Raw genomic sequence first — 71896 nt, forward strand, 5'->3', positions numbered from 1 at the left:
GAGGACCGTAAGAAAGACGGGAAGTTGAGAGCACCCGCTGACGGGTCGCAGTGGAGAAAAATCGAGAGAAAGTACTGGGCTGAGTTTGCAGGTGACCCAAGGAACGTATGGTTTGGTTTAAGCGCAGATGGCATTAATCCTTTCGGGGAGCAGAGCAGCAATCACAGCACCTGGCCCATGATCTATGTATGTATAACCTTCCTCCTTGCATGTGCATGAAGCGGAAGTTCATTATGATGCCAGTTCTCATCCAAGGCCCTAAGCAACCCGGCAACGACATTGATGTGTACCTAAGGCCATTAGTTGAAGAACTTTTATAGCTGTGGAATGGAAACGGTGTACGTACGTGGGATGAGCACAAATAGGAGGAATTTAACTTGCACGCGTTGCTGTTTGTAACCATCAACGATTGGCCCGCTCTCAGTAACCTTTCAGGACAGACAAACAAGGGATACCACGCATGCACGCACTGTTTAGATGACACTGAAAGTATATACTTGGACAAATGCAGGAAGAATGTGTACTTGGGCCATCGTCGATTTCTTCCGACCAACCATCAATGTCGAAAGAAAGGCAAGCATTTCAAAGGCGAGGCAGATCACCGGAAGAAGCCCGCCATGCGTACCGGTGATCACGTACTTGCTATGATCAATGATTTACGCGTAATCTTTGGAAAGGGTCCCGACGGACTAGCTGTTCCGAATGACGCTGAGGGACACGCACCCATGTGGAAGAAGAAATATATATTTTGGGACCTACCCTACTGGAAAGACCTAGAGGTCCTCTCTTCAATCGACGTGATGCACGTGACGAAGAACCTTTGCGTGAACCTGCTAGGCTTCTTGGGCGTGTATGGGAAGACAAAAGATACACCTGAGGCACGGGAGGACCTGCAACGTTTGCACGAAAAAGACGGCATGCCTCCAAAGCAGTATGAAGGTCCTGCCAGCTACGCTCTTACGAAAGAAGAGAAAGAAATCTTCTTTGAATGCCTGCTCAGTATGAAGGTCCCGACCTGCTTCTCGTCGAATATAAAGGAAATAATAAATATGCCAGAGAAAAAGTTCCAGAACCTAAAGTCTCATGACTGCCACGTGATTATGACGCAACTGCTTCCGGTTGCATTGAGGGGGCTTCTACCGGAAAACGTCCGATTAGCCATTGTGAAGCTATGTGCATTCCTCAATGTAATCTCTCAGAAGGTGATCGATCCAGAAATCATGCCAAGGCTAAGGAGTGATGTGGCGCAATGTCTTGTCAGTTTCGAGCTGGTGTTCCCACCATCCTTCTTCAATATCATGACGCACGTCCTACTTCATCTAGTCGACGAGATTGTCATTCTGGGACCCGTATTTCTACACAATATGTTCCCCTTTGAGAGGTTCATGGGAGTCCTAAAGAAATATGTCCGTAACCGCGCTAGGCCAGAAGGAAGCATCTCCATGGGCCATCAAACAGAGGATGTCATTGGGTTTTGTGTTGACTTCATTCCTGGCCTTAAGAAGATAGGTATCCCTAAATCGCGGTATGAAGGGAGACTAACTGGAAAAGGCACGCTAGGAGCGGACTCAATAATATGCAGGGACGGTCATTTGCTTATTGCGTCGTAACCATGGATAATCTTCATCGTTTATCAGGATGCTTGGGTCAGCCTTGATGAAGAAAAAGTGAAGACTTTCTCCCGCAACTATTATGATGATACCATGCCAACTTTGTAACAGACGAGTATGATACCATTGTCCGTTTTGTACACGAAGTGCATCAAGTTTTTGCCGTAACCCTCTCAACTTTCTTGCACATGCTATGTGGATGAAATGATGATACCATGCCAACTTTCAACCTTTTCAGAGTTCATTTGAAATGCTTTTCAATTTCAGGGTCTTATAGCTTAAAATAATCAATAAATGCATGAAAAATAACAAATGAAGTCAGAAAGGGTTGAAAATTGATGATGTGGCTTTGAATGGTGCATTTTGAACACACAAAAAGTCAGGAGTTCAAATCAGTTTAAAAAAATGAAATCCCTTTGTAACAGACGAGTTTCCATATGAAATCTTGATACTTCGAAAGAGATTGTCTGTTTTGTACACGAAGTGCATCCAGTTTTTGCCGTAACCCTCTCAACTTTCTTGCACATGCTATGTGGATGAAATGATGATACCATGCCAACTTTCAACCTTTTCAGAGTTCATTTGAAATGCATTTCAATTTTAGGGTATTATAGCTCAAAATAATCAGTAAATGCATGAAAAATGGTGCACGAAAAATAACAAATAAAATAAATAAGTAATTAGAAATAAAATAATATAAACTTTAATAAAATATATAAGTAGAAAACAAAATAAAATAAACTTTAATAACATAAATAAAATTTATGAAACTAAAATTATCAAAGTATTTTCTGTTCGAAACATTATAAGCAACCTCTAGTATTATTGAAACTAAAATTATATAAAATTGATGCAACTTAAATTATCGAAGTATTTTCTGTTCAAAATCATTGAAAGCAAAAAGAATTTTCATAAATAATTTTTTTGTTAGAAACTTTAATAGCAAAAAGAATTATCATAAAGTAAAATAAATAAGTAATTAGAAACAAAATAAAATAAAATAAATAAGTTTTTTGTTGTAAGTAGAAACAAAACAAAATAAATAAAGCAAAAAATAAAACAAAAACAGGCAAAAAATAAAAAAAATATGCCACCTACTGGGCCACCATGGCCTGAATACGACTAGAAACCCATCGATGGGCCAGGATTCAGGCCCGCAGAAGGCCCAGTAGGCCCATCAGGCATAGTAGTGACAATTAGGCCCGTAAGCCTGCAATGGAGAGGAGCTCGAGAGGGGAGCGGCAGTGGGGCTTATAAACCACTGCGCGCCCCTCTCAACTAGCAGGGTGGGACTAAACTTTCGACGCGGGCGCAGCAGCACAAGTCCTTTGGTCCCGGTTGGCGGCACCAACCGATACAAAAGGGGTGCATTGGTACCGGTTCGTGGCACTAACCGGTACCAATGCCCCCCCTTTAGTCCCAGTTGGTGCCACCAACCGGGACCAAAGGCCGCCGCTTCCCGCCCTTTGGGCTGCTGAAAAGAGGCCCATGATCCCGGTTGGTGACACCAACCGGCACTAAAGGTGGCATTGGTACCGGTTTGTGCCACCAACCGGTACCAATGGGTTTGCTATATAAGCCAACACTTGTGAAAATTTCTTCAGTTCTTCGATTCCTCCGACGACGCCGCCAGGCTGCCCGAGCTCGCCGTGCCTCTGTCGCGCCCCCGACCACGCCGTCGTCGCCCCTGCCCCCCGACCACGCCGCGCGCCCTCGCCGTGCCTCTGCCACGCCCCCGACCCGCCCCGCCCTCACCGTCGCCGTCGCCCGCGCCCGTCGTCGCCGTCGCCGCGCGCCGTCCCTGCCCCGACGCGCGCCGCCCCTGCCCTGACGCGCGCCGCCCCTGCCCCGACGCCGTCTCCGCGCCACTCCCCGCGCCCCTGCTTGCCCCGACGCCGCCCGCCGCGCGCTCCTCCCTCTGTGAGCACCGCGCCTCTGCCGGCCCCGCCGCCGTGCTACTTTTTTACATGTTTTTCGATTTTCATATATGTATGTATGTATTTTTTAGATATATGTATTTTTTATGTATATTCATATATGTATGTATGTATTTTTTACATGTTTTTTGTATGTATGTATGTATTTTTCAATTGTAATGATGTTTTAAAAATACATATATGCAAAAGTTGGATTTTTAGAAAAGTTTTATCTATATATGTTTTCTGATTTAGTACATTTTAGGTTAGTTTCATTTTTAGAAAAGTTTTATATATTTAGGAAGAAGGAATACGAGGAAGAAGAAGGAAGAAGAAAAGGTTTTACATATGCAAAAGTTACATTTTTAGAAAAGTTTTATATATCTAGTTAGGAAAGGAAGAAGAAGAAAAATAATGAGAGGAAAAGGGAAAATAAGAAGAAGAAGAAAGGAGAAGAACAGGAGAGGAAGGAGATGAGAAATAAATAAGAAGAATAAAAAAGAAGAAAAAGAAGAGGAGAAGAAGAAAGGAATAGAGGAGAAGAAGAGAAAATAGAATATATAGTATATTCTATTTTCTCTTCTTCTCCTCTATTCCTTTCTTCTTCTCCTCTTTTTTTTTCTTCAATCTTCTCCTCTATTAATATCTTCTTCTCCTCTTTTTATTTCTTCTTCGTCTTCTTATTTTTTATCGGATATGTCGTTGTCGATATACCCCGTGTCCCGATAACTTGAACACGAGGGGGGGGGGGGTTCGACGTACCCCCTCCCCGATAACATTATTTTCCCATGTATGTATGTCGTCGTTGTCGATATAACCCCCTCCCGGATAACTTCGACCGTGATAACTTATACCACGGGAGCACCCCCCGGCCCTCTCGCTCGACCAAAACTCACGAGGACACCCAAACCCTAGAAAAAAACAATGTCGGTCTCCTAACCCCTCCCGCCACGCCCCTACCCTTGAAGCGTTGCCGAGGCCACCCCAAACCCGGAATAAGCTAGGTCTACGTTTGCACTAATATATCCACCTGCTGTCATGTTTGTGTAATAATTGCCATGTTGTAATATTTGCCATGTTGTAATATTTGCACTGATATATCCCAGGACTATGCGGACATGATTCAAATGCTCGAGAAGTAAGTTAAATCGATCATTATCCACCATATCAGCAACTTTGTTCATTTCCTGATATCAAGTAATTGTTTTCTTTGTCTGGCAGGGTTTGGAGAAAATTCACCAAAAAAGCTCCGGGACTGCCGAAGAAGCTGCAATTTAGACACCCGAAAGTAAGTACTATAGTAGCATGTTCCGCGCATCTCCTAGTGATTCAAGCGCTAGTTTCATCAATACCATTTAGCATGCTTGCTTATCAGTTTGATTGACCTCTATTTCTTGTAAAGTGGTTGTGGCAGGAACAAGGGAATGATTTCTGTGGATACTACGTTTGCGAGTCCATCCGCTACACGACCTGTGAGCGGGGCTACTCTGACGAACAATATGAAGTGCGTAAGCAATAATATTCAGAATTTTATTTTATTACCATCATTTGTGTTGAGTTTCATTTATTCATATATATATATATATGTATTGACCCCTTCTTCAAATTAGATCTTTCGGATGCGGGATGAACTCCTACCACCAGATTGTATGCGAGCAATTCAAGAGGAATTGGCGGCATTCTTCCTTCACCACGTGATCGCTGAAAACGGAGAATACTATGTGTACCCTGTGTACATATATAATTAGGAGATTATATTGTAAGAGATAATTATTGTATATATGTAGCCGGTAGTGTCGGATAGATATACGAGAACTTGTTGTTCGACCAATCTCTCGGAGAAGGAGAGGTGGTCGATATCACTTCTCTCTGTATGCATATGTTCATGACGATCTTCTATTTCCTTCATTTGCTTACTAGCTAGCGTGTCTAGTCCTCTCTATACGTATATAGTACGTAGCGTCGACCAAGCACGGACATAAGAGAGGACACTTCTTTCTATTAATTAGCTAGCTAACACAATATATGAAACAGCTAAATTAACCCCCAAAACCCCCAACCCCCCCCCCCCTTTCAAAAAAAACCCCAGCCCCTGAAATGTTGACGCGTGGATGCCTATTGGTCCCGGTTAGTGCCACCAACCGGGACCAAAGGCCCTCCTGCCTGGGCTCGCCGCACCGGCCACGTGGCGGCCCATCTGTCCCGGTTCGTGTAAGAACCGGGACTAAAGGGCTAGGGCATTAGTAACGACCCTTTTGTCCGGGTTCAACAACCGGGACAAAAGGCCCTTACCAACCAGGACAGAGGACCCTTTTTCTACTAGTGGGGGTCACCTCTCTCGAAACGCGTCCAAACTTTTACCACACCCTACAGAGGCCCTGTGATGACACCGTGCCAGATCTCGAGCAATCCTAGCATCGTACGATTTTCCGAGGACTTCAACGGTTGCATAAGGAATGACACCGAGGTACTTTCGGTAACCCGGTGGCAGGGCATGCCCCTCCCTCGTCTCTGCAAGGCCTTGGCATGCCACAACGACATCACAAATAATTTTCATGCCGCTACCGGGCATGATTTCATGTGCGGCCTTGCTGATCTGCAATTCCTGGCGATGAAACCCTAGCAGAGCAATAAATTTTTCGAATATTGCACGCGTCCCCGAAAAATGCGAGGCCGTGGCACGTGCCATGCGGTTGCCCCCTCTTAGAGACCAAGAAGTTTCAAGGCCAATGGAGCAACAGGACCAGCACTTCCTGCACAAATCGGACACGTTCCTTCTCGATACCCAGATACTAGCTTGGAGACAGTGCAGTTTACAAGCCCAAGACCCTGTGTTGACACCATTAATTAAAAAACGCCGGCATCAACCATTAAGAAGATGGCCTATCACTTTAATTAAAAAACGCCGGCATCCACCATTAAGAAGATGGCCTATCACTTTGTATGTTCTCTTCTCGAGGCATGTGAACATTCAAAGTGATAGTCCATGCATCTCCTTAACAAGAGTGTAATGAATACCGAAGTTTACTGCATCTGGACTATCCCACTTTTTAAACAGGTTTTCTTGCTTGTCTCTAGGCGAGGTGGGACTAAACTTTGATGGTGGACTTATAATTACCCTGAGCCACTCTCGGAAACTTCTCTCTTACCAAGAGCCCCTCACGGTAACGGTGTGGATCATATATTTGAAAAAACGCCGGCATCCACTTTTAGAATACGATAGCCACTATGAATCTTCATCTTCCAGAAAAGGAACATGAAGACCGAAGCTCAAAGTGTGGTTGGACTATTGAACTATTTAAGTAGGTATTTCTGCTAGTCGGTAGGCGAGGTGGGACTAAATATTTGCCGAGAGCCACTCTCGGCAAAGAGTTGCAAGCGTGACCGTGCCGTTAGTCACCGCCGAATGCGCCACATGGCAATACTTTGCCAAGTGTGACCAAGATGGCCCTCGGCAAATAGTGCCTTTGCCGAGTGTACCCTGTTTGCCGAGCAATTTTGTCCGCAGCACCATGTGTTTGCCGATTTACTTCCTTTGTGGAGTGCGGCTCTCGGCATTCTTTACTTTGCCGAGTGCCCGTGTTTTTGGCTCTCGGTGAAGACACCAACACCCGGCGTATACAAAAATTCCAGTAGTGCTCAGTTCATTTGGCTTACAAATGGGCTAGTGTCACCCTGTAGTAGTAAATATACTACAACCTATTAACTTGAGCTAGGAAGTAGCTAACATATCACTCGAATTTCCCCCTTGAAACAATAACTAAGCTCAAAAGAATGATGAGGTGGTTCCACAGCTGCTGACAAATCGAGAGCTTAACTTTTGTGTGTGTGCGCATGTGTGCAGCTTTGACATCTTTACAGGGGTGTACTTAGTTCATAGTCGGGATTTTTTTTTATAAAAGGAGGAGGACCCCTGGCCTCTGCATCTGGACAATGCATGCAGCCACTTTATTAATTATTCATACAAGACCTTACAAAGGCATTCAACAGTAAGACTAAAGTCACCGTCTAGGCAACATCTGTCGCTACTCCTATCCAGTTGATGTAGGGATGCTGATCGTCTGGGCCTAATACCACATAAACCTTGCAGCCAAACCTATCATTTAAGACCTGAGGTCCCAATCAGGACGCCTGCCGGGTATGGGGCACCCACCAGTCCGACACACTCCCCAACCAGTACGCCTGCCGGGTATGAGGCCGCCGCAGCCACCTGCCACTAATCCATCTTCAGTGATGTACTCCTGCATCTACCTTGCCCGGTCTCGTTGCCGTCGACGTCACCACGACGCGAGACAATGCCACCATCCTGCGCTTGTCCATCATCACAAGCTCGCCAGCGAGACCCCGCTGCTCCATGCCGCCGAGACCCGCCGTCGTCGACGCGAGAGAAGGCACGCCACACCACCTCACGCCTCTTCCATCCGGCACCACTTCACAAAAGATGCCCCCAATAGGGAACACGACACTGCAGTGCCGCCATCGTCCCATCCGATGATCTTAGGATTTCTCCCGGAGCGGCACGAGCAGGTTGACGATAGTTGCTTGACGATGCCTTCATCAAGGTAACGACGTCGACGCCGCCATCGCCCGCCATGACCGGAGTCGGCTCGGTTTTCACCGGCGACTATGTCTCCCCAACTCGCTGCCGGTGCTAATAGTGGGATCCAAGATCCGTCACTACCAGCCTGGCCAACCGCCTTCGGTGGAGAAGGCAGCCACCACCACCATGCCCAGGCCAAGAGACCCGGAGGTCCTCGTGCCGCGAAGATTACCCATGGGGGATCTCCTCTTACCGTTGTTGAGACGAGGCGCAGCCGCAGTGGATCTCGATCTAAACCCCTCGGGCCCAGATCAGGTTTCATCGCAGCCAAACTATCATCCGCCAAACAGCCGCCGGAGATCTCCTGGCCCCGCCAACCCGCTGCGCACTACTGTTGGAGGAGGAGGGAGATGGACGCCGCTGCCCCCACACATTACCGCCTGCCGAGGACTGTGCCGCCGCTGCCGCCTCACCACAGGGGCTTCGCCCCGCGGCGTCCTCAGCGACGGCGGCGGTAGTGGGAGGCGATGGAGGGGGAGGACTGAGGGCGGTGTGGACGGGGACTCCCCGGGGCGGCGCGGCCCCGCCGCCTCGGGGGAGAGACAGTGGCGAAGCCACATGTAAGCTCGGTAGTCAATTGACTACGCAGCTTTTTGATAAAATCAATGTATACATGTATACATCTTGCAAAAAATAAATAGAAATTTATATATCTGACTACACAACTTCAAATTGACTACACAACATTGAACTTTTGGCACCGCCACTGGGGAGAGAGGTCGGGCTAGGGTTTAGGGTTCATAGTCGGGATTAAACCTTAAACATAACCATAGTTTAGTAGATGTAGGAAAACAACAGGAAATAGAAAGAAAAGTAAGTCCCACGCTGAACTCTATTTTATATAGGCTGAACTATAGTTTGCCTTCAGTACAAGTATAGATTTGCTAGTGTAGTAGAAGATGATTCACAACATACGTAGCATGCTTTGAATGAAGAAAAATAAATTCTTATGAAAACAAACCTAGTCGTAGGTCATCATGCACCACATCAGGGCAATCTAGACACGGTTGGTTGTACTTCTGCTCAGCCCTGCATTGCTGGAAATGCTTCTTTGATTGCGGTGAATTCGATGTAAGCGTCCTGCTTGATTGCCGGATGATTTTTAGGTGTCTCCGCGGAGCATATGACGCCAAGTTTCTTCAGAGCGGTGATGCACCTCACATACACAGACTCTGTCTTGAAGAAAGACTAAGTAAAGAGCGTAGCAGGGGTACATAGAACCCAAGGGGAAAAACATAGTGCCGCCAAGCTGAGGCTGCCGGCCGCATGCAGCATCCTCCTTCCTCATCCTCATCTCCCTAGTCCTCGGCATGGCCGCTTCCCCTGCCTCTCCCTCATCTCCCGTCCTCCTCACCTCTTCTCTCCGCCGATTCAGCTCAACATTGATAGAGCTGCCGTCAGTTGTTCGCCACATGGCCTCGCGCCGCCACCGCCAAATGCTACTTATAAGCTCGCCCCGCCCCGTTCAACCTGACCGCGGATCCGTGCCTCTTGCGTCCCTGCTGCGGGGGTGCACGCCACCTCCTCGACCTCGATGGGCGGCGGGTGATGCGACTTCCTCGACTCAGCAGGTATTGCGTGGCCTCACATCGAGTGCCCTTCTTCCGTTTCAGGCTTTGCTCCGCCTATGCAGTGCCCAGCGCATTCCATTCTGAGAGCTGTTGAGCGGGTGCCCTGAGGTGTTCGTCCAAAGGTTTGGTGCAATCCGCGTGGGACGAGCTGCTTCCCGAAAGTGCGTCGGGGATTCAGCTGTTTCAATTCGTACGCAGCCACCGGGTGAGATTGGCATGTTCCCATCTTTAACATCTCATCAGCTGTAATTGGGGTGTATGTAATGCATCCAGTTTTTCCTTCCATAACATCTTCCTTATTGCTTCCATAACATCTTCCTGAAGAAGAAGAATGGAAGGGGCATTGCTTTCCTGACATGCTTATCTGTGAACAACAATTGCCATATTGTCCCCCCTGCCACTGATTATGCAGTCCTAAAAGAATTTGATATGGTCAAAATTTATTGTCTTGCTTTAGCCTTTTCTACCATGTGTTTATCATTTTCATTTTCCCATGAGCCTCGAGGATCCTGCTCTCATTTGACAGAGATATGGATTGTCATACTGACGGTTTTATTGCTGTGGCGGCTCATACACAATGACCGGTTACTGGAAGAACAGCTGATGTTCTTGCTGCTGTGTTTACAGCAGCACAAGTTGCAATGAGACTTGTTACACGTGGAGAGAAGGTTACTGTTACAAAAGAGCAGCTGATGTACGGATTATTACTGTTATTTCTGACTGGTTGCCCATTCACAATTATTTTGTTTCAGTTACTGCATGGCTGTCATTAGTTGTCCCTGGATATACTAGTCTTCTCTCTTCTATTTGTAATGGTCTGCTGATTTTGCTGGCTTTATTAGTAATCCCATCTTCCCTCTGCTGCCCAGATCGAAACGTGATATCGTTTGCACATGCGTTTCAGTTTTCAACTTTAACAGTCTGATATGCAAGTTTAACATCTTTACATGGGCATGGTTAGTTCATAGTTGGGCTTACACCTTAAAGTATTGCAACACAAGTTTATTAGGTGTAGGAAGAAACAACCAAGTCGAAAGAAAAGTTCCTATGCTGAACTTTATTTTATATAGGCTGAACTATAGTTTGCCTTCAGTACAAATACACATTTGTTAGTGAATTGGAAGATAATTCACCACATAGCACACTTTTAATTAAGAAAAATACTTGTGTAGAGAAAACTAGTCGTACGTAGATCAATGTAGATACTGATGGTTGTACTTTTCTTAAGCCCTGCAGTGCTGAAAATGCTTCTTTGATTGCGGTGACTTAAATGTAAACGCCGTGCATCACAGGGCGATCTTTAGGCGACTCTCTGTACTTGTGCGCTGGAACCTTTTGTGCATTTGTCTGAACTTCCCACTTCGGTCCAAGCCTAGATAGGAAGTCCTCTCTGTACTTGCTTCAATAGGAATCAAATTTCTGTAAATGAGAGAAATATAAGGTTTTACATTATAAAGTGCGTGCCTAAGAGCACTTGAAGGGTGCCGATTCGGGTGGCCCCAATGTCAGAACATACCAAAACCGCATTATATATATATATATATATATATATATATATATATATATATATATATATATATATATATATATCATATGAATATTGGCGTTTTTTCATGCAAGGAATAAATCAAATGAATTACATGCTTTCAATTTTGTGACAGAAATAGAAAGATAATGTATTTCTAATTTTTTTTTGAAAGAAAAAGGAGCAGCCATAAAAAGAATAATAAGAGTGATACACAAGATAGTGTGGCCGGACAAGATAAGTACCTTATCTTCTATGTGAGCAAGCTTCATGTTGTTTTCCTCCGATTCGCACCACTTCTTCAAATCAGGGCATCCGTTAATGTAAAGTGTTTGGAGTCTGTAAATCAGGGCATCTGTAAATCTGAAGTCTTCGGAGCTTGGTGAGTTGTTGTATGCCCTCCGGCAAAGACCTGATGCCTGTACAATATGCGATCCCAAGGTGCTGGAGGCTGGTTAAGTCCATGAGCCAATGCGGCAGTGATGAGATGTCGCATGCGCTTATCACCAGACGCGTAACAGAGGACAGATGTGGGATGATGTCAGGGGAGACGGTCAGGTTAGGACAACTCTTGATCTCTAAAAAATGGAGGCCAGAGAGGTGGCGAAGCAGTCTCCACTGCTGCATGGGGAGCTCACTGTATCCAACTTTCAGACTAGTTGTAGTAGTTAATACTCCTACTGAAAAAGAAGAGGAGGAGGAGGAGGAGGAAGCACCGGTGCTTGACATTTTACACTCTCCCCATGATGACAGCACATTATCACTCCGTATTATCTCCAACCAGCGAGCTGCTCTAGGAAGAAGTGGCCCGTCCCTCATCCTCAACTTGGGGCAGTTATTTATGCTCAACTTAGAAGACATGCCACTGGAGTCTGACACACTCAACTCTTCTAGATGTTCCATATCGGTTAGTATCACCGAATTCGGTTGGCTGATCCATGTTGGCAAGGTGACGCCATTATAACCCATTATCACCAACTTGTGTAAACTTTTCGGTGGCACTAGTTTCTCCAACAACACTTTATCATCCACAAACCTCTCAGCACCTACAGTCCACGACAAACATAACTTTTTGAGATTGTTTTTTTCCATCAGCTTTATACTCTGAGCCTCTTCTGCGGACATCACATTTTCAAGCCAGACTATGTTCAGCACCTGAGGATTCATGTCCTTTAAGCAGACAAGATTGCTGCTTGATTCACCATCTCTAACGCACACCTGAAAAAGTGGTAATGATACGAAACTGGTACTAGGATGAGATGCAGGTTTTTCAACAAGACTAAGGCAGCCATCTAAATATAGGGTCTTCAAACCATCAATTCTACGTATACTTTCTGGTATCTTCTGAATCTTTATGCAGTACGAGAGGTCCAGTGTGTGCAGCTTTTTCAGGTTACAAATACTTTCTGGTAGAGAAGTAATACCATTATTCCAAGACAAGTCCAAATGCTCCAGATTGGAAAGGGCACTGATACGGTCCATTAGATTTTCACCTTCTCGAAAGCAGTGACTTAGATTTAAGTATTGTAGACTAGTAAGGCCATCTAGAGATTCTGGTAGCGATGCAATACAAGAACACCTTGATAAGTTCAAATATTGCAGGTCCGTGAGGCTCCACATAAACTTGGATATATTTTCCAAAGCAGAGCATTCTGACAAATCAAGATGCACCAGTTTTTTTAGCTTCCCGAATGATTCTGGCAGTTCTTCAATTACCACGCAGCCTGACAAATCAAGATACATCAGACCCTCCATTTCTCCGATTGACTCTGGCAGTGCAGATAGAGAAGATTCTCGAAGACTGAGATAAAGTAATTTTGACAGCCTAGTGATACTATCCGGAACTGCATATACCCCTGGAGCATTAAGATACCTCAACTGCTTTAATCGGCCAATTGAATCTGCCAATTCATGAATGGAGCACTCGCTCAAGTCCAACACACGCAGGGATTTAGCACAGACAAATGCAACATCATCAAGTCGAATTTCATCCGAACCCATAAAACGGAGTGCCCTTATCCTCCGTGACTCCAATAGGTTGGTACAATCATTGAGCAGTGCATAGTGGCAGCGGTTTCCCCCAATGTTGCCATCATTGCCAGCGAGAAGAATTTCGTCGTCCATCACCGACCTTGCTAGATCATGCACCAGGTCGTGCATGGTGAACGTTGTAACATTGGCATCGCCATAGCGGAATCGTGCAGTCTGAAACAAAAGCCATTAGCAGTGTTAGATTTTTATATTTCAAGCATTTAATGCATTGACAAATTTAACAGCGATAGGTAGCATACTGGACATAAGCTACGCAATTGTGTCGTTCAACCGATTTGAAATTATTATTATTTTTTGAAAAGGAGGATAATCCCCGGCCTTTGCATCAGTACGACGCATGCAACCATATATATTATTAAGAGTGCAAAATCCAAACTTCGAAAAACATTGACCCTAGGCCACATGCCTCGCGACTGTAACACCAACAGATAGCCACTAACCCTATGTTACAAGACGACATCAATATGAAAAATACACAAGCTAGACTACACCTTCATGGCCAGCTCCGCTATCCGATGCAGCTCCATCAACTTCTTCATTTAATTGCTTAGGAGGGGAGGGTGTTCGGGCGCCTGGAACTGCGCCCAGAACAGCTTGCTCTTGATCTCTCCCTCCTGAGCCGCGAAGTGCCTTTCCGCGTCCGCCGCACTCCTCGGAAGATCCGCAAACGCGCCTGGGAGCGCCATACTCGGGTGAGTAAAGCGAATCTCGGACCTCCAAAGACACTTTGCAGTAAGTAGTGCTTAGCATCCGCAATATGCTTCACTTGGCGGAGCTCCTCCCGAGCGACCCGAGTGCCCGACCCTGCCTCTTGGACCTCTTTCCCTATCTTGGAAAGCTCCGTGGCTTGATCAGTACTCTTCTGCTCAAGGACCTCACATTTGGTGATGGCGTCCTTGAGGTCCTGCTGCACCTCGCCCACCCTGGCCTCATGCCGGTCTCAAGCGGCCTTCACCGCCAACAGCTCGGCAACCGCTTTCTCGGCCGCTGCTTCCTCCGCCGCCGCCTCTTGTTTGGCCTTCTGAAGTTCGGCCTTGAGGTTCTCGACCTCCGCAGCGCCGGCTGCGACCACAATCAAAATATTTTTTAGGGTTAAACCCGAATAATCTAACGAATAGGGAAATCCGAACTATAACGTTTTGACACTAACCTTGCGTCTCGTCAAACCGCTGGTTGACACGATCAAGTTCCTCGTCGGCACTTTTGAGCTTCCGGTTTAACTCGGCTAGCTCCGCGGCATTAGCAGCCGCTGCCAGTGACGAGGCCTGCTAGTACAATCCATAATTCTTAATTCCCCGGGGTCAACGGTTTTCGATCCTCTGCCCGGTTTCTTCAAAGCTGACAAAGTCTCGGGGACTACTATATACATAAAGACGGCATGAGAATTTCACTTTATAGTAAAGCTATTACATTGCTCACCTCGAAGCCCGTCAAGAGGCCGCCAAAGGTTTCCTTCAATTCATTGTTAACGGATTGAATTCTCTGTAACACCATATCAATCAGGGCGCAATGGTCTTCCACAATGGAGGCGTTGTTCAAAGCCTCCTCCAGGGTATCCGGTCGCCCAGTCGCCACCTGCTCTGCGGCTCACTGCGCCAAAGACGGAACCCTGGTCCCAACCTTCGTTAGGGGTCGGAATCGACAACTCCGGAGACCTTGCGGGCTCTGGAACCGTTTTCCAGGCAGGCTCGGATTTCCCAGGCTCCCCTTCCTTATCCACGAGAGGGGATGTCTCCCCCTGGTCTTCGGCGGCCAAGGTATGTACTTTGTCCATAATATCGTCACCCCCACCCCCCATCTCCGGACCAGGAGGTGTCCGTTGAGACAACACCTCCCCAGCCTCTTCGGTGGCTGGTGGGGGCATGGAGTGCGATGCCGTCCCGCTCTCCGCCAGCTCAGGCGGTGGAGAATCACCCTCCGAGATACGATCAGTGGGGATGTCGCGCGGCGGGCTGCAATGCAACATACACGCTTATGGTCAGTAATAGACTAATGGATGAGGCGCCTAGGGGTCCCCATACTCGTACCTTTGCGACAGGGGCTTAACCCTAGGATTCCTCCATGGAACCTCTTCGTACGCTGCGGACTCCTTATCAGAATCCGAGTTGTTTTCAGGCAGGACCAACTTGGGCCTACACTGTTTCTTTGGGGCGGGGGGGGGGGGGGGGGGGCGCACCTCCTCGACATCCTGGGACGCCGCCCTCCTCCTTGTGTGGGAGCATTCGCTCTCCTCCCCATCCTCGTCTTGCTCCTCCTCATGGGTTGAGAGAGCTTGTGTTTCCGCGGACTTAGAATCCGGCTGACTCCTTGGGCGGAGACCATCCCTGGTCTCCCCCATCTTCTTCTTTTTCTTCTCCTTTTTCTCGGGTACCTTGTAAGGCGCCACGACCAGCATCTCCTTCAGCAGGTCCGACCTGGGGTCCTTGGGCAGCGGGGCCGGACTGTCGATCTGCTCCGCTTTGGCCAGCCAGCCCTGCAAATGGAAGGAAAGGTTAAGTTACTTATTAAGGAGACATATGCCCGAAAAATAAAAGGGGCAAAACTTTGTCACCTCTTTATAAGGGTTTGCGGCATCGAGTTCGATGTCTTCCTTCCACAACTTCTCGTGAGTGGTGCCGTAGAAGCGTTGTATAGTGATTGGGTCCTCGGGCTTGTAAGCCCACATTGGGGAGGCCCGGAGTTGGCAGGGGCAGGAGGCGGCGGCGAAGCATCACCTGGACCACATTGGTCAGGTGCGTCTTCGCCTGTATTATGTTAAAGATGCGCTTTTGTAGCGCAGCCACCTCGGTGGGCGACCCCCAGTCGATGCCCTTTGTGGTCCATGAGGTCAACCTCGTGGGGGGTCCGAATCTGAATTCGGGAGCCATTACCCAATCTGCGCCGCGGGGTTCGGTGATGTAGAACCACTCCTTTTGCCAGATCTTGACCGTGTCGATGAAGGTGCCTGCTGGCCACTCGACCCAGGCGAGCCTGCTTATCATGGCTCCTCCGCAGTCCGCCTGTTAACTATCGACGATCTTCGGCTTGACATTGAAGACCTTCAGCCATAGGCCGAAGTGTGGTTGGATCCACAAGAAGGCCTCGCAGATAACGATGAAGGCCGAAATGTGTAGAATGGAGGTCGGGGCTAGATTGTGAAAGTCCAGACCGTAGAAGAACATCAGCCCTCTGATGAAAGGGTGGAGCGGGAAGCCCAACCCCCGAATAAAGTGGGGGGTGAACACCACCCTCTCGCCGGGCAGGGGCACGGGGATGACTTGGTCCTTTTCGGGGGTCCTGTGGGCGACGTCGGTTGGAAGTTAGCCGGCGCGTTTCAGGTCCTCGATGTCATTGTTTGTGACAGACAAGAACTTGCCTTTGGCGCCTGATCCAGCCATGGTCGAACTATGGATGCCGGAAAAGGGCCCGCAGGAGGATGGTTTGGGGCGCTAGAGCTCTGAACATTTGGGAAGAAATGGCGAGATGGAGGAGGCGTTAAAGGAAAAGTGGTGTTGTTTCCCTTTTATAATCTACCAAGATACCAAGAGTCCTTTTACTACGCCGCGGGCCACGCCTCTTCCCGATAAAATCGTGACGTTATGCGTGAATGGTTTAACCAAAATCATTGATCATGTCCCTTAAAAAACGGGCACGATCTTCGTATTGATGGGACATACCAATGGAGGTGTTGCCTTGAGCCGTGAATCGAGCGCACAGAACGGTTCGGTATTTGAGACTGGTCACGACCTTTCGCTAGAAATTGTCAGAAAAAAGGTATTGTTCACCGTTGGATGGTTGGCCTTCGAGGCTAGGCGATGCCAAGAGTTCAGAATCCGAACTTGATCTGGTTAGCACATGGTCGAATTCAGTATAATGATTTTTGGATTTTTTGCTGCAAGGAGCTACTCTGAAGATACAGGGAAGGAGGAACTCGCCTTGCAAGCCAGGAGCGTGAGAATTCCGAATACGCCAGCATTAAAGGCTAGTTCGGGGGCTATTGAGGGAGTTCTGGACTAGGGGGTCCTTGGGCATCCGGCCTATCTCCTACGGGTCGGGCTGATGGGCCATATTGGAGGCCGAACTATGGACTGATCCCGTATCCGGACAGGAGATATTTGCTATCCTGGTGTGTCCTCCAAGTCAAGAAAAGAGAATTGGCGTGATTGTTCCTTCCTTGTAACTGACTATGTGTAACCCTAGTATCCCTGGTCTCTATATAAACCAGAGGGTTTAGTCCATAGAGGCTAGAACAAGAATCATAGTCCTACTCACCTAGGGTTTAGTTCATCTGATCTCATGGTAGATCGACTCTGTAATCGTCATATACACTCCAATATAATCAAGCAGGACGTAGGGTTTTACCTCTTCAAGAGGGTCCGAACCTGGGTAAACATTATGTCCTTCGTCCCTTGTTCCCCATTGATTCAAAATCCACAGCTCGTGACCCCCTACCCGAGATCTGCCGGTTTTGACACCGACACCCGGCCCGTACCGAGCCCGCCACGTGAGAGGACGATCGATCCTCGTCGCCGTGGCTGGCGGCCGGGCTTCGCCTAGTCACGCCATCTGATGGCGGGGAGGGAGGAGGAGGGCGGAGAGACCTCGGTGGCGGCTAGGTTTTCCCTCCTGTCCCTAGCGAGAGCTACATGAGGGACGGGCTCGATTTGATTGCCCATGTAGAAAGGACAAAAGATAAAATGCCGTTGTATAAAAGTGCATCTCTGGGCATCATTTTTGCGCTTGGGAGTAGAAAATAACACTATGTGTTGCGTGCATCTGAAGTGATAGCTGTGCATGGTGAAATAAAATACGTCTATGTACTTTTTCATTTAGTCTGTAATTTTGTTAGGGTTGTACTAATCAATGATGCTAGTTGACGTAAGCACAAATGCCTCGCATCCCATTATCAAAAATAGCGAAGTTAAGCTTGGCCTTTCATGCATCAAAACTTAAAATATGACTCTTACTTATATAAGAATTAATAATGCACCAAAGTTGGACATTACTTTTTTCCCTCCAGCCATTACTTCTATGAGATTCTTTTTTCTTTTACAAGCATAGAAACGTAAAGTAAGTAGTCAAAATAATCAGGGATGACCTCCGGTGAGCTTTTAGGTGTGGGTATATGCTTATATGGGGTGTGTCGTGGACTCGTGGTGTGTGCATGAGCAACTGAAATTTTTCTAACAGGTTGCACGGATAAGTTGAGTATGTTGTAAAATAAATTAACTACTGAAAGATTGGATAAACATGTGCACTATATAAACAAGCATAGTATGAATTACCAACCAACTACCTTTGAATGTTGAAGGAAGGAAAGCTTCAAAAGCTGAGTAATGTACATCTCGCCGAGCTCCCAAGCGGTGAATGTTGGTGTTGCCCCAATAAAAGAAAGAGAAATCCACTGGTGAATTAGATCATCTTTAGATATCTCGAATCCTTTTGGGAAGATTGACCAATAGGCAAAGCAGAGCTTCAAATACCGAGGCATAAAAGTATAGCTTAACCTCAAGGATGCAAGCACCCGTGTTACAGCTTTATCTTTTGGATCTAAACAAGAAGCAGATACTTTCCAGATATCACTGTCTCTCACTTTCTTCCATTGATGATAGGTCATAGTTTCCAAAATGGGTCCAATTGATTGAGCAGCTAAAGCCACACCTCCACACTTCACTGCAATGGCTTCCCCAATGTCCTTCAACTGTTCTTTATCATCTCTAGATTCAAAGCCACTTTTTTGCTTAATTATAGTCCAACACATCTCATCCGTCAGTGATGCTAGCTCATGTGGGGGGATGGTCGAAATTTTTGTTTGACTATGAATGGCCGAAATTTTCCTCGCAATCTCCTCATTGCGTGTGGTTGCTATAACAACTACCTTGCTACCCGTTCCAACCTTAAGCATGGCAATCAGACTATCCAATTGGGAATCATCCTCCACCCACAAATCATCTAGAATAATCAGAATCTTCTTATTGGCAAGTAGCTTTGCAAGTGATCTATGTATCATCTGCTTTTCAGTGTAGGGACTCTCATTCTCTGACAGTTGACTTATTAATGAATTGCCAATTTTGTTCAAATCAAATGTCTCCGATACATAAATCCATACCCGGATGTAGTCTTCAAATTTTGTTTTATTATTGTAAATCATTTTCGCTAGGGTCGTCTTGCCAAGGCCTCCAATGCCGTGTATTGCAAGGACAATGAGCTCTTCTATTATGCTCTCAGCTAAAGAAACCCATATTTTATTTTCCTCTTCGGTCCTCCCAATGACTGATGCCTCAATGGTTGATGATGTTTCACGCATTTGTATCAGATTCGGTTCATCGGCATTAGTGCCCGGCACTAACATGAATTTCTGGTATTGATCTGTGATCCCCTGCAGTTCCTCTCTCATCATCTTCATCTTGTTAGCCATTGTGAACTTGGGTCCGATTGTGAAACAAGGCATCATAACTGTTAGATGTTTCTTGATAGAGAACTGCAAGAGATCATTAGCATAATTGTTAGTCATTGGCAAAATTGTTGGTGATATTAGGAAAAATTCTATTTTAAGCCAGAAAGTTTGATGCATTTTCTGACATGCCTAACATATTAATTTTAGACTTTATGGTTGACTGGTATTTTTTGTTCAAATGTACATGAGTTCAACTTCGTCTATTTAAAATTTGTATTCACTAAAATATTTAGAAATGGAAATAGAACTTGGTGAAAGTATGCATCTTTTTTTTCTAGCACCAGCATATCTTCTGTTTTGGATTCATCGTATTCTTGTTGTGCCAAAAAAGCATTGAATCTAAAATGGCAAGGATTAAAAGATGCAATGCCTGGAATTCAAGGTCGACAAGTACCGCCATCAAACTTGAAGGCTCAAATGATTATTTCCTATATATGTCTTGTTGTATTAGATATGTTTCCGGCTTAAAGAAAAGGACTGTTATATTTTTAAGCAATAGGCATGATCGATTCCTGCGAACACTAATCCCACCCCTCCACCACCCCGCGAGTTGTCTTTCTCTCATCGTGCATGCGTTGTGTAGTTGCTTTGAGTATGCATGCATGCATGTGAGATGAAATTGCTAATGTCATCAAAGATTCTATTGAAATTCAAATTTCAAAATGTTCTGTAGCTTAAACCGTCGCTTCGATTAAAAATCCGTTTTCACGTAAAAAATTCGTCGCGATGAGATCTTCGAAACTAGATCTCATGTTCGTATGTTTCGACGACTTTTTTAGGTAAAAGTTACCATGCGCATGCTACGCAAGTTACCAGGTGAGTTGCCCATAAGTTATCATGTTATTTACACATAAATTACCGGGCATATTTTTTTCCCAAATCTTCTCTTACATGCACATGGGTTCATGCATTAGAGGAAAAAAATTCTAGTGACTTTGTAAACAAAACTCCATTGAACTCAAAAATACAAAAAAATCCATTGAACTCAAAAATTCAAAATGTTTTGTAGCTCAAATCGTTGCTCGATTGAAAATTCATCTTCACATAGAAAATCGGTCTTGACGAGATCTTCGTAATTAGATCCCATGTTGATATGTTCTGATAACTTTTTTATGTCAAAAAAGTTATCATGTCTCGGCGATGTAAGTTATCACGTCTGCCATACACAAGTTACCATGCCATTTACATAGAAGTTATAGGGGTATGTTTTATCAAAAAACTTTTATCCCGGGGTCAAAAGTGATTTTGGTGTTTGTAATGAATTATCAACTTTGTTATATGTATATTACCATGTTGCATAAAAGTTATCGATGTACGTTTTTCAACAATTTTCATCCCCCTCAATCAAAAAATTACCACAATGTTTGTCTATGAGTTATCAGCTCTCCTGTGCGTGTATTATCATGTTGTTTATTATTGGAGGTATTTTTCAACAACTTTTTCCCCGGTCAGGAAGTTACCACGCATGGATTTGAGTAAGTTATCAGCTCTGTTATGTATATATCATGATATTTACACACAAGTTATGAGGATATATTTTTCAACAAACTTTTATCCCAGGGTTTATAAGTTACCGTGGGGTTTGTAATGAGTTATCAACTTTGTTGTGTCTATAATACCATGTCATTTGCACGGAAAGTACTAGGGGTATGTTCGCCTTAGTTATCAGGTATGCAGTGCTTATATTACCATAATGTTTACGAAAAAATTATTGAGGTTATGTTTTTCAAACAGTTTTTCCTTAGGGTCCAAGTTATTGCGGGGTGTTTGTACCTAAGTTATCAGTATGCGGAAATTACCATGTTATTTACACATAAATTACCGGGGAGGTATGTTTTCAACAAATTTTTTCCGTCGGTCAAAAATTACCATGGTATTTATACATAGGTTATATATCAGCTCAGTTGTGCGTAAATTACCATGCTATTTGCACAGAAGTTATCGGAGGTATTTTTCAATAATTATTTCTCCCGATCAAAATTTACCGTGTTTGTTTGTATGAAAATCGGCACTGTTCTGCGCAAATTATCATGCTTTCTGCATAGAAGTTATCCATCTAGTGTTCCTGTTAAAGTTGCGAGTTCGACCTCGATAGTTTTTAAGAAAGAAAAAAAAACTGAAAAAAATGGAACAACGGGAGGAGAACCATGTGACAAGATCTGCAAAAAAATATGAAGTGTACCTGAACACCAAAGTAAAAATATCATTTAATATGTAATTAGAAACAACCTATTGCCTGCCTACATGGTTACCAGATTGATAACTAATAGCATCTGAGCCATCACGTCCTAGGTTCGAATCCCGCAAGGCGTTTTTGCTTCTTTTTTCCCGAGTTTAAAAAATGCAACTGCCAAAATTTCGCACCTTCTTGTTTGGACGTGCGGGCATAACGGATCTATCGCTATATTCAGAACGTTCAGAATTTACAAATTCCCTTCGTAATTTCCTTACAACGGATTTTTGATGAAACAAAAAACATGGTTCCGAGTTACCTTGCGTGTTGGATCAGCCTCAGTTCCCGCTTCAAAATCATCAATCATGTCGGCGATGCCATACATGGCGTTCTTGAGACGATCGAGCCACAAACGCATGGAATTGTTGGTGTTGGTGTGCTCAGCGTCCTTGAAGAGCGCCTCAATGGACTCGAGGGTAGTCTTCATCTCCTTGAGGTCCTTGTCGAAGTTCTGCTGCAGCTTGATCTGACCTCCCACCAACGAACCAATCTGCTGCACCACCTCCTTCAAAAGTGCAGCGGCAATCATGGCCCCGATGCCCGCCATGGCTTCTCTCTCGTCAATCTGTGTGTGGGATGCGCAGAAGAGGGGTAGGGGGGGATGGGGAATAACACCTTTCTGGTGGCTGGATCTTATCGTCAGAGCAATTGCCAAGAAGTCTCCCTCCATAATACGTATCGGTCATGTCAGCTCCCCCTAGCTAGGCATCTTCCTAACGATTTCTTTTGTTTGATTCCTGTGGGCTATGCTTTGTCTTGTAGTAAATTGGACAATATACTCCGTATTTGATAACTTATAATAAGGTGATGATTCTGGATCTTGGTTTGATGCTATAGGTGCAATGCTTCTTAGTGGTTGTTTTCCACGCCAGTTTTTTGTTTGGTTGGGTGCAGTGGATGCGTTAGGTACAAGACTAATTTACTACGGGGCCTAAATTATTTATCCGCTAAACAAACTCTCTGCTGCTGGTACTAGACTAGGTTAGATGCTGCGTGAGGCAAAAAAAAAAAAAAAAAAAAAAAAGAGGTGATAACAGAACAGAGAAGAGAGATTTGGGGAAGGGAACGAGTTAGAGCATCTCCAGCCGTTCGGCCCCCAGGGCGCCGAAAAAGAGCGGCCTGGGGGCGAGCCGGCGCTAGATCGCCCCCTGGGGTTGTGTTCGCTCCCAGTCACGCGTTCACGGTCGCCGCGGGTTTGGCGAAGTTCGTTTCAATTTATTTGCAAACTCGCCGACTTTTGCATGAACTCGGCCATTTTTCGTCGAAATTTGTACAAAAACTTGAAAACATGCATGAACTAACTTAAAAATGAACTAAAAGCCTAGCCGCTGCCGCCACCTTCGCCGCCGCCGCCGTCTACATGCCGAGAAGCCTGTACAAGCGGGTGTAGTCGCCGCCGCCGCCGTCGTCGTCGCGCGCCTCACCTGCGGCGTCCCTGCTGCATCCCTCGCCGGGGTCGCCGACAACGCTTGACGGCCCGGCCTCGTCCTTGTCGTCGTTGTCGATGATGATAACGCCGCCCTCCTCGGCGGCGCGGCGACGCTCCTCGGCGCGGCGACGGGCCTCGGCGCGGCTACGGGCCTGGGTCTCCAGGTACGCCCGACGCTGGCGGCGCACCTGCTCGCGGACGTAGTCCTCCCTCGCCCATTTGAGTGCGGACTCGTCATCGGGGGCCACCATGCCGGCGTGTTCCGGCTTCACGGGGAGCATGTCCGGCTCGGGCTTCGGCCGGACCAAGCGGAGGGAGCGCCTTGTCGGTGTCGTTGCAGGCGAGGGCTCGTTGATGACGAGGGCGCCGCTGCGAGCGCGACGCCCGAGCGGTGTCTCCTCCGGCTCGGGCTTGACGGGGCGGAGGGCCGGCGAGCCGGAGCCCGACGACGAGGACGACCCCGGCTCCATTCGCCGCGGCATCCAGGAACTGCCGCGGCGGCGAGAGAAGGAGGGCCGCGTCGGGTACTCCAGCCGCGGCACATTGCCGGTCTCGATGTGGTCGAGGACGGCGTCGAGTGTGCGGCCGGGGACGCCCCACCACTCGCGCCGTCCTTCGGAATTGAGGCGGCCACGGGGGATGATGCCGTTGACGGAGGCAATCTGCTCCTCGCGGCGGCGCTCAAAGTACAGTGTCCACAGCGTTTCGCTGTCGGGCGCGTACCTCGGCTCGTTCCGCTGCTCCTCCGTCAACGAGGAGCGGACGCGGGCGATCTCCGCCCGCCGTGCCGCCCCTTCGGGGACTGGCGGCACCGGGACGCCGGCGGCGCTCAGTATCCGCGCCCCCGGCACGCGCATGTCGGGGGGCGCCGGGTACTCGGCCTCATACAGAAGGCGCGCCTCCGGCTCCTGGAGGTGCCGACGGCCGAACCCGTTCGCCGCTGCGCCCTCGCCTGGGTATCTCTCCGCCATGGTTTCACTCGTCGGCGGGGCAGGAAAGTGGTGGGAGAGCTCGCCGACGGGGAAAGGCTTTCGCTTGAAGGGAGAGGGGGGAGGCTGTGGCGCTCACCGGCGGGGAGGGGCGCCTTTTATAGCCGAAGCGGGGTGGCGGGGGGCGGCATGCGGGCGGACGCGTGCCGCATGCTGGCGGGACGCGCATCGGCGGCGCCTTCACTGCGCTGCCCGTGAGGCATCAATGGAGGCTGACCGGCGCGGCAGTGCGGCAGCGCGGTAGCCTTCACATTGATTCCCGCGGGAACCGAGGCGATGAGGTCGACGAAGCCCCCGTCTCGCTGACTCGGCGGGCCTGCGGCTGTTTCGCGCCAAAACACTCGCCCCGGCGCCCCCCCGGCGCGTCGGGTTCGGTCTGGGTCCGCCGACGCTGATTTCGGTCCAAGCCGGTGAAAACGGACTCCTGGGAACGCGACTGGGCCGTTTTTTCGTCGCCGGCGCAAAAAAATTGCCTGAGAAGGCCGTTCTGGAGGCGCGGCTAGAGATGCTCTTACTACCTTTACAAACTCTTTGCTGTTGTTGTTGCCCGCCGATGCCGCCGCCGTCATAGACGGAGTGACGGCTTGCCGGCGAGCGGTGGTGGCGAGATTCGTGAGACTCACTTCGCCGGCTAGGAGCCGCCATCGCGAGGGTTGCGGCGGGGCTTGTGATGGATAATCTTCTCACACATAGCTTCAGACTTAGCAAAATTCAGTTCTCTGAATAATTCTGACCGTTAGCGTGTGTCTGTAATGGATTCTTTCCTTCAGTTAGTTAGCTACTAGTATTCTTTCCTTCAGCTAGCATTCTTTCCTTCAGTTAGTGAGCTAGTATTCAGCTCGCTGTAGGAATCGCCATGGGATGGCATGGATCACGCATTCCTCGCCGCGGGTATGTATGGCTCTGCACGTTCGAGCGTCGTGGGATGGCACGGCCTGTAAGATCGGTGTGCATGACCATTTCTTGCTTGTTTTCTGGAGTTCGTTGGAGTTCAAATAAATAAGAAACAGAACAGAAAAGCCGCAAGTTGTTATAGCAGCGCAAAACTAGTGTCTGATTGCTCTCTCTTGATTGCTCTCTCTTGCGTCGTGCTTGCAGGTCTTTGCAGCAATAAGTGGCATCAGAGACTGGGTGGTGTACGATCTATCCTGGGCGCCGGCAGTGTCTGATCCGCCGGAGAGATGGCCGGCAGGGACGATGAGAAGACGAAGAAGCAACAAGAGGAAGAGAAGGCCGCAGCAGAGGCGGCGGCTCTGGAGAAAACCCTGGCGCGTCTCTCCATGGAGGAGGGATCGGGGAAGTGCGTCGTCGATCGTGTCATGCATGGTGGCGGCGACGGGAGCATGCCTCCAATGATGCTCACACGAACAAACTACTCCGACTGGGCCATGATCACCAAGCTGCAGCTCAAAAGGCCGACGAGCTGTGGCACGTGGTGGAGGAAGACCACATTCCTCTCCGTCTCCACCTCCCTCTTTCCTCGCCATCCGACATGGCCTGGCAGAAGAAGACCACATATGCTATGCTAAGACCGGAGCGCCGCTTCTAGATCGAGGAGGAGATCCAGGTGAGGTGCGCCGCCCGGATCACAGTGGGCCTACCTTCGAACTCCCTGGAGCCAGAGGAGGAGGAGGGGCAGCAATGGGACTGCTAACTGTAGACTGTAGTCCGTCATAATGTTGTTGGTGGCACAATAAACCATAATTCTTTCTCTTTTTTTTCACAGGAAAGCCATAATTCATTCATTTACCATTAGTCATACACAACATGGTCTTAGCAGCCCAAGGAACGCAAACCCAACCTCCTAGCTGGGAGCCCACAACCCACGCTAGAGCAAAGGTAAATGAGAGAAGACCAACTAGGAGCCGACAATTCCTATGTGACGCATTGAGCATCAAAATGTCGTTCTTTCACACAAACGAGGCGCCCCAAATCTCGATGGGGATCCGGGCTCTAACGGCAAACTATGTAAACGCCAACTCAGCAAAGGTGGAGAAGAAGAATGGAGGATGGAGCAGAGCTCTTATGGGTTTTGTTAAATTAAACGTGAATGCTTCTTTTGATCATGACCAGCTACGGGGCATAACGGGTGCTGTTATAAGAGATGACAAGGGAAATTTCATTGTAGGTGCAAATTGGAAGATTGAGTGTTGTGCGGATGCCCTGACAGCGGAAGTGTTAGTGTTAGAGTTGTGTCGAATATTGTGTACAAGGTAGGTTACAGTTGGACTATGAGTTGTATTGTGTTTACATAGGATGTGGAGTCGTGTCCTAGTAGGACACTTGTATCCTAGGCCTCTCTTATATAGCGAGGGTAGACACACGATGTTGAAAGAACATGCGGTGCCCCATGTTTGGTTTGGTAATTGATGGCAATCTCTATGGACTAATGGTTGTCTTGAGTTATATTTGAAGGATTTGTCCAAAGGCTTTTCTTGAAGTCCATGTGTTGGTTTTAACGAGTTTATTAGTTGACCAATGTGCTATTAAGGAACTATCCAAAGATTGGTCATGCGAGTGTTGAGATTATTGCAAGCATGTCTTGAAGAAGAAGATTGTGTGATCATTTTGTTTACCTTCAAGACATCATCCAAATGAAGAGAGTTGGAAAGATTCAAGATTGATCAAGACTAAGTCAGTGAATCAAGTTGATCAACTCACAAAGCGTAGAAGATGTATCGAGAGGGATCAAGTGATCCCATGGTATGGTAAGCATTGTCCATTGTGCTTTGTGTACTAACTCATGGTCTTTGTGAGAGTTCTATGTGGGGTTAGGTTTGCTTCCATGGGCTTGCGTCAAGAGGAAGATCTCATACAACCCATGGAGGATGACATCAAATCAAGGTTGTGTTGTGCAAGTTCAAGTGGAGCATCACGAAGAAATCATGCTTGTAGCTTGCCGTCCACTGTGGTGACAATGGACTTGTGAAGGTGTACCGAAGAGTTACTCACCCATAGTGGAGTATGGGGGAGCAATCAACTAGCCTTCATCGAGCCAACGCAATCACTTGTGAAGGTGCGCCGAAGAGTTACTCACCCATAGTGGAGTATGGGGGAGCAATCAACTAGCCTTCATCGAGCCAATGCAGTCACGAAAGGTGGTCCAACTTGAGGAAGTCAAGATTGTCATCATCTAGCTCAAGTGGACTTCGTGCAAGGCAAAGGTTTGCCCTTCATAGGTTTTCTATTTTACCGGTCTTATGGTGGTAGTTGGGAGACCGGGTTATAGGATCGATTGCCGTACTATCAAGGGGGCTCTTGATGAGTAGCTTGATCGTATCGTTAGTAGAGAGCTCAAACCATTGCATCCTTGCATCATGTTTCTTGGTTCTTGTTTGGTTCTCTTTGTGAGTCATAGAGCTTATGGTCATCTTGATGACAAGCTTGAGTTCATCGAAAACGGAGTTCGCATGCGTCTTCTATGATGTTTTCGGTGTTGGAGGTTTTACTGGTCTTATCAGAGGAAGAGTTCTCACCATTTTCTTATGGGCCTTTTATAATTTGCTTCTTATTGATATTTCTTTCAAGATTGTGTTAGCCCTTGTCACTAGATTTCCAACAAACTTGGTTTCATCGAATTCGGAGTCCGTTTGCAAAAGTTGTGGCAGTTTTGGTGTTCTGAAAAGGCTGCAGCGGTACTACCGTGAATTGGAGCGGATGTAATTTTTTACTACCGCTCCAGACCAAAAACTCGTCCCAAGTCCTGCGGTGGTAGGCACGGATGTATTTTTTTAGTACCGCTTGCAAGCAGTAGTACCGCTACCCTTTGCGGTAGTACCGTGAGGACGAGCGGTAGTACCGCTCCCGCGGTTCTACTGGCGCCGCCGACGGGAGGCAGAAACCCTAGCATCTCTCCTCTCGACTCTATTGTGTGACTTACCAGGTCCAACCATTAGCCATCAAATTGTTCTATGACTTTTCAAGTGGGACTGAAAAAAAAGCTTATTCATATATAAACTTTCCTATGCATAAGATGAATGTATATTTGTGTGAATTCCATTACCGAAAAAGGTAGATAAAGCAACCGCCTCAAGCCAAACAGTGTCCACACATGGGATACAAACTCATGCCCACACACACATAAGGTTCCACAGATAGGGTAATTCTGATGACACCAACTCAACAAGCCCACAAATAACAAATAACGATAAAAAAACTTTGTCCCATATATATGTTGATCTCAGAAAGGACTCTAATGTTATAGTTTTGTTTGTTTTAGTACTATAGTGAAACGATGGTAAGAATTATGTTTCAGAAACCACGTAGATACCCATAATGATAGGTTTTATAGCACTAGAGTTTAAAAATTTCTAGAACCAATGGTAAGAAATATGTTACGGAGACCACATAGATACCCACAGTGAAACGGCGGTAATAGTTGAAGTGATGCAAATTAATAGGCATCTTATGCATTGATCACTACCGACGAAATATTGGAGCACTCCACCCGGAATCCTACATAGTTTGTTCTTAGCCTATAACGCTTATGGTTATAGTTTTGGTGCTTTATTCTTCTAATGTTTTTATTAATGTAATATTTAGAAGATCTACGCAAGAGTTTTAAGAAGTTTTTCGAATATACGTTAACATTGAATTTTTTAAACAATTCAAAAAACTAAAAAGGTGCATCTTTGTCTAATTTCCTTGATATGATGTGTTATATTTGTTGATTAATAAAGTTTGATCATTTGATCATGAAAACACTTACATGATAAAATGTGTGGCTTACTAAAAAGGTGGGATTGTGTCGTTTAAAACACGCGCTTTTGAAAAATATATGAAAGCTAATTGACGACAAGGGTAACAAGACTTGGTGTCAGTGGACAAAGTTTCTACTCTTGTATGACCATTAATGCATAGAAATATTAACTAGTTGTACTTATTGCCTGCAAGAATAATAGAATAAGACGCGCTTTTGAAAAATCAACCAAATCTCATATGACAGCAAGGGTAGCGAGACTGGGTGTCGTCAACAAAGTTTCTACCCTAGTATGTCAACATCGACCATTAATGCATGGAAATATTAGCTGTAGTTTGTATTGGTTGCATACTAGAATAAAAAAAGACGCGTTCTTGAAAATACTGTGAAAGGGTAGCAAGAGACTTGGCGTCTTGGACAAAGTTTCTAGACTAGTATGTCAACGTCGACCATTAATGTATGGAAATATTATCTAGATGCTCTTGAAAATTCTATGAAAACTAGCATGACAGCAAAGGATATGGAGGCTTGATGTCCGGGACAAAGTTTCTATTCTATCGGGTCAACACTGATACTGATGCATAGCCGTATGAGCAAGTGGTATAAATTGATTGCAAGACTAGTAAAAGCAGACACTGGTAGAAAAAAGCCCTTTAGTCCCGGTTCGCAACAGCCTTTAGTCCCGGCTGTGCAACCGGGACTAAATATGCGCGACTAAAGACCCCCCCCCCTTTAGTCGCGCCTCTTACGGACCGCGACTAAAGGCTTTAGTCCCGGTTCTTGTGTCTGACCGGGACTAAAGGCCCGTCCACATGGGCGCCCGTGGTCCGTCGGGGCGGAGGACCTTTAGTCCCGGTTCTCGTGGCCAACCGGGACTAAAGGGCTCCTCCGCAGGTTTAGGGTTTTAGCCCCCCTAAACCTGGTTTCTTTTTAGTTTGGAGTGTTTTATTTCTTTTATATTATATTTTGTGTTTTATTTTAATTTTGATAAAGTTTCAGTACACATATTTTACGCTACTATATACATGCATATGAAATTTCAAACAAGAAGAATTCAAGAGGAATATATAATATATATTCAATCTCGGGTGACCATATACAACTTCGAACAAGTTTCCATACACAATTAGGATGGATGACCATATACAACTTCGTACAAGTTTCAATCTCGGGTATGCATATAAATTTCTTCGTCCTCGGTATAGTGTTCTCCTTTAGGATTGATGACTTCCCTCATGAAAAATCCTGCTAATTCTTCTTGAATTGGTCGGAAGCGAGCTTCTGGACTAAGCCTCCTCCGCAAGTTATCCGTCGCGGTCCGCACGCTATCCGATGCCTTCCGCTCCGTGGTGTGTCTCCGGATGTTCTCACAAACATAGTATCCACATAGATTGGTCCCCGGTGGCTGCTTATCCACATTAACTAACCTTCTGAAATCTAGCTCATGTTTGAATTCACCGACAATTTCTTCTGAGAACCGTCTCCAAACCCTACAGGGCAAAGAAAATTAAATGAATAAGGAAGTTATTAGTTACTTGATATTAGGAAATGAACGAAAGAGACCGATCGATATAGAGCTCAAATGATTGAAAATAATTACTTTTGCAGCATTTTTCTCATGTCGGCCCAACGCTTTGGATCCGAATCCATAGAGTCCATGATTAGAACTCTGGAGGTGTGAAGTTCAATATTTAGCAGAATCCAGTGGAACCTGCGGACACGTTACATGCACAGTCATGCATAACTCATCGATTAGACATACCATGCATGGAGTAAACAAAAGAGAATGGGCACAAGAGAGAAACACTCACCCAAAATGGTAAGGAAATAGAATATGACTTTTGAGTTGATGCTTTCTAAGAAACTTGTACAGGTCTTTCTCCACGTCTTCGGGGTGATGTTGTAACACATGTCCATTAACGATATGTGGGTCAATGAACCCAACATCATGGATGTTTCTTATTTTGCATTCCCAAATCTTCAATCTGCATAATAGCGTACGCAACAATATAGTTAGGACAATATATATATATAGTGCAGGCAATGAAGAACGAGATGAGGTAGAAATAAATCACTTACAGAACGTAGCAACTCAGCATAGATTTGTCGAGGTCACGCAGATTGAACAGCTGGAACAATTCACTCATATGAATTTCTACAGAGTACCGTTTGGTGTGATGCTCATCTGTAACATCCGCATAAACATATTCTTTGTCGGCCCATGTTATGAATTGCTTGTACCAACGTAGCAGATTTCGCATTTGTGGTGGTAGACTCTTTTCCCGCGCAGGCTCGACGAGAGGCCCATTCCGCACATATTGTAATGCTATCTCACATACTGGCGCATCCTCAAGGCCTAACAAGGCACGAAGAGTCAAACCCATCTCGGACGCTTGTTCCATGGCACCCGGTACAGTCAATCCAAGTGCTGCCGCAGCTGCTATGATCTCGGGGTCCTCTTCCGGACCGGCTTTCACTATGAGCGGGGGGATCGATTGTTTCTTCTGCATCCCGAGCTGGTCAACTTGTTTCCCGCTTTTTTTACTTTTTTCTTTCTCCTCCTTCAATATTTTTGCTTGCCTACGAAGTTCATGTCCATAGTCGTCAGGCATATTCAGCTCGGCTTGGGACGGTGTCGTCAAAAAATCCTTAGCCCACTTCTTTTGCTTCTCAGTGAATACTTGCTTGGGCTCAGGCTCTTTTTTCGCCTTCATATCCGCCTTCCATTTCTCATAATCAGCAGACGCGGCCAATTTGGTTTCAGCTTCACTAAGTTCCCCAGGCCTTGGGAGGAGAGGCTTCAGTGATGGCTCCGGTACCCTTGTGGTCTTAGGTACATAAGGGTCCGGGTTAATAGTCCAGGAGCGGGTTTCCTTGCTGTCCGCCTGCTTCTGCTTCTTCGCCGGAGGTGGATTGGGGGGCGTCGTACCCGCCGGAGGAGGATTGGGGGGCGTCGTACCCGCCGGAGGTTGTGGATCGGGGGACGGCGTCGAATGGCGTGAAGGAGGTGTAGGTGAACCACCACGACCACCACCACCGCCACCACCGCCACCACCCACCACCATCGGAGGGGGGTGGACTTGCTAGCCTTGGCGCCTCGCCTGGAAACACTATGTACTTCTTTTTCCATAGAATGAACTGGCGCTTGACATCTCCAAGTCTGCTCTCCCCTTCGGGTGTAGGTTTGTCAATCTCCAGGTCCTCAAACCCTTGGACTATGTCTTCCACCGTGACACGAGCATAGCCATATGCAATGGGGTTGTTGTGGTGGAGTGCTCCAGGTGTACAGGGTAAAGCACTGCCGCTAGCTACCTTCGTGGAAACGTTCCCCACGGGATAATGCAGATCACATTCTTTCATCTCCTTTACATCATCCACGGGGTAGTGAGGCTCCGGTGCACGAATCTCGATCATCGGTGCACTAGCACCAGGCGGGGCATCCGTGGAAGCCACGCTGCTTCTCCGCTGCTGGCTTCCGCGATCCGCTTCATGATCTTCATGCGGCCCTGCAGCCGATTTTTCTTTTACTAGTTCATGCACGGTCTGCTTCAACTCATGGAGTTCCGATGCAAACTTCGTCATAAGATCTGCATCCCGGTCCGTCTTTCTCTTACGGCTTCTGTAACAGTACGGGTCATTGTCCTGGGAAAACCCTACTTTCCACGGAACTTTGCCTTTGCCTCGTACACGTCCTCCGTGTTCATCATTCCCGAGGGCTATTGTCAGTGCGTCTTTCTCTCTGTTGAACTTGATCAAGCCCTCTTGAGCTTGGGTCATTGCGTCAATAAGGGCTTGGGTGGGAGCAAACTGTCTCTGCCGGTGAACACACACCCCTGTCTCCGGGTCTAGCGATCCCCCATGCCCGTACCACCAGCTTTTGGCCCTTGGGTCCCATCCCTCTGTACCTAGAGGGATTCCTCGCACCCTCAGGTCCTCCTCCATCTTCTGCCACCTAGGCTCCGAAAGGCGGTATCCTCCTGGCCCCATAATATGATGGAACTTTTTCTTACTCGCATTATCCTTATTTTTTTTTGATATTTCCTTGAAATGCTCCGATTGCTTTTGCCTCACAAATTCTGGCCAATCATCTTTCAGTTTCTCATGTTGTCCATTGAAATCCGGAGTCTTGCCCTTGTTGACATAGTCACGGGTTAAATTTTTCTTGAAGTTCCGGAATGCTTCGCCCATCTTCTGAAGAGCGAACTCTTTAACTAGCCTCCTCCTCTGACGTCCACCCGGAACCTCGTTACCGAATTCATCGACTTTGTTGTATTCCGGAGGTAGAATGAAATGTTCCATAAGCTTTCTCCAGCAATCCTTTTTCGTTCTCTTGTCGACAAAACTGAAACCAATACGTGCCTTCTTTGGCTCCTTCCATTCCTGGACGGTGATCGGGACGTTGTCTCTAACAACGACTCCGCATTGGTTGATAAACTTTGAGGTGTGCTGTAGGGGCTTGCCGGTTTCACTGACAAACTCAATGGCATATGTTTCTCCTGTTTTCATCGCCTTGGATTTGCCACGCTTTGTCGTACTCGATCCGGAGGGCTAAAAAAAGAAAGAGAGTCGCCCGCGTTAATACATATGTATTCACATTTCAGTAAGTTTGTATCACGAGAGGCTCAATGTATATATATACCTCGCCGGAGGTGGTTGCTACTTGCAATTCGAGATCGTCGTTTGTTGACGGTTGACCTCCGTCGACAATGTCCGTTCCTTCACCTTCTTGATCATCGACAATCTCTGTTCCACCTTCAAGGTTCAGAAAAGAAGAGACTACATCCTCTTCTTGCTCATATTCTGAGCCCGGCACATAAGGAATCTCGTTGTTGATGATGCCCATTAGATAACGTTCAGCCTCCGGATCCCTAAGCGGCTCGGCTCTATCGTCCGCCATATTTCACTCCTGCATGTAGTAAAAATTCTTTAAGTATAAAGGAATTAAAAAATAAGATTAAGGGGACATACAGGAGGAGGAATTAAAAAATAAGATTCTTTAAGTAAAAATTCTTTTTTTCTTCTTCTTCCTTTCTTCTTCCTCTTTCTTCTTTCTTTCTTCTTCTTCCTTTTTCTTTTTTCTTTCTTTCTTCTTCTTCCTTTCTTCTTTCTTTCTTCTTCTTCCTTTTTCTTTCTTCTTTCTTTTGGTTTTCATTTGGTTTTCATTTTTTTCTTCTTCCTTTTTCTTTCTTCTTTTTTTCTTCTTCCTTTTTCTTTCTTCTTTCTTTCTTCTTTCTTTTTTTCTTCTTCCTTTTTCTTCTTTCTTTCTTCTTTCTTTTTTTCTTCTTCCTTTGTTTTTCTTCTTCCTTTGTTTTTCTTCTTTCTTTTTTTCTTCTTCCTTTGTTTTTCTTCTTCCTTTTTTTTCTTCCTCCTTTGTTTTTCTTCTTTCTTTTTTTCTTTCTTCCTTTTTTTTCTTCTTTTTCTTTCTTTTTTTCTTCTTCCTTTGTTTTTCTTCTTCCTTTGTTTTTCTTCTTCCTTTTTTTTCTTCCTCCTTTGTTTTTCTTCTTTCTTTTTTCTTCTTCCTTTTTTTCTTCTTTCTTTTTTCTTCTTCCTTTTTTTTCTTCTTTCTTTTTTCTTCTTCCTTTGTTTTTCTTCTGTTTTTTTCTTCCTTTTTCCTTTTCCTTTTTCTTCTTTTTTTCTTCTGTTTGTTTTTCTTGTGTTTTCTTTTGTTTTCTTTTTTCTTTCTTTTTCCTTTTTCTTTTTTCTTGTGTTTTCCTTTATTTTTGTTTTTTTTCTTCTGTTTGTTTTTTGTTTTCCTTTTCTTCTTTCTTTTTTTCTTTCTTCTTTTGTTTTTTTCTTCTGTTTTCCTTTTTTTCTTCTTTCTTCTTCTTCCTTCTTCCTTTTTCTTTCTTCTTCTTCTTCCTTTTTCTTCTTCCTTCTTCTTCTTCTGCCGGCGCGCGGAGGACGGCAGGCAGGGCCAGCGGGCGGCGGGCGGCGGGCGCAGGGCGTCGGGCGGCGGGCGGCGGGCGGCGGGCAAGGGCAGGGCACGGGCGGCGGCGGCGCTCACTGGGGACGGGGGCGGCGGCGCGCAGGGCTTCGGCGTCGGCGTCGGGCAGGGCTTCGGCGTCGGCGTCGGGGCAGGGCTTCGGCGTCGGCGTCGGCGTCGGGGCAGGGCTTCGGCGTCGAGAGAGAGGAGAATGGGAAGTGGCGAAACTGCTAAGTGCAGTATTTATAGACGCACCTTTAGTCGCGGTTGGGGAGGCGGACCGCGACTAAAGGTACCCTTTAGTCGCGGTTGGCCACACCAACCGCGACTAAAGGTCACCTTTAGTCGCGGTCCGCCTCCCCAACCGGGACTAAAGGGTTTTGGCGCCGCTTTCGTTCCCGCGCAGAAAGACCCTTTAGTCGCGGTTGGGGACAACAACCGCGACTAAAGGGTACCCTTTAGTCGCGGTCCGCCTCCCCAACCGGGACTAAAGGCGTTGTGCTGGAACTGGCGCGGTGCGGTGGGATGTTTAGTCCCACCTCACTAGCCGAGAGGCTTCAACAGTGGTTTATAAGCGCGGCTGCGCTCACCACTTCGAGCTCCTCTCAAATGCAGGCTTACGGGCCTATTCTGTCAGTATGTGCTTGTGGGCCTACTGGGCCTTCTGCGGGCCTGAATCCTGGCCCATTGATGGGTTTCTAGTCGTATTCAGGCCGTGCTGGCCCAGTAGGAGGCATATTTTTTATTTTGTTTGTACTTATATATTTTATTAAAGTTTATATTATTTTGTTTCTAATTCATTTTAAAATCTTAAAAATACAATTATATATCAAAAAAATCAGAAAATAAAACTAATTCATTTTAAATTCTTGTTTTTCTTCTGTTTTTTCTTCCTTTTTTCTTCTGTTTGTTTCTTCCTTTTTCTTGTTTTTCTTCTTTTTTTCTTCCTTTTTTCCTTTTTCCTTTTTCTTCTGTTTTTTTTCTTCTGTTTTTTTCTTTTTTTTTTCTTCTGTTTGTTTTTTTCTTCTGTTTTTCCTTTTTTCTTCTGTTTGTTTTTTTCTTCTGTTTTTTTTCTTATTTTTTTCTTCTGTTTGTTTTTTCTTCTGTTTTTCCTTTTTTCTTCTGTTTTTTCTTCTGTTTTTTCTTCCTTTTTCCTTCTTTCTTCTTCTTCCTTTTTCCTTTTAAAATCAGAAAAATAAAACTAATTCATTTTAAAATCTTAAAAATACAATTATATATCAAAAAAATCAGAAAAATAAAACTAATTCATTTTAAAATCCCTTGAAGGTTTGACAAAAGGTTTGATACATCATTCATCGACCAAATACAAAGTTTGGTACAATAAATTATTACACATCAATTCTTCCCTTGTGTCCCTGCTTGCTTACGATTGTGCCGTATCCATGGAGCATCCTCATCATTTAACTTAATGCTTGGGTCAGTGTTCACTTTGAAGGGCGGAATTTCACCAAACATATTATAATCTTCTGACATGTCTGTCTTGTCCTCCACTCCCACGATGTTTCTTTTCCCTGAAAGAACAATGTGGCGCTTTGGATCATCGCATGATGTACTGATCGTTTTCTTATCTTTCCGTTTCCTCGGTTTGCTACTCATGTCCTTCAAATAAAAAACCTGAGCGACATCTTTGGCAAGGACGAATGGTTCGTCAAGGTAACCAAGATTGTTGAAATCCACCATTGTCATTCCCGTATTGCTCGTCCACCTTTACCCCACCTCCTGTTAGCTTGAACCATTTGCACCGGAACAAAGGGACCTTAAAGGAGGGTCCATAGTCAAGTTCCCATATCTCCTCTATGTAACCATAATATGTGACCTTTCGCCCATTCTCGGTTGCTGCATCAAAGCGGACACCACTGTTTTGGTTGGTGCTCTTTTTATCTTGGGCGATGGTGTAAAATGTATTTCCATTTATCTCGTACCCTTGGAAAATCGTTATAGTCGAAGATGGTTTCTTGGCCAACATGTACAGCTGATCTCCAACATCATTGTCATTCATTAAATGTTTTCGCAACCAACTGCCGAAAGTCTCCATGTGGGCCTTTCTAATCCAGGATTCAGGCTTCCCCGGGTTGTCCGAGCGTAAAATATTCTTGTGTTGCTCGAAGTACGGAGCCACAAAGCTGGAATTTTGCAGAACTGTGTGGTGTGCTTCAGTCATAGAATGACCGTCCATACATATCGTGGATTTCCTTCCGATCTTGCCTTTTCCACTTAGTCTCCCCTCGTGCCGCGATTGAGGAATACCAATCGGCTTAAGGTCAGGAACATAGTCAATACAGAACTCAATTACCTCCTCATTTCCATAGCCCTTGACGATGCTTCCTTCTAGCCTAGCACGGTTACGAACATATTTCTTTAATACTCCCATGAACCTCTCAAAGGGGAACATATTGTGTAGAAATACAGGACCGAGAATGGAAATCTCTTCGACTAGGTGGAGCAGGAGGTGCGTCATAATATCGAAGAAGGATGGTGGGAACACCAACTCGAAACTGACAAGGCATTGGACCACATCGTTCTGTAACCGTGGTAGATCTTCTGGATTGATTACCTTCTGAGAGATTGCATTGAGGAATGCACATAGCTTCACAATGGCTACTCGAACATTTTCCGGTAGGAGCCCCCTCAAAGCAATCGGAAGCAATTGCGTCATAATCACGTGGCAGTCGTGAGACTTCAGGTTTTGGAACTTTTTCTCCGCCATGTTTATTATTCCCTTTATATTCGACGAGAAGCCAGACGGAACCTTCATACTGCTCAGGCATTCAAAAAAAATGACCTTCTCTTCTTTGGTAAGAGCGTAGCTGGCACGACCTTGAAACCATTCCGGATGCCGGTCATCTGGGTCTTTCAAAAGTTGCTGGTCCTGCCGTGCTTCCTTTGTATCATTTGTCTACCCATACACGCCCAAGAAGCTTAGCAGGTTCACGCAAATATTCTTCGTAACATGCATCACATCGATTGCAGAGCGGACATCTAGGACTTTCCAATATTCTAGCTCCCAAAATATAGATTTCTTCTTCCACATGGGTGCGTGCCCGTCAACTCCCCGCGGAACTGATTGTCCGCCAGGACCCTTTCCAAAGATGACTTTCAAATCCTTGACCATATCAAATATCTCAGCACCAGTACGTTCCGCAGGCTTCGGCCGGTGATCTGCCTTGCCGTTGAAATGCTTGCCTTTCTTTCTTACGTTATGATTTCGGGGAAGAAATCGACGATGACCCAGGTACACGTTCTTCTTACAATTAACCAAACATACACTTTCAGTCTCATGTAAGCAGTGCGTGCATGCATTGTATCCCTTATTTGTCTGTCCCGAAAGGTTACTGAGAGCAGGCCAATCGTTGATGGTTACAAAAAGCAACGCTCGTAGGTCAAATTCCTCTCCTTTGTGCTCATCCCAGACACGTACACCAGGTCTGGCCCACAACTGTAAAAGTTCATCAACTAATGGCCTTAGGTACACATCGATGTCGTTCCCGGGTTGCTTTGGACCTTGGATGAGCACTGGCATCATAATAAACTTCCGCTTCATGCACAACCAAGGAGGAAGGTTGTAGATGCATAGAGTCACGGGCTAGGTGCTATGGCTGGAGCTCTGCTCGCCAAAAGGATTCATGCCATCAGTACTTAGACCAAATCTTATGTTCCTTGCGTCAGCTGCAAAATCTTTGAACACTCTGTCGATCTTTCTCCATTGCGTTCCATCAGCGGGGTGTCTCAACTCCCCGTCGGACTTACGGTCCTCTTTGTGCCATCGCAACGACTTGGCATGCTTTTTGTTCATGAACAGACGTTTCAACCATGGTATTATAGGAGCATACCACATCACCTTGGCGGGAACCCTCTTCCTGGGTTTCTCGCCCTCAACATCGTCACCAGGGTCATCGCCTCTGATCTTATAACGCAATGCAGTGCATACAGGGCATTCATTCAAATTCTCGTATTCACCGCGGTAGAGGATGCAGTCGTTAATGCATGCATGTATCTTCAGAACCTCTAAACCTAGAGGGCAGACAACCTTCTTTGCTTCGTACGTACTGGCGGGCAACTCGTTATTCTTCGGAAACATATTCTTCAACATTTTCAGCAAATTTTCAAATGATGAGTCACCTACACCTTCCTGTGCCTTCCATTTTAGCAAATCCAGTGTGCAGCCCAGCTTTTTCAGACTATTATCGCATCCTGGATACAACGAATTTTTGTGATCCTCTAACATGCGATCCAAATTCTCCCTCTCCTTGTCAGTTTCGCAGCGTCTCCGTGCATCAGCAATGGTCCGACCAAGATCATCGGCGGGCTCATCATGTGCCTCTTCTTCACCTTCACCTAACCCTTCCCCACCTTCAGCATCATCCTCCATGAAAGTATCACCAAAATGATCATGATAGTTGTCATCGATATCATCCCCTTCTTCATCTTCTTCCATTCTAACCCCTCTTTCTCCATGCTTGGTCCAACAATTATAGCTTGGCATGAAACCGTGCCGAAGCAGGTGCATGTGAACGTCTCTTGAGGAGGAGTAACCCTTCTAATTCTTACAGACAGCACATGGACAGATAATAAAACCTTGCTGCTTGTTCGCATTTGCCACTACGAGGAAATCTTTCAAACCCGTAGTGAACTCGCCGGAGAGTCGGGGACCGTACATCCATTGCCGATTCATCTGCATTATTATTATATAAAGTATATAATTAACCATCATGCATTTGTTAAACTAACTAGCTAGAAATAATACAAATTAAACAATGAACTACACACATGCATATTTTATCAATGACACATGAAAGGTTCAAGTTGCTAACCGCGATCGCGGAGGAAAAATAAATGAGAAAGCTCAAGTGTGGCTCAGACACTTCATATCATGTTTGTTTCAGGCTCTCGGGCATTTCATCGAACACCTTGTGTGCATAGGAGGAACCAAAAGCAAACCCACCACCCCCTTCTGAAAATTGTGAAGTGAGCTGAGTGAAGTGAAGTGAGCTGAGTCCTATATATAGGGATGGGCCTTTAGTCCCGGTTGGCCTGGCCAACCGCGACTAAAGGCCTTCGGGGACCTTTAGTCCCGGTTGGCCAGGCCAACCGGGACTAAAGCCCCTCCCGTCCGCCAGCTGGATGGGCCTTTAGCCCCGGTTGGCCTGGCCAACCGCGACTGAAGGCCTTCGGGGACCTTTAGTCCCGGTTGGCCAGGCCAACCGGGACTAAAGCCTCTCCCGTCCGCCAGCTGTCGACCGAGCGCGCTGGGCCCAGATAGTTGGTCGCGGGTCTCCTCCCGAACCGCGACTAAAGGCCCCTTTTTGTCACGGTTCGATTGTTTTGGGGACTAATGGGGGCGTATGGAAGCCTCTTTTTCTACTAGTGAGACATGCTCTAGGAAATTATATGAAAGCTTTGTTCGTTACCGTGGAAAATTCTATGAAAGCTAAGATGAAGCAATGATAGGGATTAGCGCTTCTGTTCGGTAAATGTTGACCATTAATGCATATAGCAACTTGGGTCAACGGTCAGCAAGAATAAAAAAGACTCAAGATATTTTAAGCGGATTAGGAGCACTCAGGTGCTCCAGCCCCTATATATATTAATATATTTTTTCAAAAAAAGTAAAATAAATCCCGGAACTTTTTGAAATCAAATATGGTCAGGTATTATACTCGTCTAAAAAGTTGGACCAAGGAATTACTCCCATTAACTTCAGGGCAAAAAAACCAAATTTATAACGACAATATAGCATAAATAGTACTTGTATCTAGTGTTTTTTTGGCAAATCTTTGACCCCGGATACAATGAAAGTCATTCCGTGTTTAATCTTTTTATACAAGTGCAATACTTGGTCACGTTTGATTCCATAAAAAGTTCTGGTATTTTTGACCTTTTTTTGAATTACTAAATTATTTTTGAATATAGGGAGGGGGTGGAGCACCCGGGTGCTCTATGTATTTTCGCTCAAGATAGCCACTATTGGAGGTGGTTGTAAAGTGTAAATATGTGGATAGATCACGACTCTACACTTATAAACAGTTTGTGACTCAATTATTTCTTTTAGAATATAAGTGACTCAACTTTGGTTTTTTAGAAGACACTAAGGACGTGCTTGGTTGCCTTTCCAGTTGAGCCTGGCTCAATGAACCTGGCTGAGGTAAAACAGGCACACAACTAACATCTGCACTTCTGTTTGGTTGCCCGCATCGACACTTCGTGCATTAGGGGACAACTTTGCACACTATGTTTGGTTACCTGTGTTGTCTGCATTCACACATAAGCACGATGTTTGGTTGCACACAGGGTGCGAGGCGTGCTATCCTTGTACCATATGTGGTAGGTTACCCGGTGCATCTTACACACGATCACAGCTACCACACCAATGATGCATCAATACAATTGCGACGAACAGCATGATAATGATCAAGTTCTTCACCCAAAGTGTGGCGCCACCTTGCCAACTTTAACCTTGCATGCCTGCTTTCGCACATACTTGGTGTAAGCATCTCCTGCCTCTTGCCTAGTCTTAAACCCTCTGTGGCCACTGTCCCTGTACCCCGAAACTTGTTGGTTGCAAGCTTTCCATGAATTGTAAACCCTGGTGCCCTCCCCTCAAACACCGCATACCACTTATCCTAGCAGTGCAGAAAGAGAAACAGTTGAAGCAGCAAGCAATGGAGCAAACAAGCAGCAAGCAAGGAGCACACAAACACAAGCAATGGAGCAGAAGAAAAGTAGTAAGCATATATGCATGATCATTTGACATAACAAGTTCAACCTAGCATTACTATGGTGTCATCCTACCACCACATCCAAAAGAGGGTGTAATCCCACCACTGCAAGTCCGTGATCACCTTGAGGGGTTAGTATATACCACCTCACCAAAATATACAGATCATCAGATTGTTTTCAAGCCCTAGCTACACAAAATATACGTCATCATCTTCATCGTCATCCTTGTCGCCATCACCATCGCCGTCGAGGGATCATGCACGCGGTAACCAACAGCAACATCTAGTAGTAGTACTTGCCCAACCAGCTCCTGAGCCAGAGCACCGTTTGGGCGTCTACCATGGCAACAAACCCAACACCCTGGGCCTTGTTGTCTAGCAGGTGGCTCGGAGCTACCACATGTTGTACATGTCAGGGTGGACGTCGACGGAGTTGCTCTCCCTAATGGTGGTTGACACCTCCTTCATGGCCTCAGTCATGCTGGTGAAGACACTGATCTCCTCCTCCATCAGGCCGCCCCTCTTCCTCTTCCTATTGACCATAGGGACATGCTCAAATGGTTTGTCAGGGCCATTAAGGACCGCCTCTATGTCTGGGATGCCTGGGTACTCCGGCATGGGAGAACCAAGAGGCTCATCGGAGCCCATGGCATGCTTGTTGGTTGCCAGCCCGAAGCAGAAGATGTGTTGCATATGATGGTAGTTCGGGATGGGTGCGTTGAGGAACTTCGTTTCTTTGGGGTGGTCCTAAGAAAGAAGCACAAGTGTTGTTAGTTGTGGGTAGGCAATGGTTGTCAGTGTGAAAAACAAGGGGATAGTGAGCTAACTGCGACATGGTCGATGTAGTGCTCTGCCTCCAGAATGATCGAGAAAGTGTTCTGATCCCATGAGGCGCCGCTAAGGCCTCTGAGCTTGGCCACCTGGATCCATCAAGCTCTCCACTTCCTGAGGTGGTTCTACACCTGGGTGGCGGTCACCTCCTGGCCAGAGAACTCGAACACCTACTTCACAATGGTGTTCAAGTGCACCTACTTGAAGCCCTTGTCAGTCCTAGCCCCATAAGAGATGAGCTCACACATCCATTTCAACACAAACATGGACATGACGACTGTCACTTCATGTTGTTCCCCCTGCGATCCTTTTTTGCCTTTGCGGCTGCCGTCAGTGCAGCAGCAGCAGTTGTCTCAACGAGCACAACTGGACAAAAAGAGAACCACTGACTGATACCTCGAACACCTATGAATCATGAGGCATGTGCTAATTGAGGGGGGAGGGGGGGGTTGGAAGTCCTCCATAGGACTCAGCGTACTGGCTGTCGGACAGGACAATGGCCTGACTAAAATCTTGGGTCTGCGTGGTCATGTCCTACAATCGTAGCACGCATTGACGGTAAGCATAGCACACAGTACCAGATGATCTATGAAAGGAGGAGCATACATCACAACTAGCTATGAATCCAGTGTGATCATCACTATCATACTACTCTAGCATGCTACAAAGCCACCGCCAATAGCTACCACAACAACACAAGATCGGGGCACGAATCAACCCTGCCACATGCTTGCACATCAAACCCTACGACCACATACAATGAACAGAGAGAAGGGGTGGCTGAACTCATAGAGGGCATGGCCGTAGCTTGAGGAGGACGCAGGGGAACGGCCGGAGAAATTGAGGGCGGGAGTCGTCGCTGTCGTGGACCGCCTGCCGGTGAAGTAGCGCCGCTTACCTGCTCATCAGTACCGATGCATATCGGCAGGGAAGCTCGAAAGGGGGGAGAAGGGTGGCAGGAGTTTGGGCGGTGAGAGGAGGGGGCTAAATAGGGGCGACCGAATCGGCGGAAGCTGAGCCAAAATCCTCCCGCTGATTTTTCGGAGACGTGCGCGAGCTCGCCCCATCTCCGTGGTCGCACGAGCTCAGCGCCGCGTTTCCCTCCCCTGCTTCAGCCGAGTCTGGCTCTCTAGAAACTGTCGATTCGGGCGTAGTAGTTGGGCCTGGCTAGGAGGTGGTTTAAACTTCGTGCAATGCAGGCCGAACAGTGTATGCGGGCTGCCAAACAGGTCAGAATCTTCCTGCGCGGGCCTGGTAGGGCCAAATGGAGGCAACTAAACATGTCATAATTGACTCAATCATTGAAGCAGGTTGCAAAAAATTTATATGTTCACATCAATGGGTATTCCAAAGCCCAGTGGGTGGCCTCACGCCCATGCATATTACTGTGTTCTGTTGGGCTGGGAATGGGCTAGGCCTAAAATGGCCGGACGCCCATTGTAAAACAAAAAAATAATCCTCAAAAGTGCTGGAAAACCACAGTTTCTACACATTATTGCATCTGCAAAACCTAGTGATATGTAACGTGTAATAAAAACAAAATATGTAGCTTACTCTGTGTGCCTACACATTATCTCAATCAAAACACCCGCTGTACTTTCTCTATATCCTGCATCTTTAGCAGCATTTGAGCATCTGTACATTGTTGTTATTCGGTCATTCATGTGTGATTGATTCATGTAAAAATGAACCGTGAGCCTCTGTGCATTGTAGTTACTCAGTCATTCATGCAGGATCGATTCATGTAAAAAGTAAAAACGCAGGTCACTAACTTGTTGTCCAAAGCACATAATGATCAAAGCGAAGAGATCGAATCAAACAAGAGCACACATACAACAGCAACAGGGATCCTTGTTAAGTTACATGCACCTTGCTTAGTTTTTCTGAGCAAGAATACTAGGAAAGAAAGTTTAGAACAGAACAACAGGGAGAGCACTTTCTAGCAAATAGAACGCACTAATTTTATACAGCTCAAATCATGCGCAAAAAAAAGAGTGGTCTAAATTCTTGAGTGTAAAAGTGAAGCGAAAATATGCTTCTTTGTTGTTGTGTGTTGCTTAGAGACCGTGTCAGTTTTCTTGTCTGCATCATTTATATGTTAAAATCACAAGTAGACAGATCTCACTCGAAACAATTTCTAAGAAGGCTAATTTTCAAGATTTATTTGACACGACCCTGTTATACTCAATCTACACAAATACAATGTCATGTACACATATGTCATTTTTGTATAACAAAGACGAAATGAGCAGCACACACTTCAACTCAATCAGTTAGCTTGATAGTGCGACACCCTTCGATTATAAGTGAAGAATATAAGAAGACCCCTTGGTTAGCTTTCTCCTGCCAACGGGGATTGGTGTTATTAGCATAGAAAATGATCTAGAGAGAGGTTTGCTGTCAATTAAAGTTGAAGAAAAGCTTCCGGTTATTTTTAGCTTTTGATTATTTATGCCTATAGCTTTTTTATTGAATGAAAATGTCTACTATTTTTTTTAGGAAAGGATGAAATGTCCACCTGTATAGAATTGAAAAAAAAAAACTGGGCCATACTTGGACTACCACGCCCTATGACATGAGTAGTATTTCTCCGGGCCGGGGTAGGCCGCCCTGACCCGTGTCGTTGAGGCGGAATACATCGCACACGTCTCAGAAATCCTAAGTTCGGCGGCGGCGGCGGCGGACGGCGAGCCAGATCTCAGCACGCGGCGGCGAGCGGCAATGGGGGAGAAGACGAGGTGAGGACTCCTCGTGAGATGTAGGCGGAAGGGGATTCCTGGGTCACCGATTCTCGTGGCCGGAAGAATCCGAGGGATCATGTTCTGCTCACTGAACTGATGAAGGAGGAGAAGTACCTCAAGGAGGAGGGGAGAGAACTGGTGAAGGAGAAGAAGCAGATGGAGCCGACGGACATGCCCGAGGAGCACCAGAGGTTAGATTTGTCCAGCCCCGGCTGCAGTTCTGTTAAGCAGAGTCGAGATTTGTTGGATAGGATCGAGCGCAGCGCACAGCGGCAACTGGTTGTTACGGATGAAATCAGGCGCTTGAGCCAGCAGATGAGGGCTGTCAAAGCCCGCAGCCTGACGGATATTCTGGGCGTGGAGCACAAGACTGAAGAAACTGCAGCCTTGGATGAGCGTAATCCTGCTAATGGCGGGGAGCTCAAGCCGGAAACTGCAGCCTTGAATGGGCATGAGGCTGATGGCGGTGCTGCCAATGGCGGGGAGCACAAGATGGAAACTGACGCCTTGGATGAGAAGATGGCCCCTGAACAGAAGGAATTTGCTCAGTACGCTGATGCCTGGGATGATAAATGGGGATCCAATGGGTTCGGTCTCTTCCATTACATGAGTGAGTAAACATACATGCATGCATCTTGTTTATCTTACTCAATTTTGTTTAGTTAGTTTCATTCCTCTCTTTTCTTACCTTTGGTCCTATGTCTTTCTATAAGGGAAGGCAAGTGAAGGGATTTACTTTGCTGCTTATCTAGTACTTGTTCATGTTACGAAAATTTTAGCACCTGCTTCCATTGATCGATTTCTGCAGCGACGATCAGTTCCATGCAATATACACACTTGATACCCGGGAGCGCCCCAAGGCACTATTGTCGAGCCGCGCCTAGCCTCCAGGTCGTCTCCATCAAACTGGCAGAAATTCAAGGTGGTCCGGAATGGCCGTTGCCAGTGTACGGTATGATTGCTGTCAGAGACCATGTGGATCACAATCGCAACCTTCTGTTTGCCTGCTATAGGAGCAGGTGTCAGATACTCAAGGAAAAGGTGTGTATACCATCTTAATATACATACCTTTGTTAATAAGGTGACATTGTTTGCCTTCCTGGGCCTTCATATTTGTCAGTAGCTAATAAGGTGATCGATGATGCTTGCAGGAGCCCTTTTTGGCCTTGACTGGCCCCTCCCGTGCAATTGTGTGCAAGGAATCGGTTGACTTTGAAATCCAACTGAAAGTAAGAGGTACAACGGAGTCTGAAGATAGAGCATTGATCACTGGTGTGTGCACTTACAACAGAGGGGATGATACTGTTTGCTTTACGAACTGCTTCTGCACCGCAGAGTTTAGATTGGAGGTACTTCAGGAAACAGTCCAGGCCACTGTTTTGGGTGTCCGTGTCAAAGATGGGTCATGGCCTTCTGGATGTGGAGGTCGAGTCACTTGCTCACTCATTGATGGTGAAATTGACGACACACCCGGGCAACTTGAGCTGCTTGTTTCTCGTGGCAGTGCCATGCCCGTGACTTCTGAGGGTTACCTTCTTCTGTCAAGGAATGTCGTTTCTGTGGATGTTAACAGGAACCTGAATTTTCTCCTAGAGGCCTGCTTACCATCTGGTGATATCATTGCACAAAAAGTATTGTCCTTTGAACCCAAACTTTGCAACATAAGTCAGGGTAGTTGTGAACTTAATGGTATTGAGTTGGAGATCACTGTTGCTTGGTCTTGTCTTGTTTCTGAGAAGCGGGATATTTCGGTACAAGGATGTGTTGGTGATGAGGAGCAGGACGGGGACATTGCATCAATGGAGCAGCAGGTGCCGAAGATAGACTCCAAATTGACATCGGAGGTGGGGCCCGAGGCGGAGACGGAGTCGGCGATGAGTCTGGATACCAGTGAATTGGCGAATGAATCGAGTACCTCCATGTTCATATCAGACAAGTCAATACTTGAACCTGCAGATTCTGTTGCCACCAACACAGGTTACGATGTTGAGAAGATGTATAGAGGCAAATCAGACGAACAATTAAAAATTGAGGCCAAGGAGATGGCTGCCGAACAGAAGAGTTTTGACATGTATGTTGATGCCTGGGAAGGGTCATGGGGTTATGATGGGTTCGGTTGCTTCCGGGACATGAGTGAGTAAACTTGCATGCATCTTGCTTATCTTACTGAACTTTGGTTAACTAGTTTCCTTCCTCCTTTTTACCTTTGGTCGTAGTTCTTTGCAAAAGGGAAATGGAGGGAATTACTTTGTTGCTTTTCTAGTACCTGTTCATGTTACAAGATTTCTAACACCTGCTTCCATTGATCTTGTTCTGATGCATGCAGCGACAGTGAGTTCCATGCAATACACACACTTGGTACCAGGGAGCACCCCGTTGCACTATGGTCGAGTATTGCACTATGGTCGAGTGTTGCCTAGCCTGCAGATATTCTCCGTTAAACTCGCAGAAATACGAGGTGGTCTGGAATGGCCGTTGCCAGTGTACGGCACGGTCGCTGCCCGAGACCATGTGGATCACAATCGCAACCTTCTGTTTGCCCGCAACAGGAGCGAGTGCCAGATACTCAATGAAGAGGTATCTATCTGTACCATCTTAGCAATATCAATATGCTCTTCGATTAATTTTGGGGATAATGTGGACATGCCTGCCTGGGCCCTCTTGTTTATCAGTTGCTAATAAGGTGATTGATGATGCTTGCAGGACTCCTTTTTGACCTTGACTGGCCCCTCTCGTGCAATTGTCAGCGAGGAATCTGTTGTCTTGGAAATCCAACTAAAAGTAAGAGGTAGAACCAAGTCTCAAGATAAGCCACTGATCAATGGCGTGTGCACTTACTACAGCAGAAGAGAAAACCCCATTTGCTTTACGAATTGCTTTTGCACCGTAGAGTTAAGTTTGGAGGAACTTCGGAGAACAGTCCAGGCCACTATTTTGGGTGTCCGTGTCAAAGAGGAGGGGTCATGGCCAGGATTCGGAGGTCGAGTTGCTTGCTCAGTCATTGGACCTGATGCCAGTCCTCAGGAAGTTGAGCTTCTTGATTCTCGTCATAGAGCCATGCCGATGACTTCTCAGCGTTACCTTGTTCTATCAAGGAATGTTGTATCTGTAGACTTTTGTGGAAGCCTGAATTTTGTATTGGAAGCCTACTCAGATTCTGGTGATATAATTGCACAAAAAAATGAGTCCTTGAAGCCCAAGTTTTGCAACATAAGCCAGCAAACATGTAAACTTACTGGAGACATTGAGTTGGAGATTACTGTTGCATGGTCCAGTCTCATTTCTGAGAAGTGGGACATCTCGGCACGAAGATGTTATGGCTAGGAGACAACACCAACCTTTTGATTTGTTGTATTTTGTGAATTCCAGTTATGATGCTGTCCTTTGATTCTGGTGAATTTAGTACCAGTTATGATGCCGTCCTTTGATTCTGGTGAATTTAGTACCAGTTATGATGGTATTTGTGAATACCAGTTACTGGAGACATTGAGTTGGAGATTACTAGTACCAGTTATGATTTATGATGTGTGTTGTCAAGCAAATTGGCGTCTGTTTCTGTGATCATGCTTGACCGCTTTTTAGAATGTGGTGATCAAGCAATGCATAATCAGTTATGATTTATGATGTGTGTTGTCAAGCAAATCTGAATCTGAGTAGTGGGACAGAAAGACTTGAATTAGTGCGTATTTTGACCGTTTCTTTAAAATGTGTTGTCAAGCAAATCTGAATCCCTGGGCTTGTAGTTTGTCCACTAATGGTGCAAATGTTTAAAATTTCTTCAAGCATTACAGATACACTTAATTGGCCAGTGTGTTGCAGGACACTTTTGTAGGCCGAATGACAAAAGCCCCAAAACCAGTGTGCAACAAAACTGAGGAAAAACAACGAAAATAAAAAACTCTTTTACTTTTTGTCAACCGCATCCATACTGTTGTGGACAAAGAATTTTTAAAGAAATATTACTGTCAACCGCATCATACTGGCATTAGTGGACAAAAGACGCAATGCATAATCAATTAACAAACTAGATTTAACCGCATTAGTGGACAAAGATTTTTTAAAGAAATATTACTGTCAACCGCATCCATACTGGCATCAGTGGACAAAGGACGCAATACATAATCAGTTGACAAACTCAGAGGTTGACAGCAACTCCCTCCCTTACTATATATTCAGTTAACAAACTGAGATGTTCAGAGCAGCCAGTTACAGCATGCACAAAATTATGTATTGCGTATCACTCACTCCCAGGGCATCGGATTGCAGTCCCTCACTCCCATATCACCTTTTTTGCATCCGGCCATGGAGCATCATACTCACTGCCTTCCCGTATTAATGCCTTGCAAGAGAATTCTTCGTATCCAACAAAAGCTCCCCACCTAGCAAGAATGATAGATCAACCTCCGCAGTTGGCCTTGTCCGGAAGCACAAATTCGCTCTGTGGTGCTCCCGCTCCTTATCTATACATGCTTCCTTTGCCTCCTTGACAACATCTTCATAAGGATTAAAGTAGTCAACTTGACTCCCATATCTTTCTTTGTATTTGATGAATAGATTCCTTTCCTCATACAAAGCAACGTATAACCTCATTCCAGTTTTTGACATCCCCTTCCAATCTCTGAAAAGTTTAGCTAATGGAGGACTAAGGGTCAGAGCAATGTCACTAGCAACAGCATCAATGACCCACTTCCTAGCCTTGGCAAATCGCTGTGCTTCACCAAACAGAACGAAGAGAGTGCAAACTAATCTCTGACCTTCATCTGTGATTTCTTGGTCAGGATGGAGCTGCAAATCTTAAGAAAATTGAAGATTCTCAGGAGAATTCCTTTACCAAATTGCACCCTTCCACTATAAACAATAACATGAAAGTAAGTTAGATAGATAGAAAACTGAGCATGCACATTAGCTTTACAAGAGATAAACAGATAATGCACATGTATATGGAAGATTACAGACAATAGAAAGCTGAACAGCCACATGTATATTTTTGTTGTTAAAAAAGAGCCATTCCACATTTGAATTGTTGTTCATCATAAATAAATAGTCCAGCACTCCACCCCCCATCCACATGACTTAACGCTCAATAATGGTGAATAAACAATGGTTTTCCAGCATGTTTGTGGTTTGTACCCATATGTACATGAACTTAAATCACTTCTTGGCCAAGTTTGTACCAAATAATTAGATTACATATTCAACGTGAAATCAGAAATAAAATTGGAAATTGGTTCAACCAAAATCTTGCTTACTAAAACATTTAGCTAGACAGTGATTGCAACATCATTGCACTCCATATACTACCAGAACTGGATCATATTCATACCATTTGGTACATCTCAGGCATCATAATGCAAATAACATGTCTTTGATGTCAAGGTGATCTTTGTGCTGCTAGATAAAAGATGGGTTTCCAGCATGTTCCCTGAAGGAGGATCTAAATCTACTTTGCTTCCTAGATGAAAATGCAAATTGGTATCAACTGTCTCCAAATATCTGATATAACCGTAGCAGCAGGATTTCAATAAGTAAAATAATCTCTCAAATTTGTGTTGCTGACAGATATCTTGCATACTAAACATTTAGCTAGATACTGCTCGGGTATTTCTGCACGCAGAAGAGGGTATACCAGACAAACTACATCCAACACAGCTGAGGCATAGTACCTGCCCATCTTGTCTATCTGCCAGCATCCTTGTTTAGACTACTTTGTGTAAAGGGCCCATTCTTTATTTCAATACACATGAAATGAAGTTAATAGTCCACGTTGGAGGTATGTATAAGCTGAGAAGGCACATATATATTTTGATGACTAAAAAATATGGAAATCCACTAGCGTGTAAGATGCAGTCACTCATGTATATTTTGATTTGACAGGGAAAAAGGAATTAAGTATGAACAAACAAGAATTGCAACAACATTCTAACTAGATATAAACCAACTTAAAGAGCACTTACAGTTTCACATGGCTAGAGGAGTATTTTGTTGGGTCTGATTTTCCCAGTCGAATAGGCACCGGCTCCCGGAAAGTTCTCCATGGGGTTATATCCTTAGCTTGAATGGAGAAATACACGCGGAACGCGACAACATAATTATCGCTTTCACGTATTAATATCTCCATAACTGCTCCATCACCACATTGGATCGATATCGAATGGAACGACTGTTTCTCAAGCTAAGAAAGAGACAGAATAAGAATCAATTGACCATTGCCAAAAATGAACAAAACATTCAGCTGTCATTGAACACAGAAACATAAATCTTGGTACCTCTTTGTGGTGTTTTGGCGTGACTGGAACCTTGGTCTCAGACTTGCCATCCTCTTTTGTAACGGAAAGAAGCATAGAAGAATTGTTGACATATCTCACATCCCTCAACTGGTACAAACTTTGAAAGTCCGCAGCTGTTGGCTCAATAGGAAACAGAAATGTATGGAGAACTGTCTCAGCAAAAATTGCCTTAAGAGAATTGGCGACAGCTGCTCTATATGCTTCACATTGTGCATCGTGGAACTTTTTCAGCTCCCGATCAGCCTGTTTTGTACTTGTAGACATGATTGTGATTGCTAAAGACAAAAAAATAGGGTCAGTTATGTCTAAGTGCAATTAAGCAATGCACCACTAAACTACAGATATACAAAACATTTTTTACACCTCAGATTAGCCATAGTTTATTAAAAAAACAAAAAGAGCAAACATAAATTTCATCAGTACAAAATTCAGTGTAGCCATAGTTTCTGATAAAAAAACAAAAAGAGCAAACATAAATTTCAGCAGTACAAAATTCAGAGTAGCCATAGTTTCTGATAAAATATTATGAGCGATGATTCTATCAAGGTGAAAGCCTTATCAGCACAACACAAATCGACCATTTTAAACAAGAATTTATTTGACAAATTGCACAAAACCAGGACAAATGCCTTATGCATGTAGTAGTTAATGTCGCTATTCCAACATTAGCAGCAATGATGTCTTTACAATTGAAGTGACCAATGGAACACATCAAGGAGCACCAGCTTAAAGCCTAATGAGAAACAGCACCATAAAATCTTATTAAACAAAGAAATGAAAAAGATAGCAAGCTCAGGATTGCTCCTCAACTAATGTGCTTGCTATAATAATAAAAGACAACTTTTCTGCTCCACCTTTTACTACAAGGATGGTGACAAAGAAATATCCAACTTAGCACAAGTAAGGAGTTTATTGACCAAAAACTGAAAGCATAAAGAAACATCCTATCTTGGCACACACAATATATCCTAAATCTGAAAATCCGTAGGTATGTACAACAATGGCTGAAACAAGAAACATAATATACAAGAACATGAACAGTATTGCACTTGTGCCAGTAACAACTATTAAAATGACAGACCAACTTTAGGGGGAGATATTACCTTAAGAGGATTCAGCCTCCCCCTTTCGCACCCTGCACCAGGTAACTCTGATGTCTCTCTTCACCTCCTACAGGAACAAGCTGCAGGCACCACGCCACAAGGAAGAAACCTACAAGGCAGCCGGGGTTGCCTCCTTCCACTGCGGGGAACCAACCAAGGATGCGGACTGGTTTGCCTCCCTCTGCCGCCGCCGACCCCTGTAGGGCAAGAAACAAGAGCAAGCGGTTTGGACCAATGCAGGTGACAAGGTAAATCTAACGAACAGGGGAAACAAGTGGGGCGATGGCGTACCTCAGATGCGATGGCCAATGGGCGCAGTCGTCACCGGCGAGGTTCCTCAAGTAATGTGCTCGCTGGTGATAAAGAAATATCCAACTTAGCACAAATAAGCAGTTTATTGACCAAAAACTGCAAGCATAAAGATACATCCTAACTTAGCACAGACAAGGCCTTTTATTTAACAATCAAACACAAGCACACATATCCTCAATCTGAAAATCCGTAGGTATGTACATTAAGCTGTACCTTTAGAATTGATTTAACTAACAATGGCAGAAACCAGAAACAATATGCTTGAAGCCAAATTGGCTCATAACCAGATCACCATAACATACAAGAACATGAACAGTAGTGCACTTGTGCCGGTAACATCTAGTTCAATGACAGACCAACTTTAGGGGGAGATATTACCTTGGAGGATTTGGCCTCCCCTGCTCCAGGTAACTTTGCTGCCTCCCTTCACCTCCTACCAGAAGCAGCTGCAGGCACGTCTCACAAGGAAGCAACCGACAAGGCAGACAGGGTTGCCTCCCACCACAGCCGGGAACCACCCAACGAGGCGGACGGGGTTGCCTCCCTCCGCCGCCGGGATCGAACCAACGACGAGGACTGGCTTGCCTCACTCCACCGCTGGGATCCAACCAACGAGGCGGCCCCCTCCGCCGCAGGGAACCAACCGACGACGCGGAAAGGATTGCCTCCTTCCGCCGCCGACGCCGCCGACGACCCCCTGTAGGGCAGGAAACAGGGGCGAGCAGTTGGAGGCAATGCAGGTCCCAAACGAAATCGAACGAAAGGGGGGAACGAGTGGGGTGATAGTGTACCTGAGATAGAGGTGAACGATGGGCGGAGGTCGTCGCCGGCGAGGTTCCGCCGCCCCCGCCGAGCGCTCGGCCGGTGGAGCGGAGCGGAGCGGAGTGGCGTCGGCCGCGGCTAGGTCTTTGATGGACCGAGCAACAGTTAGCGGGCCGGCTTTGTAGACGAGAGAAGAAGAATTCGGCCCAGGGCGCGTTACGGCCCGCTAACGGGCGGCCCGTCCGGTGAAGGTGCTTGGTTTCGCACAAGAGGCGGTATTCACACCAAGGGTCACCGGATCCGGGTCAGGATACCCGCGCGACCGCCGGTGACCGGATCCGTGTGGCGTGAGGCCCGGGGCTTGGTTGGTGTCGACGGCCTCGGGAAGGGAAGCGACGCACGGTGGCCATCGAGACAAAGGCGTCGGCGCACCGTACGTACACGGCATGGTGTGATGTCGCCGGAGCCAGCGCCGGCCGTCGGCGGGAGTTTTGGTGACGTCCGGAAGCGAGGCGCCTCTTGGCCGTGGACGTCGATGGAAGATGCCTCCGGCGCGCCTGCACCGGAGATGGTGTCGACGTCGAGGAAGATGCCTCCGGCGCGCGTCGCCGGAGAAGCGGCGGTCGTGATGTGGATCTCTCATTTCATTTCTAGTGGGGAAACGTGGCGGCTTGCCTACTGGAGTGGGAGTGGGAGTGGGAGAATGGTGTGGTGATAGATAGGGTTAAGGGGGTATCGTACGTACAGTACTTATAGCGGTGGTGGGGTGGCTCGCAGCCGTAGATGCTAATTGCCTCCGCGCCTCTCGCTCGTCCGTTCCGTTTGCTAATTGGAATTGGCAATTAGCGCGTCCAATAAATGCCACCGCACCGACCCCTCAATCGTCGCGAGCGGTAAATGGAAATGAATTACTACTACTGTTTCGCCTCCCCCAGATGGCTCTCCCCCAGATCGAATCGAATCGCTCCCAGACGAGACGAGACGAGACAGACAGCGCGGGCCAGCCGTCTTATATTATTAAAGTCTCCTCGTCGTTCGTTTCCAACAAAGGTGCTCGGGTGCGTGCGGCTGCATGCGCGCTCAGCTTTGTGTTGTGTGACACACTTTTTTTTATCTACCTATATCAAGAACAACAAAAAGATGTGACCGTGAACGTGACGAGCGCACTCACTATATATCCACGCTACTCCGACGCCTAGTACGTACGGTTGGGTTGTTGTGTGCTAGTAATACGGACGTGCCCATTTTTTGCTAATATACTACTGTACTCCGATGTCATGAAAAATATATCACTAGATTTCTACACGGATGTAGTTTCACGGCGGGTTTTTTTTTCAAGAAGCACCGGGAGTTATTACGTCATGATATAACAAGTTCTGTTCTTGGATTCCTTAATGGAGGGGATCTGCCTTTGGGTTTGAATGATACGTCTATTACACTTATACCAAAGGTACGGAATCCTCAGAATATTACTCAATACCGTCCGATTTCTCTATGCCCAGTCTTGTACAAGATAACTGCCAAAGCTATAACAAATAAACTCAGGGATTTCATGGATGAGATAATTAGCCAAGACCAAAGTGCTTTCATCCCAAGTCGACTCATCATTGATAACATCTTGGTTGCATTCGGAAGTGTGCATGCCATGAAACGGAGGAAGAAGGGGAAGAACTTTGCATGTGCGGTTAAGTTAGATATGATGAAAGCCTATGATAGGGTGGAATGGAGCTACCTTGAAGCAATTCTCCTTAAATTTGGCTTTGGCATCAACTTGGTGAGATTGATCATGACGTGTGTCACTTCGGTTCGTTTCTCGGTACGGGTAAACGGTGAGCAACTACCTTATTTCATTCCCACATGTGGACTACGGCAAGGTGATCCTATGTCACCCTACTTGTTCTTGCTGTTCCCTGCTGAAATACTATGGCCAGATTAATAGAGGCATTCGTGTCAGTTTCAGAGCTCCATGGGTGAATCATTTGCTATTCGCAGATGACAGCCTTATTTTTATGACAGCTGATAGTCGATGCGCAGGAAGACTAAATCGTATTCTGCAAAATATGTGGGGCTGCGTCGGGCCGGTGTGTTAACCGGGAGAAGAGCGCAATTTACTTCAGTCCCAACACTCCGGTTGCTACCAGGCAGGCTATCAAGAGTGCGCTCGATGTGCACGTCAAGGCGTTTAGCAAACATTACCTCAGTCTACCCACAGCGGTGGGGAAGATTACCAGTGGCACTTTCGACCACATAGGTGAACGTTCGAGAAGCAAGATGAAAGGGTGGTCGGAGAGATTGTTTGCTTGTGCAGGGAGAGAAACTTTGATCAAGTCAATTGCCCAGGTGATTCCCACTTTTAGCATGAGTTGTTTTCTCCTGACCAAGAAGGTGTGTAAGAGTTTGACATCCTGTATGGCAAGGTACTAGTGGAGTAGCTCGATTGATAAGCATTCTCTTCACTGGAAAAATTGCTCTCTAAATATGTATGATCTATTAGTGCGAAGAAAATAAGCTTTATACAAACTTGTGATAGGGAAGTAATAAAAGGGACGGACTGCATAATAAAGGTCTCTATCACAAGAGGCAATTTAAAGTGACGTTCTTTTGCATTAAGATTTTGTGCATCCAACCATAAAAGCGCATGACAACCTCTGCTTCCCTCTGCGAAAGGCCTATCTTTTACTTTTACCTTCTACCCTTATACAAGAGTCTTGATGATCATCACCTTTCCTTTTTACACTTTTTCCTTTGGCAAGCACTTTGTGTTGGAGCGATCCGGATATATATATCTACTTGGATGTAGGTTTTCATGAGTTATTATTGTTGAAATTACCCTTGAGGTAAAAGGTTGGGAGGCGAAACTATAAGCCCCTATCTTTCTCTGTGTCTGATTAAAACTTTGAACCCATAAATATCACATGAGTGTTAGCAATTGTGAAAGATTAAATGATAGTTGAGTATGTGGAGTTTGCTGAATCAAAGCTCTGACATAGACCCTTCCTAAAAATAAGATGAATTGCAATTGTTTGATGACTAAGAGCACTGTTTGTTAGTTTTCAAGAAAGTTTATGATCTATACTTTAACATGTGAATAGCTTGTTACTTGATCATGAAAAGTTTTATGAGATGATCTACTGTTATGGCATGTATTGATGCTAGAAAAAGTGATTGAAACTATCATTGATCAAACTTAAGCACTTGCTAGCATTCACACTTCATAAATTATTTCTTTTATCATTTACCCACCCGAGGACGAGCAGGAATTAAGCTTGGGGATGCTGATACGTCTCCAACGTATCTATAATCTATGAAGTATTCATGCCATGTTTACAATAGTTTTATATGATTTTGGTATGGTTTGATTAGAACTAACCCGAACTGACGCTGTTTTCACCAGAACTACCGTGGTGTTGTTTTTGTGCAGAAATAAAAGTTCTCGGAATGCGATGAAAATCAACGGAGAATTTTTCTGGAAAGTATGAAAAATACTGGAACAAAAATCTACCGGAGGGGAGTTCCGGGGGGCCCACGAGGGTGGGGGCGCGTGATACGTCTCCAACGTATCTATAATTTTTGATTGCTCCATGCTATATTATCTATTTTTTTGGACTATATTGGGCTTTATTTTCCACTTTTATATTACTTTTGGGACTAACCTATTAACCGGAGGCCCAGCCCAGAATTGCTGTTTTTTGCCTATTTCAGTGTTTCGAAGAAACGGAATATCAAACGGAGTCCAAACGGAATGAAATATTCGGCAACGTGATTTTCTCATCAGATAAGATCCAGGAGACTTGGACCCTCGGTCAAGAAAGGAGGGAGGCGGCCACGAGGGTGGAGGGCGCGCCCCCCTGCCTCGTGGGCCCCCCGAAGCTCCACCGACGTACTCCTTCCTCCTATATATACCTACGTACCCCCGACAGATCAGATACGGAGCCAAAAACCTAATTCCACCGCCGCAACTTTCTGTATCCACGAGATCCCATCTTGGGGCCTGTTCCAGAGCTCCGCCGGAAGGGGATTCCACCACGGAGGGCTTCTACATCATCACCATAGCCTCTCCAATGAAGTGTGAGTAGTTTACTTCAGACCTTCGGGTCCATAGCTAGTAGCTAGATGGCTTCTTCTCTCTTTTTGGATCTCAATACAATGTTCTCCCCCTCTCTCGTGGAGATCTATTCGATGTAATCTTCTTTTGCGGTGTGTTTGTTGAGACCGATGAATTGTGGGTTTATGATCAAGATTATCTATGAGCAATATTTGAATCTTCTCTGAATTCTTTTATGTATGATTGAGTTATCTTTGCAAGTCTCTTCGAATTATCCGTTTGGTTTGGCCAACTAGATTGGTAGTTCTTGCAATGGGAGAAGTGTTTAGCTTTGGGTTCGATCTTGTGGTGTCCTTACCCAGTGACAGAAAGGGTTGCAAGGCACGTATTGTATTGTTGCCATCGAGGATAACAAGATGGGGTATTTATCATATTGCATGAATTTATTCCTCTACATCATGTCATCTTGCTTAAGGCGTTACTCTGTTTTCATTAACTTAATACTCTAGATGCATGCTGGATAGCGGTCGCTGAGTGGAGTAATAGTAGTAGATACAGGCAGGAGTCAGTCTACTTGTCTCGGACGTGATGCCTATATACATGATCATACCTAGATATTCTCATAACTATGCTCAATTCTGTCAATTGCTCAATAGTAATTCGTTCACCCACCGTAAAATACTTATGCTATTGAGAGAAGCCACTAGTGAAATCTATGGCCCCCGGGTCTATTTTCATCATATTAATCTTCCTACGCTTTATTATTGCTTTGCTCTTTACTTTGCCTTTTATTTTACTTTGCATCTTTATACCCAAAAAATACCGAAAATATTATCTATCATCTCTATCAGATCTCACTCTCGAAGTGACCGTGAAGGGATTGACAACCCCTATTCGCGTTGGTTGCGAGGAGTTATTTGCTTTGTGTAGGTACGAGGGACTTGTGCGTGGCCTCCTACTGGATTGATACCTTGGTTCTCAAAAACTGAGGGAAATACTTACGCTACTCTGCTGCATCATCCTCTCCTCTTCGGGGAAAACCAACGCAAGCTCAAGATGTAGCAAGAAGGATTTCTGGCGCCGTTGCCGGGGAGTCTATGCAAAAGTCAACATACCAAGTACCCATCACAATCCCTTATCTCTCGCATTACATTATTTGCCATTTGCCTCTCGTGTTCCTCTCCCCCACTTCACCCTTGCCGTTTTATTTGCCTCTCTTTCCCATTCTTCTCCTCTCTTTTCGCTTGCCTTTTTCTGTTAGCTTGTGTGTTGGATTACTTGTTGCCATGGCCGAATCAAAAAGAACTAAGGGCCCTTTCCTAGGTTCTAGTACCTTGGATAACCCCTCTATCCTCTCTAAGCTCATGAATAATGATGCTATAGAAAGACCCACCGGGGTCTCCAATGAGAGCTTGAATAATTTTGATGAGGATGACTCTGGATTTTTTCGCTATTTACTTGATGAGTCTTTTAAAGATGCTTGGGATAGGTTACTTAGGATTCGGGCTAGCTATGTACCCCAATATCAAATTGAGGTTTACTTAAAGAGCTTTTATGTTGGATTGCCCGCTTCTTTCAAACAAGTTTCAGACTCTACTTTTGATGAAGGTTTTCTTGAAGGGGGTGCTATAGATACCTATGAAAGAATGAAAACTATATTTGGGCACCCCATGAATGATAAGGTTGAATCAACTACTCTCTTGTGCTTTTATCAAAATGAAATTATTAAAGAGATGAAGTCCAGTTTAGAGGAAAACTTCCGTAACGTGCTTAATCTTACTTCTTCCATTAATGGCCATGTGCTTACCTTAAATAGAAGAATGAATGCCATAGAAATGAGATCCTCCTCTTCGAGTGCCAAAGATGGCAATACCTAGATCTATTCTTGCTTTTATGCCTAGCTAGGGGCGTTAAACGATAGCGCTTGTTGGGAGGCAACCCAATTTTTTTTGTTTTTTTTTGTTTCTGTTTAGGAATAAATAATACATCTACCTTCTGTTTAGATGTGGTTTTATGTTTTAATTAGTGTTTGTGCTAAGTTAAACCTATAGGATCTTCTTGGATAATAGTTATTTGATCTTGCTGTAATTTAGAGAAACTTTCTGTTCACGAAAACAATTGTTAAAAATCACCAGAACATGATAAAATAGTGATTCCAATTGCTGCTGATCAATAAACAAATTGCCTAGGTCGTCCTATTTTGGCTGAATTTTTGGGTTCCAGAAGTTTGCGTTAGTTACAAATTACTACAGACTGTTCTGTTTTTTTGACAGATTCTGTTTTTCGTGTGTTGTTTGCTTATTTTAATGAATCTATGGCTAGTAAAATAGTTTATAATCCATAGAGAAGTTGGAATACAGTAGGTTTAACACCAATATAAATAAAGAATGAGTTCATTACAGTACCTTGAAGTGATCTTTTGTTTTCTTTCGCTAACGGAGCTCCGAGATTTCTGTTGAGTTTTGTGTTGTGAAGTTTTCAAGTTTTGGGTGAAATTCTTTTGATGGATTATGGAACAAGGAGTGGCAAGAGCCTAAGCTTGGGGATGCCCATGGCACCCACAAGATAATCCAAGGACACCAAAAAGTCAAAGCTTGGGGATGCCCCAGAAGGCATCCCCTCTTTCGTCCACTTCCATCGGTAACTTTACTTGGAGCTATATTTTTATTCACCACATGATATGTGTTTTGCTTGGAGCGTCTTGTATTATTTGCGTCTTTGCTTTTTAATTTACCACAATCATCCTTGCTGTACACACCTTTTGAGAGAGCCATACATGAATTGGAATTTGTTAGAATACTCTATGTGCTTCACTTATATCTTTTGAGCTTTATAGTTTTGCTCTATGTGCTTCACTTATATCTTTTGAGCTTTATAGTTTTGCTCTATGTGCTTCACTTATATCTTTTGAGCTATATAGTTTTGCTCTAGTGCTTCACTTATATCTTTTAGAGCATGGTGGTGGATTTGTTTTAAAGAAACCTTTGATCTCTCATGCTTCACTTATATTATTTTGAGAGTCTTTTAGAACAGCATGGTATTTGCTATGGTTATAAAAATTGGTCCTAGAATGGTGGGCATCCAAGTTTGGTATAATAAAAACTATCATAGGAAGTGAATTGGATGCTATGATCAATTTGGTGCTTGATAATTGTTTTGAGATATAAAGGTAGTAATGTTAGAGTCATGCTAGTGGGTAATTATGGAATTCACACTTAGAGTGTATGTATTTATTAATTGAAGATATACTTTACTTCGTGTGCTGCGCATCTAAGTCATCAATGTGCATAGGCGTTAGGATGTGTGTCCAATCACAGGACATTTGAGGATTCTAAGATATTTAGCTCACATCGCAACTTGCAAAACCTTTTCTCATCCAAGGGCTTTGTGAAGATATCTGCCAATTGCTCTTCAGTGTTGACGTGAATGATATCAATATCTTCCTTCATAACATGATCTCTGAGAAAGTGATGACGGATCTGAATGTGCTTTGTCTTCGAGTGCTGAACTGGGTTGTTGACAAGCTTGATGACGCTTTAATTGTCGCAGTAAAGTGGTACTTGCTTCAGATGGATGCCATAGTCCTTGAGAGTTTGCTTCATCCATAGAAGCTGAGCGCAGCAAGATCCAGCAGCAATGTATTCAGATTCAGCAGTGGAGAGAGACACACAGTTCTGCTTCTTTGAAGACCAACAGACAAGAGATCTCCAAGAAAGTGACATGTGCCTGATGTGGACTTGCGATCAACCTTGTCACTAGCATAATCAGCATCTGAGAATCCAACTAGATCAAACTCTGAGCCCTTTGGATACCATAATCCTAGTGTTGGGGTGTAAGCCAAATATCGAAGAATTCACTTCACAGCTAGGTGATGCGATTCCTTTGGTCCGCTTGGAATCGGGCACACATGCAAACACTAAGCATAATATCTGGCCTAGATGCACATAAATAGAGTAAAGAACCAATGATGCAGCGGTATACCTTTTGATCGAACTCTTTACCATTGTCGTTGGGACCCAATTGACCTTTGGTTGGCATTGGCGTCGTGTATCCTTTGCAGTCTTGCATTCCAAACTTCTTTAGGCAATCTTTGAGGTATTTCTCTTGAGATATGAAGATGCCGTTGCTGTGCTGACGGATTTGAAGACCGAGGAAGAACTTCAGGTCACCCATCATGGACATCTGATATTGCTCTTTGCATCATGTGTCCAAACTCATCACTGTATCTTTTGTCAGTGCAGCCGAAGATAATTTCATCCACATAGATCTGGCACACAAACAGTTCACCATCATATGTCTTCGTGAAGAGAGTGGGATCCAGGGAACCAGGTTTGAAGCCTTTGCTCTTCAGGAGATCTTGAGTGTATCATACCAAGCACGAGGGGCTTGTTTGAGGCCATACAGTGCCTTATTGAGCTTGTATACCATGTCAGGATGTTTTGGATCTTCAAAGCCAGGTGGTTGTGCAACATACACTTCTTCTTCAATCTTGCCATTGAGAAAAGCACTCTTCACATCCATTTGGTACAGGAGGATGTTGTGATGGTTGACATAGGCTAGCAGTATGCGAATGGCTTCAAGCCTAGCCACCGGAGCAAATGTTTCATCGAAGTCAATCCCTTCAACTTGAGTGTATCCTTGAGCAACGAGATGAGCCTTGTTTCTGACAACTTGACCATGTTCATCTTGTTTGTTGCGACAGATCCATTTGGTGCCAGTGATATTGTGCTTGCGAGGGTCAGGACGCTTAACCAATTCCCACACATTGTTCAGCTCGAGCTGTTGAAGCTCTTCTTGCATAGCTTGAATCCATTCAGGTTCCATGAAGGCTTCAACAACTTTCTTGGGTTCAGATATAGATACAAATGCAAAGTGTCCACAGAATTTGCTAGCTGTGTTGCTCTTGAACGAGTGAGTGGACCAGGTGCATTGATGCTATCAATTATCTTCTCAATCTGTACTTCATTTACAACACGAGGATGAACTTGACGAAGATTTTGCCCTTCCTGATCATTGTCTTCATCTTCAGCATTGGTTTCAGGCTGAGTAGTATCTTCAGGTGGATTAGGTGCAGAAATGATAAGTTCCTCTTCAGCCTGTGCCTCTGAAGCTATGATTTCTCCAGTACCCATAAGCTTGATTGATTCACTAGGAGGGACTTCATCTAGCACATTTGGCAGGTGCTCTCTTTGCGAGCCGTTAGTCTCATCAAACCGCACATCCACAGTTTCAACCACTTTATAGTGAAAGAGGTTGAAGACTCTGTAGGAGTGTGAATCCTTTCCGTAACCAAGCATAAAACCTTCATGTGCTCTCGGTGCAAATTTTGAAGTGTGATGTGGCTCCTTGATCCAGCACCTAGCACCAAATACTCTGAAGTAACTAACGTTTGGCTTCTTACCAGTTAGAAGCTCATAGGATGTCTTCTTTAGAAGCTTGTGAAGATAAACACGGTTGATGATGTGGCATGCACTATCAATGGCTTCAGGCCAGAACTTCCTTGGAGTCTTGTACTCATCAAGCATCGTCCGAGCCATCTCAATGAGAGTTCGGCTCTTGTGCTCCACGATGCCATTCTGCTGAGGTGTGTATGGAGCAGAGAACTCATGAGTGATGCCCAATGTATCAAGATAAGTGTCGAGGCCGGTGTTCTTGAACTATGTGCCGTTGTCACTTCTGATGTGCTTGATCTTGATGCCATAGTTCGTCATGGCACGATTGGCGAGTCGTCTGAAGACATCCCGCACTTCATTCTTGTAGAGGATTATATGCACCCATGTATATCTTGAATAATCATCAACAATGACGAAGCCATAGAGACAAGCAGTGTTAGTAAGAGTAGAGTAGTGAGTAGGGCCAAATATATCCATGTGTAGCAGCTCGAAGGGACGTGATGTCGTCATGATTGTCATCGAGGGATGCTTGGCCCTAGTCATCTTTCCAGCTTCGCAGGTACCACACAGATGATCTTTCTTGAACTTGATGCCCTCGATGCCTACAACATGTTTCTTCTTTGCGAGTGTGTACAAGTTCCTCATGCCAGCATGCCCTAGCCTCCGATGCCAGAGCCATCACTCTCTTTTGCTAGAAGACATACGGCCAACTATGGTCCTGCTGAGAAATCTACCATATATAGATCATCTTTCCAATACCCTTCAAAGACTAGAGACTTGTCAGATTCCATTAGAACAAGGCAACGATATTTTCCAAATATAACAATCATGTTCAAATCACAAAGCATTGAGACAGACATTAAGTTGAAACCAAGGGATTCAACAAACATCACTTTATCCATGTGCTGATTCTTTGAGATTGCAACTCTACCTAGACCCAATACCTTGCTTTTACCAGTGTCAGCAAATGTGATGTGACTCTTGTCAGATGGACGTAAGGTTGAGTCCATGAGAAGACTTCGATCACTAGTCATGTGGTTAGTGCATCCACTGTCCATAATCCACTCAGAAGCCTTTGGTATCATACCCTACAGTGCAGTTAGGGGATAGGCTTCACCAAGGGAAATGTGAAGCATAAACATTTGACGAACAAGCATATTATCAAAGTTCAGATCCTGACTAGGGCAGATAGGATGATTGTCAAGGAATCCAGGAACAAAATACATAGTAAGACCATTTGGGCATTTTATTTTGCGCCCCACAAGATGTTTTAGGTCCCAGCGATAGCATCAGACGCCTTTGATTTCCGGCTGGAGACCTTTCCCTGCAAAAGAGAGTTAATTTTTCTTAACCACCCACATCTTAGGGGTGGCTTAGAAGCAATGAGTCTAAGTGTAGCATCTGAGAACTTCGGCTTTGGAGCCCTAGCAAATAGCCTTGCAGGAGGTGAATAATACTCATATGAATAAGCGAAATAGTTCTTGGTCTTATGAACATAGCGGTTTGACGAAACACGCTCATATTCATAAGTCTGAGTATGTTTTCCCTGCAAAACATTGGCGTTAGGGTGACTCTGGTGAGTCCTCTGTCTGTATGACGCCTTTGGACCATATGAAGCCTTTGGTTTGGGGTTTGTCTTCTTCCCTGGTGGTGTCATGATGACATTCACAGGAAGATTCTCAAGACAACTTTTGGGAACCCAGATCTTCTTCATAGGTGGTCCATTCCTGTAGTTAGTACCAATATACCTGGCAAACACTTCACCATTCTGATTCTTAAACAGTTTATAGTTTGCATCAAAGGATTCAATCAATGATAATCGGGTTAGCACAAGTGAAGCCAGATAAGGTAGATGGATCCACTGAAGGTCCGTTTGCAGCAACCCAAGTGGTTTTGGGGTACTGCTCAGGCTTCCAGTAAGTACCATCAACATTCATTTTCCTCTCGAACCCAACACCCTATTTCCTAGGGTTTCGGTTCAGAATCTGCTTTTGAGGACATCACACAGTGTCTGATGCCCTTTGAGACTTTTGTACATTCCTGTCTCAAGCAATGTCTTCAACCTGGCATTCTCATCAGCAATAGTAGTGGTATCCTCAGTAGAGGGGTTAGTTACCACATCAGCAGTTGAAGATATTGCAACAGTAGTAGCAGTAGAACATTCAGCAATAGAGACATCGTTATCACGCTCAAGACATTTTAGACAAGGTGGTTCAAATCCTTCCTGAGCGGAACTGATCTGTTGAGCGCGAAGTGACTCATTCTCTTTTTGAAGATCTTCATGAGCCGCTCTCAAGTTCTCAAGTTCTTGCTTCCTTTGAAGATAATCGCAGGAAAGCTTTTCATGAGTTGTTGAGAGCGTTTCATGACGACTTTCAAGTTCCTCGTACTTAACATGAATATTTTTGATGTCTTCAATTAAGGACTGAGATCGGGTCATTTCCGCGTCCAACAGGTCATCGCTTTTGTCTAGCAATTTTTGAATATGTTCCATGGCATTCTGTTGTTCAGTTGCAATTTTAGCAAGTATTTTGTAGCTAGGTTTAGATTCACATTCAGAGTCATCTTCACTTGATGTTTGAAAGTAAGCATCACGTGAGTTTACCTTGGCACCGCGTGCCATGAAGCAGTAGGTGGGAGCAGAGTCGTCCTTATCATCAGCATCAGCGTTGGTGAAGGGGCCATTGTCTTCAGTGTTGAAGATGGACTTAGTAACATAGGTAGTGGCTAGAGCCAGGCTCGTAACGCCTCAATCGGACTCCTCCTCAGACTCCACCTCTACCTCCTCAGAAGCAGACTCCTCCTCTGAATCCATCTCCTTGCCAACAAAAGCACGAGCCTTGCCAGATGAGCTCTTCTTATGTGATGAAGATTTTGATGAAGACTTTGAAGAAGACTCAGAGGATTTCTTTTTCTTCTTGTCATCAGAATCATATTCCTTGCTCTTCTTCTTCTTCTTCTTCGTCTCATTGTCCCACTGCGGACACTCAAAGATGTAGTGACCAGGTTTCTTGCACTTGTGGCATGTTCTCTTCTTGTGATCACGTGTGGAAGCTTCATCATTTCTAGAGCTGGATCTTGAGGACTTTCCGAAGCCTTTCTTCTTGGTGAACTTCTGGAACTTCTTCACAAGCATAGCAAGCTCCTTTCCAATGTCTTCAAGATCCTTAGAATAGCAGTCAAATTCTTCTTCAGATGAGGAAACAACCTTTGCCTTCAAAGCGTGAGTACGGCCATAGTTGGGACCATAGATATCTCTTTTCTCAGATAACTGGAACTCATGTGTGTTGAGCCTCTCAAGTATGTCAGACGGATCGAGAGTCTTGAAGTCAGGGCGTTCTTGAATCATCAGGGCAAGGGTGTCAAATGAGCTGTCAAGCGATCTCAAGAGTGTCTTGACGATTTCATGCTTGGTGATCTCAGTGGCGCCGAGTGCGTGAATCTCATTTGTGATATCAGTGAGGCGATCAAATGTGAGCTGGACATTCTCATTGTCATTTCTCTTGAAGCGGTTGAAGAGGTTGCGAAGAACATTGATCCTTGAGTCTCTCTGGGTTGAGACGCCTTCGTTGACCTTGGAGAGCCAGTCCCAGACTAGCTTCGCAGTTTCCAGAGCACTCACACGACCATATTGTCCTTTGGTCAGATGACCACAAATGATGTTCTTGGCAGTAGAATCCAGTTGAATGAACCTCTTGACATCAGCACGGGTGACACCTTCACCGGCCTTGGGAATGCCGTTCTTGATGACATACCAGAGGTCGACATCAATGGCTTCAAGATGCATGCGCATCTTATTCTTCCAGTAGGGGTAATCAGTGCCATCGAAGACAGGGCACGCAGCGGAGACTTTGATTATCCCTGCAGTCGACATAGCTAAAACTCCAGGTGGTTAAACCGAATCACACGGAACAAGGGAGCACCTTGCTCTGATACCAATTGAAAGTGCTAGTTATCGACTAGAGGGGGGTGAGTAGGCGATTTTTATGGAAGTCTTCAAAACACGGGGGCTTTGAAGACAAACAGTAGAAATGAACCTATTGATATGCAGCGGAAGGTAGACTACACTAGACAAGCCATAGTCAAATAAGTAATGAAGTGAAAGCACAAAGACTATTAGCAGCTAGGTAGTATGGATCAGGATGGAAGATAGTATGAAGCCAAACAACAACAATCTTCACACAGTGAAGCCAATCAGATCATGCAAGCAAGCAATGACTTCACGAGGGCATACTGTAAGTAAGGAGAGGTAAGGGATAGAACCAGTTGCTTGGTGAGGACAAGGATTTGTTGGACCAGTTCCAGTTGCTGTGACAACTGTACGTTTGGTTAGGGAGGCTGAGATTTAACTCAGAAGACCGCATCTCACCTTATTCCCCTTGAGCTAAGAACACTTAGTCCTCGCCCAATCACTCTGGTAAGTCTGCAAGGTAGACTTCCAAACCTTCACAGACTTTGTTCACTGGCAATCCACAATGACTCTTGGATGCTCAGAACGTGACGCCTAACTGGCTGGAGGATTCACATTCCTCAAGTGTAACAAGTCTTCAGGTCACGCGGACAGAAAGACTTTAGTGATGCCTAACACTCTTTGGCTCTGTGTGTTTTGGGATTTGTCCTCGCAAGGATCTCTCTCTCTCTCAAATGCTTGGGAGGTCGGTTGCTCTCAAACGACAAAAGCCGTGTACTAACTTTGAACAGCCACCAATTTATGGTGTAGGGGTGGGCTATTTATAGCCTGGAGGCAACCAGACCTGATTTGTCCAAAATGACCCTGGGTCACTAAGGAACTGACACGTGTCCAACGGTCAGATTTCAAACACACGCGGCAGCTTGACTTGGGCTACAAGTAAAGCTGACTCATCCAGCTCTGGATAAGATTTGCACTCATTGTGTTCACTCGAAGACATAGGATTTGGTTGAGCATCACTTCAGTCACTCTGACTTTGTTCACACTACCAAAAAAGACACATCCGTGACATTTTGGGCCGAACGAAATTTTTTTCTGTCATACATATGACACTTCTATGACGATAATTGTGACAAAACCCAGTATCATCATAGATGTGGTGGGCTCCTACTTCTATGACAAAAAATGGGCTTTTCGTCCTGGGCGGGCCGGAGACGCAGCTGCATGACATTCTTTGGGCCGTCCATGACGGAAAAAACCGTGGTAGAAGCGAGGGCGAGGAAAATTTCGAGGAGTTCCCGGTTACGGTGGGAGGTCGGGGGCCGAGTGATGCGCGTTTCTCTCGTACACGTACGCGCGTGTGTGCAAGGCGTTGGCTCTAACTGAACCCGAGCGAGGCGTTGGGCTCTAACTGAACCCGAGCGATTGCACTGCAGGCTACGCATTACTGAACCCGAGCGATCGATCGATGGCTGTTAACTGAACCCGATCGAGCGATTCCTTCGCTCACTACTAGGAAAAGGCCTACTAATGGCGCACCTAATTTGGCTATTAATGGCGCATTAGTGGTGCGCCATTAGTAGCACGCCATTAGTATATTTTACTAATGGCGCACCACTGGTGCGCCATTAGTATCTGGTATACTAATGGCGCACCCCAGATGCGCCATTAGTATATACAACAGTGCGCCATTAGTATGCCTCCCAGGGGGCCATCTATACCCAGGTGCTTTGGCATACTAATGGCGCACAACAACTGGATGCGCCATTAGTAACTTCGGCATACTAATGGCGCACTGTTTAGTGATGCGCCATTAGTATCCGCTGGCATACTAATGGCGCACTATGATGTGATGCGCCATTAGTATGAATATTAGTTTTTTTTTATTTTTTTATTTTCTGTTTTTTGCACAGGTTACAAAATGTATAATTGGACAAAATATAGACAGCACACATCAACAACAGATTCATCGAATACAATAGAAGATTAGTCTCTGAATACAATTCATCATTTTAGTCTCCGAATACAATTCATCATATTAATCTCCGAATTGAAAAGACCGAACAAAGATAGAACATTATATTACAAGTCTCGAGACCGCGAGTTTGTCTTCACATTACAAGTCGATATCGATTATCTAAACTACCATCACATAGAAGAGAGCTGCGGTCATCACGATGAGCATCATCACGATGAAACTTGTCTTCATCCGGTTCCTCCAACGCTCCCTCCCCTCTCCCGCTAGATAGCGGGCGTATCTAGATTCGGCCTCGGCCCTAGTGGCGTACCCTTTGTAACTGTTACCGCTGAATCGGTGAACCTGTCTCCGACACTCCTCCCAGTCGTCGTAGACTCAGGGAACCTTACCCTTGTACACGACATACCACGGCATCGCTATGCAGTAGCCAAACGAAACGTTAGTACCAATTCACAGACAATACATAAGCAATATATAAGTATGCAACAGAACGATCGGAAGAGAAAAGCAAGACATTAATAGCATCGATTACATCTAAGTTGAAGGACTCTCGAAACCAAAGAGACATACTACAAGTTCATTAAAGTTTAATTACAACATGAGCCAATCGATGTTTCAGAACTAGACACAACATCACTGCTTTCGACTCGACTCAAGGGACCGGAGCGTGGATGAAGCCGCCGTCTATTGTGGGAGTCATGAAACAACGGGCGTTGTCAGCCTGCATTTGTAGGATTGTGTCGATGTCACTGTTGGACGGTTGATTTTTGAGGTAGAACTGCCCCGAGGTACGAAGGACATCTTGATGGATGATTTCCGCAAACTCCGACTGGATGCGAAAGAATTCTTGTCTGATGTCCGCGTCCTGGATTGCCGACACGCTCGCGGCCCAATCTTTGAGTCTACTCGGTAGCAGTAGTTGATGATGGTCCCGTACGATCGCCCGCATGTGATGGATGGCGTAGTAGGCACCCTTCTGACCGCCAGGCGGCTGCTTGACGCAGCAGAACGTCGTATTGTGGGAGAACACGTGCTTGCCGTACTTACGAATAGGCCTGGTGAAGGTGCCTCCAGATTTGACGTAGCCGGGGAGAACATCATCAAGAACCTTCTTGACATTTGTGTAGTCTACGTTCGACTGACGGTCCGGGTCGAAATACGTGGCCATGGAATATTTGGGGCTTAGGAGGATGAGTGTGCAATGTGTGTCACTGCAGAAAACACGGAATGTTAAAAGAAAAACGATCGAAATCTAAGAATTCATATGTTACGGGGCGGTTGAGGGGAGGACTTACTCGGGAAAGTAAGGCACGAGGAAGTTGTCCTTATCTTGGTTTGCCAGAATGACGCCTTCGAGGTAAGAACTCGCGACTTGCCGGTCCCCAGCGCTGCCCAAGATCTTGGCACGCATGTAGAAGGGGTCGACTATCACGATGTCCGGGGTCTTGTCGCGAATGATCTGCATCTCCATACTCAGCGAAAATAGCCGAACGAAGGTGTAGTGCAGCGGATGAAGGTTCAACATAGCGTGGATGTCATCAAACCGCAGGACGATCGTACCCCCGATGGAGTTATCCACAAAGCCCTTGCCCTCTGGCACCTTGGCCGCGAAAACCGGGTATGCCACATCCTTCTCTCGGAGACGCCGCTTCTCCAAAGAAAGAACACTGTCATGCAGACTCCGCATAGCACCGGTTGCAGCATCGAGCATATTTCTCGGTAGCATCGGCCTACCCGCCACATGCACCCTCCTCGAGATATCCGCAGTTGAAGGTGGCCCGTCCTGAGCACGGATCATACTCGGTGCCGGCTGGCCCGCACCCTTGTTAGTCTTTCTTTTGCGTGCCTTCTTCTTGATCTCCTGTAATGGGACCGAGTTCTGCTCACAGACCGCCTTCTTGAGTGTGTTGGGGCTGATCATATTTCGCACCTCGCCTATCTGAGGCTCGGTGAAGTCGGCAGCTGGAGGCGTCTCCTGAGAGCTGAACTGCAGACGACGCCTGTTGCAACTTGGCTTCTCCGCGGTACCAGCTAGATCGCACACGTCTTTTGTTGGGTTGGGTTCTTGAGAAGGAGGCCCCATGAAGTCGCCACCGTCCCCATGATCGGCAAAGTACTGATCGACGTTGGCAAATGTATCGTCGTCGTCGTCGTTCTGATCCTGTGCCATATGCATGTTTGGATCCAGTGGCATAGGGATGTCCGGCACCGTTGCGGCGGTCTTGCCATGGGGCCGACTTGGCGCCGGCACGACTGGCGGTGTTGTCTTTGGGGTGGTGTCCCCCACCCCCAAACGAATCTGGCTCTTCGGCCAAAGCAGGGGCCAGCTCAGGCAGGCGCTGAGGTTCATCACGTCATCATCGTCGGCCCCGATGGGTCGAATCGGAGGTAACACCTCGTCGCAGCCTGGCAGCACCCGAACCAGTTGAACCCTAAACAAGTTGGGTGGCATCTGGGTACCGTGGAACAAGGGGTTGCCCGGTTGAACGATTTTGCCCTTGGCGACATCGACCAACTCGTTGTTCACGAAGTGCAGGAGAGTGCACGGAACGTCGGCGGCGCCCTGCGAAAACATGTAGGGCGTTAGGGATGCCCAGTCAAAGGCAAGGAGATGAAGTCCTCGGCCGAGAGAGGCTTAATTAGTTACCGTGATGATGGCGTCGAGCTCGGCTAATGTCGAGGCACCGCCAACGGCGGGCGTGCAGTTGACGGAGGGGCCGCTTGCTGCAGAGGTGCCGGCCGGCGTACACCCGGGTGCATTAAGCTCCCGTGCCGGCGTCGGAGACACCAATGGCCCCGCCATCGCGTTCTGCG

At 45.7% G+C, this 71896-nt stretch overlaps 2 protein-coding genes and 1 long non-coding RNA gene across 3 annotated transcripts; 1 reads left to right on the forward strand and 2 right to left on the reverse strand.

Moving 5' to 3' along the window:
- Positions 1-10983: 10983 nt before the first annotated feature.
- On the reverse strand, positions 10984-22529 carry LOC123056198 (disease resistance protein RGA2). Its single transcript, XM_044479890.1, has 5 exons — positions 22203-22529; positions 18778-19734; positions 11586-13427; positions 11457-11545; positions 10984-11116 (listed from the first exon to the last, which is right to left on the reverse strand). Exons 1-5 carry the CDS (start codon positions 22488-22490, stop codon positions 10984-10986), a joined length of 3309 nt encoding a protein of 1102 aa, XP_044335825.1. The 5' UTR covers positions 22491-22529.
- A 22630-nt stretch (positions 22530-45159) lies between these two features.
- Positions 45160-48788, forward strand: LOC123055403 (uncharacterized). Its single transcript, XM_044479418.1, has 5 exons — positions 45160-45902; positions 46101-46333; positions 46444-47425; positions 47619-47869; positions 47996-48788. Exons 1-5 carry the CDS (start codon positions 45389-45391, stop codon positions 48614-48616), a joined length of 2601 nt encoding a protein of 866 aa, XP_044335353.1. The 5' UTR covers positions 45160-45388; the 3' UTR covers positions 48617-48788.
- A 513-nt stretch (positions 48789-49301) lies between these two features.
- Positions 49302-54468, reverse strand: LOC123055404 (uncharacterized). Its single transcript, XR_006426638.1, has 7 exons — positions 53786-54468; positions 53373-53691; positions 52974-53035; positions 52683-52879; positions 51559-51854; positions 51247-51464; positions 49302-50140 (listed from the first exon to the last, which is right to left on the reverse strand). It is a non-coding gene; the product is annotated as an uncharacterized lncRNA (long non-coding RNA).
- Positions 54469-71896: the final 17428 nt, after the last annotated feature.

Source organism: Triticum aestivum, chromosome 2D (assembly GCF_018294505.1).
Source record: "Triticum aestivum cultivar Chinese Spring chromosome 2D, IWGSC CS RefSeq v2.1, whole genome shotgun sequence".
Lineage (NCBI taxonomy): Eukaryota > Viridiplantae > Streptophyta > Magnoliopsida > Poales > Poaceae > Triticum > Triticum aestivum.

What these genes read in the sequence shown, in the direction of transcription:
- LOC123056198 (XM_044479890.1), bottom strand. Translation starts at nt 22,490, where the DNA reads ATGGCGGGCATCGGGGCCATGATTGCCGCTGCACTTTTGAAGGAGGTG. An exon ending in CCAAGCTCCGAAGACTTCAG is followed by an intron (nt 11,546 to 11,585) that starts ATTTACAGATGC and finishes CAAACACTTTAC; the next exon opens with ATTAACGGATGCCCTGATTT. An exon ending in GAAGATAAGGTACTTATCTT is followed by an intron (nt 11,117 to 11,456) that starts GTCCGGCCACAC and finishes TCTCATTTACAG; the next exon opens with AAATTTGATTCCTATTGAAG.
- LOC123055403 (XM_044479418.1), top strand. Translation starts at nt 45,389, where the DNA reads ATGAAGGAGGAGAAGTACCTCAAGGAGGAGGGGAGAGAACTGGTGAAG. An exon ending in GTCAGATACTCAAGGAAAAG is followed by an intron (nt 46,334 to 46,443) that starts GTGTGTATACCA and finishes TGATGCTTGCAG; the next exon opens with GAGCCCTTTTTGGCCTTGAC. An exon ending in GCCAGATACTCAATGAAGAG is followed by an intron (nt 47,870 to 47,995) that starts GTATCTATCTGT and finishes TGATGCTTGCAG; the next exon opens with GACTCCTTTTTGACCTTGAC.